Source organism: Argentina silus (genome assembly GCF_951799395.1).
Source record: "Argentina silus genome assembly, chromosome: X".
In the NCBI taxonomy this organism is placed as follows: Eukaryota; Metazoa; Chordata; class Actinopteri; order Argentiniformes; family Argentinidae; genus Argentina; species Argentina silus.
This window is the reverse complement of record NC_139653.1, coordinates 14,504,049-14,576,137: the sequence shown is the minus strand read 5'-3', so window position 1 is coordinate 14,576,137 and position 72,089 is coordinate 14,504,049. Positions and strand designations below refer to the sequence as shown.

The 72,089-nt window shown below is 43.0% G+C and overlaps 4 protein-coding genes across 5 annotated transcripts; 2 read left to right on the top strand and 2 right to left on the bottom strand.

The window, feature by feature from the left end:
• Positions 1–26,207: 26,207 nt before the first annotated feature.
• On the top strand, positions 26,208–28,667 carry morn4 (MORN repeat containing 4; the record flags this gene model as incomplete). Its single annotated transcript, XM_083696407.1, has 4 exons — positions 26,208–26,274; positions 27,919–28,033; positions 28,318–28,427; positions 28,519–28,667. The coding sequence occupies 4 exons, from the start codon at positions 26,208–26,210 to the stop codon at positions 28,665–28,667; spliced, it is 441 nt and encodes a 146-aa protein (XP_083552533.1).
• A 3,528-nt stretch (positions 28,668–32,195) lies between these two features.
• ankrd2 (ankyrin repeat domain 2 (stretch responsive muscle)) lies at positions 32,196–45,224 on the bottom strand (the record flags this gene model as incomplete). The annotated part of the gene is made up of 11 exons (XM_083694593.1): positions 32,196–32,221; positions 38,679–38,700; positions 38,841–38,924; positions 39,113–39,211; positions 39,459–39,557; positions 39,661–39,759; positions 42,123–42,221; positions 42,334–42,441; positions 42,665–42,814; positions 43,730–43,816; positions 45,156–45,224. 11 exons carry the CDS (start codon positions 45,222–45,224, stop codon positions 32,196–32,198), a joined length of 942 nt encoding a protein of 313 aa, XP_083550719.1.
• A 2,204-nt stretch (positions 45,225–47,428) lies between these two features.
• On the top strand, positions 47,429–55,468 carry st3gal7 (ST3 beta-galactoside alpha-2,3-sialyltransferase 7; the record flags this gene model as incomplete). The annotated part of the gene is made up of 7 exons (XM_083694592.1): positions 47,429–47,529; positions 47,716–47,836; positions 48,035–48,369; positions 48,655–48,841; positions 54,536–54,673; positions 55,008–55,157; positions 55,382–55,468. 7 exons carry the CDS (start codon positions 47,429–47,431, stop codon positions 55,466–55,468), a joined length of 1,119 nt encoding a protein of 372 aa, XP_083550718.1.
• A 1,622-nt stretch (positions 55,469–57,090) lies between these two features.
• Positions 57,091–65,233, bottom strand: hps1 (HPS1 biogenesis of lysosomal organelles complex 3 subunit 1). 2 transcript variants are annotated; one of them, XM_083694479.1, is made up of 18 exons: positions 65,106–65,233; positions 64,340–64,520; positions 64,044–64,178; positions 63,355–63,497; positions 62,984–63,092; positions 62,633–62,793; positions 61,840–61,942; positions 61,643–61,721; positions 61,462–61,517; positions 61,186–61,353; positions 60,458–60,637; positions 60,309–60,385; positions 60,002–60,142; positions 58,944–59,008; positions 58,422–58,567; positions 58,101–58,214; positions 57,894–57,976; positions 57,091–57,571 (listed from the first exon to the last, which is right to left on the bottom strand). In XM_083694479.1, exons 2-18 carry the CDS (start codon positions 64,454–64,456, stop codon positions 57,409–57,411), a joined length of 2,040 nt encoding a protein of 679 aa, XP_083550605.1. In that variant the 5' UTR covers positions 64,457–64,520; positions 65,106–65,233; the 3' UTR covers positions 57,091–57,408. The 2 variants fall into 2 exon arrangements, 1 of the variants encoding a protein (XP_083550605.1); XR_014554895.1 differs by lacking the exon at positions 57,091–57,571 and having other exon boundaries at positions 60,007–60,142.
• Between the last annotated feature and the right edge of the window lie 6,856 nt (positions 65,234–72,089).

The window sequence follows — 72,089 nt, the reverse complement described above, 5'->3', positions numbered from 1 at the left end:
ATTGTATATGAAGTGCTGCTACATACAATTATACAAGCCCTAGTCTTTGATAAGGGTTCATTTTCAACAGATGAGGTAGTAAACCATCAGATATGCTACTGCAGATTTTTGTTATGGGCGTAAAAGTGTCTTGTCTGACAGTAGAGACTGCGTGTAACCTGTAAACAGGGATTCTGACTAACAAAACAACATACAAATTAACATCCTTTAATATTTTTGAATAGTCATACATTGGCTCATATCTTGCATCCTATAAATAATCCTGGGAATTTGCTTAAAAACAGCATTGAAAAGCCTGTGTTTTTTTATTGTGTTGTCAATCTATTTTTGAAAGAGCAGACAGACCATTTCCTAAGTATAATGCTGTATGATTGTCATGGTAACACACAGAAAAATCCCTGTGACTCCAATGTCAATGTACTTTCATGCATTTTCTTTGTGTTGCCACTCCAAACCAGCCCAATTCTAAATTAACCATTTTCCATTTAAAAACCATTTGCTTCATAAACGTGATCAATTTCAACAACCAAAATCCTTTGCAACACTGTTGTCTTGAGAAGTTTATACGGCTATTCATGTTGGTCACAGTTGGTTTGTAAGTTTGTTGAAATAATCTTGATATATACATTACACATTTAAAAGCAAGATAGATTTACATTAAATTCACACCAATTAGTGGTTAACCTTGCAGTCAATGATGTTTACTCTACCCAGCCTCAATCAATCTTTAATATCCTCAGCCAACCAATAAATAAAAACCATCTCATATATTCTGAAATGCTAAGTTTTCCTCATCACTAAAACAACAAAGACCCAGAAAAAACAAACTAGCCATGCCAGAGAAACATCTGTTCTTGTTTGTTTGTTAGTTTGTTGTTATTCATAAAACCACCTCTATTTTTTCAAAATGATAAATATTTCCCCCCTAAAAACAGAAATGACTTAATACGGTTATGGGTGGTGCTATTAACACCAGAGTTGTGGGTTTGATACCTGCATGAGCCACAAAATGTACACAAAATGTGTGACAAAGCTGTTTACCATAATATCACATTACAGAAACGGAAGGTAGGTCTAAAATACTCTATACAGTGGTGGTAAGGTTCAGAATAACTGCCAATCAATTTAAAGAGCAAATGCTTTATCCTTATTGTACACTGTCATCAACAAAAATGTGTGGATCCCTGATGTATAAATATTTACTGTCACTGTGTGTTCACTGTAGAAGATGTACAAACTTGAAATCCATGTGTATAACTAAAACTATCTTGCAAATCCCCTCTTGACAATGCATGAATTTACAAAAAAACGAAAATGCCAGTGTGGATCTCATGTCAAGATTCTGCCCTGTGTGCTAATAACTTTCGGCGTCAACAACAATAACTGAATTAAACATCACTGTGTTTAAAACATTGCAAGTACTGAAATAATAATAAGAACATGTGTTATTTGCTGTTATAGTAACCTGATACAAGGATCATGCTACAAGATCCAACATTCTGGAATGTCCTGAGGTATAACGGTTGATAGTGTGTGTGTGTGGTATACATATACCAAGAGTCATATAGAGGGCCAAAAGCCATGTTGCCGTCTCCAAGCATTTCATTATTCATATTAAAAACTATTAATTAACTAAAGTATTAAGATTTGGATGCCCAGCTTAGACAAAACTCCCAGCCCCTACCCACCAGGTACCTGAACACTCCCATACAGTATCTACACAAGTGCCTAGGGCGTATGGTTTTGGTGTTATTCCTAGACAGGGCCAAATTCTAACAATGGCCTCTGTCAACTTTAATATGTAGGGTCAGGAGACGTCAACATGGCTGCCATGGAATTTGATGTTGTCCAAGAGCATCATGACACTTTTGGGAGGAAACTAATGGCCAATATCGATCTACGACAAATACTGTAGACTACACAGAATACTCTTAATATTATATGCCACATGGCAAGGACTCCTGGTTGAGATATATAATTTCACTAAATTGATATAATACAGCTGCAACCTAACCACATGAGCAGGACAATACAAAGTAAAATAAATCTTTCAAAAGGTTACATCTTTCATTTTTGGGAATAGATAGAAAAGAAGAAAAAGACAGACATCCCAGAGATGTTACCTGACTCCATACCTGAAGTTTGTTGAGCCAACTCCAGAGCAACACGGATTAAAATATTCAGAAGGCTTACACTGGTACTAAAATGCTACTGAAACTGATTAAGGTAGTTTGTGAAAACACCTGAAAGAGAAGGATGTGTATATTTGTTAGCTAAAAGTAAGACACCTCAAAAAGATAGATGCATTTGAGGAATATGAACTGTATTTCCCCTTTGTCAGATGACTCTGAATGGGACACAAGAGGCACAGACAAAATAATACATCTCAGAGTGAGGTATGCGCGTGTATAAATATCTATTAAATACATTTCTGATAGAGACAGATGCATTATTTAACTGACAAATACTGCTACCCAACTTCAACTTATCCTGAGTTTTGGTGAAGGCTACGAGTGAACACAAGTATAACTATTCAAACTACGCAGCAAAATGTTATTTCTGAGTGGATAATAATCTGGCGTGCTTTTGGAGAGTAGCTCTGAGGTTTGGTTGTGTAACAAAGGAGGTGAAATCTTGGACAGGAGAATGTCATCCCAACAAACCAACACATATACTATGTATATGAGACATCAGTGGACAGTGGTTAGATACTGCCTTGCAACTGCACTTTCTTGTTTTGTCAATATCAATCTCAGGTGTGCATTTGCAAAACAGTGACAGGAAAATAGTTTCTGTAATCCAGTGTTAGACTACAAGATCAGATCAAAAGGTTAACAATAATAAAAATAATAATAATAATAATAAAAAAATCGATCTACTGGAGAAAAAAAACATTGGTAGAAATTCTCATAAGCCCACCATTCACCGGGCTGTGTGTCAATGCATGAACCAAATAAATACACTAGGTCCACTAAGTGCTCGAAAGACAAGACAACTGACAGGACAGTAAGGGGCGTCAAATGTCTACTATTATTTGGATTTGGTCCAATTGAATTTCAAATGACACTACATTAGCCAACAAATTCAAATATGAAATATTTTAGCACTGTATCTAAAGCAGTGTATAGTGTGTATTCTAATTAAGAATATCTATGCAATTTGTGGAAGGAGTGCAGAGACACTTTAGTGTCCGAGTGCTTTAAAGAACAGGTCTACAGTAGGTTAAAATATTAACGACCTTAAATTAATAGGTCGGACTGATTCAGGAGAGTGATCAATAAACGAGTAAGTGCTTTTTTTCAATTAGTCAACAAACAACTAGTTAAGTATGCTCTACAGACGACTCTGCCACTGTCTGGCAAATGCAAACATTAACCTGATGTGGTTAAAAACACCTCATATCATCATCATCATCATAACCATAGTCATCATGGATGATCATGCATCTTGTTCTGCGGTTACTTTACTGGTCTGGTGAGGGGTCAATATTGTGTAGTTCCCTCCCGTTCTCTATGGACACTGACTCCCTCTCCTCAGAGTCCTGGGAGTCATGAACCCCCTCTAGGCCCTCTGGGGCCTCTGGACCTTCCTGTTCCTCCATGCGGCACATCAGCTTAAGTTTCTTCTTGGGCGGGTGTTTCAGGGTCCCCAGTCGCTCTTTGACCTTGTACTCCAGGGTGCTGTGTGGGATCCCGTAAACCGTCTGGGCTTTGGACACGCTCATCTTGCCCCCCATCACCACCCCGATAGCCTCCTCCAGCAGATCAGTGTTATACTGACGGTAACGCCCTCTCTTCTTTCTCGGCTGCTTGGAGCTGAGGTCAGCTTCCGGGTCTGAGGTGGGATATTGCCCTCCAGAGGCCTGGCGGTCTGAGTCGCATACCCAATACTCCCTTTCTCCTCCTGGTCCGTCCAGACCACAACCGCTCCCCCTGCGTCTGTGCTTGGGTAGAATAGAGCGAAGCCTCTTTCCCAGGCTGTTCTCACAGTGGGAGCTGGGGTAACTGGAGGGCTCAGAGGGCAGGGAGCCCCAGGACAGGTCGACCCCCATGCCCATGCCTCGCACCTGTGGGATCTTGAGGTCGACGGGTGGGGAGTGGGAAAGGGAGAGACCATGGTCACTTTGGCCCTCCTGGATGGCTCCTGTCCCACAGAAAGGAGACTTGGAGAAGAGCCCTGCAGCCTCCAAAAGGCTGGGCAGGTCTTTGAGGTGATCACTGGCTGTTGTGTTGGCCCTGAGTTTCAGGAGGGCACCAAAGTGAGCCTTGGAGCCCCAGGATACAGAACCATTTCTGGAGAATAAGGGGAAGAGGTCGGGGAGCTTGGGAGTGTGGTTCGGAGACGACTCTGGGTCGGATTCCTGGGTCAGTCTGACCTCCTGTTTGATCTGCAGCGAGTGAGGCTGGGGCTGGGCAGGCTTAAGAGAGGTGGAGTGGCCGATATTCTCCCTCCTCCTCCCATCCTGCAGGCTCGTCATAGGCAGTTCGGCCTGTCCGTCAGCTCTCAAGGGACGCCTGATTGGATGGAAGGAAATTGGGTGTAAGCAGAGCTTGCACAGCGCTTTTGTCTTTCTCTGTCTCTCTCTATGGGAGGATGGGTTGGGGAGGGGAGGATGTTGGCCACTCCTTTATTAGATGATCTTGCTTGGGTAACATCACTTAAATTTTCGCTTAAATGTGTCTCTCTGTGTATGTGTGTGCTGCTTTTAAGGAAAAAAAGGCTCAAGTTGGGGAATTGTTTATTTTTTGTTTTGGATACTCATTTTTACAAATTGTGCGGCAAAGTCAACATAACAATAAGAAACAATAAAAATATATATATGCAGGGCAAAGAAATTAAATGAAAGAAAAATAGAAAATATAAGAACCAGTGTTCCAGTGGCATTTAGAAGCAAGGGCAGGAGAGGGAGGAGGGATGTTTGTCATTGCAGTTAACCAGTTAACCTGTCTGACAGTAGCCTATATAGCAGAGCAGGGCACAATGATTGTGTGTTACAAAATGACTAATGCTAAAGACCTTGGCCCTTAACGAGTGACGTTACCACAACAAGCACAGCAATAAAAGAGTAAGCCAGCAGACATGAGATGTTACATTTCACATAATGCTCACCATATCCACAAGCCTGATATAACATTGAGACTGTCAAAGAACATGTTCACTTAAAATGTAAATCTGAAAGTTCGGAATCAGAAGCCAAAAAGGCACTTTCTCACACAAAATGACAAAAGGTCAAATTAAAAAGGCTTAAGTCTCTGTTAACTGATGGGCTAAATTGTGATTTGTGATCAGATGAAAGAAGAGGAATGAAGGGAGAATCAGGACGGACACAGAGGCAAAGTAAAAACATCTCCTTCTCATATCTGTTAATAAAGATCTAGTTGGCCTAAACCAGTATGCTCTTTGAACTTATACATATTTCATCTTGGCTCTCTCAGCCTTGAAATATCATATCAAAGATCAGACTGTGTGAGTGGGATATATATGAACCTATGTATAATCTACAGTGTGATATAAAAATCACCAGCTGAAAATCACTCTGCTGAAAATGATAATTGCTCAGATCATATCAGCTCCCACTGCTCGCCTCTCACTATAAAGAGAGGGTGCAGCTAAAGTGAGGCAACTGGTGCTTAATTCATGCAAATTGAAATTGAATTACGGGCATCTTCTACTTCACTTGCATGAACATCCAAGAGGTATTTGGGACCATGGGAAAAGATCCCTTGTAAAAGAAGTACTTGGACCTCAATGGGCCTTCCTTGTTAAATAACGGGTAAATAAATTAGAAAAATCATAGTTTAGGTCGTTAAAATAATTTTGGGGCTGAAATGTTTGATCCGTGAAAGAAATGTAATATTCCACCTTGAAGTGGCAGAGAGAAGCAAACACTGACAGGACTGCAGCCCTCAAGGACCTCATCATGCAGAAGTTAAATGTAATATAAACTCCTCTTACCCTTTGAGAGTGGGCGTGGTCTGGCCCTTTTTGAGTGACAGGTCCAGGACTCCATCTGTGGAGAGGGTCAGAGGTCAGGGATTAGCTCAGGAAGCAGGAGCAGGATAATTCAGTCAGTGTTTTAAAAATCAGCAGGATAATGTGATAACAATGTGTATTATAACTGAGTTTGATGTTCAAATTTGACTAATTTGGCTACGTATCCTTAACTCAGTTAGCTGTACATCAACACACAATCTATGTCTATTCAGTAAGTGTCTCCAGATTGCTTGCCATCACCTTGTCGGCTAGGACAGCTGTGAAGTCTATCCAATACCAGTACTAGTGTGTCTGCTGGTTCAGTTAAGTACCAGTGGTAGTGTTAGTGTTGGTTTGTGTCACCTTGTTCACAAGGCTCGACTGGGGGCTTCTTGACAGTGAGGTCGAGCGGAGAGTCCTGGTCGGCCATGAGCAACTTGCTCAGGACAGGGTTCTGGTTGTGTGCAGAGGCAGCCACAGTGGCCCCGGGGCTGGTAGCAGGGGGCACCACTGAAAGCGAGGGCGGGCGTGACAGGCTTTGGTCCTGGGGAGGCTGGGGGGTTGGGGGGCTATCCTGAGAGGAGCCGGATTTTGAGGTATATTCAGCAGCGAACTGGCGGATCATTCGCTGCATGATTTCCCGAGCCACTACTGGAATGTGCGGGTCCGAGAAGCTGTGGACATCTGGAGGGAAAGTTGTTTCAGCCTCCAAGTACTAGAGTTGAAAAAACTGCACTCCAACATTTTCTCTTCACAAAGACTTAATCCAGTATTTCAAGTCACTGATGAAACTGATACAGAATCTTATCTATGAACTGATCAAATGTACACTACAGTTGTGATAGGTCATTGGTGTGATCTGTGTAATGACGACATACCTTTTCTGTGGAGGACTGCATTGAGGAATTCCTCTGCTTGCTTCTCGAGTTTGTCGATCTTGGTCTGATCCTTTACTAGAAGGGGTTTGGCCCCACTTTCCGAGCCCTGGTTGCTTAGGCCAACTAAGTGTTCCTAGAACATCCCAAAAACAATGAAAAGGGAGTAATTAGGTACCTAGGGCAGGAGCTGGTAAAAAGAAAGGATAGCTAGAGAGTCCAATTCCAATGCTCAATGTCTCCACTCCCAAATGTAATCTTGGTATAGCTTTAGAGATAAAACAAGATTTGATTCAGTATAGTCCATGTTGACCACTAAGGTTGACATTTGATTGTATCACACAGTGCATTCGGAAAGTATTCAGACCCCTTCACATTTTGTTATGTTACAGCCTTATTCTGAAAAGCATTAAATTCAAATTCATTCTTTTTTTCCCCTCATCAATCTACATACAATACCCCATAATGACAAAGCCAAAACAAGTTTTTAGAAATGTTTGCTAATCTATTACAAATAAAAAACTGAAATATTACATTTACATAAGTATTCAGACCCTTTACTCAGTACTTTGTTAAAGCACTTTTGGCAGCGATTACAGCTTCAAGTCTTCTTGAGTATGACGCTACAAGCTTGGCACACCTGTATTTGGGGAGTTTCTCCCATTCATCTGCAGATCCTCTCAAGCTCTGTCAGGTTGTATGGGGAGCGTCGGTGCACAGCTATTTTCAGGTCGCTCCAGAGATGTTCAATCGGGTTCAAGTCCGGGCTCTGGCTGGGCCACTCAAGGACATTCAGAGACTTGTCCCGAAGCCACTCCTGCATTGTCTTGGCTGTGCGCTTAGGGTCATTGTCCTGTTGGAAGGTGAACCTTCACCCCAGTCTGAGGTCGGAGCAGGTTTTCATCAAGGATCTCTCTGTACTTTGCTCTGTTCATCTTTCTCTCGATCCTGACTAGACTCTCAGTCCCTGTTGCTGAAAAACATCCCCACAGCCTGATGCTGCCACCACCATGCTTCACTGTAGGGATGGTATTGGCCAGGTAATGAGTGCTGCCTGATTTCCTCCAGACATGATACTTGGCATTCAGGCCAAAGTTTCATCAGACCAGAGAATCTTGTTTCTCATGGTCTGAGAGTCCTTTAGGTGCCTTTTGGCCAACTCTAAGTGGGCTGTCATGTGCTTTTTACTGAGGAGTGGCATCTGTCTGGCCACTTTACCATAAAGGCCTGATTGGTGGAGTGCTGCAGAGATGGTTGTCCTTCTGGAAGGTTCTCCCATCTCCACAGAGGAACTCTGATTTAAGAATGATGGAGGCTACTGTGTTCTTGGTGACCTTCAATACTGCAGAAATGTTTTGTACCCCTCCTCAGATCTGTGCCTCGACACAATCCTGTCTCGGAGGTCTACAGACAATTCCTTCAACCTCATGGCCTGATTTTTGCTCTGACATGCACTGTCAACTGTGGGACCTTATATAGACAGGTGTATGCCATTCCAAATCATGTCCAATCAATTGAATGTACCACAGGTGGACTCCAATCAAGTTGTAGAAACATCTCAAGGATGATCAATGGAAACAGGATGCACCTGAGCTCAATTTCAAGTGTCATGGCAAAGGGTCTGAATACTTGTACATGTAAATGAAAATGCTATCAGTTTTTTATTTTTAATAAATTAGCAAACATTTCTAAAAGCCTGTTTTTGCTTTGTCATTATAGGGTATTGTGTGTAGATTGATGAGGGAAAAAAATAATCTAATCCATTTTAGAATAAGGCTGTAACATAACAAAATGTGGAAAAAGTGAAGGGGTCTGAATACTTTCCAAATGCACTGTGTGTGTGTATGTATGTATGTATGCATGCATGTAAAATATAACTAAATAAAAATGTGGTGGCTTTGTTACAGGGTAAGCCAAGGGTGGGGAGAGGAGAGGAGACTATATGGAACACACAATAATGACAGAAAGAAACATGAAGGAAACAAAAGATTACCTTCACTCTGTCTCGCCTTAAGCAGCAGAAAAGACAATTCTCATCAAATGACCAATCTGACACCGCTTCAGGCTCACAATCTGTGGATCCAAAAGAAAGGGACATTGACACAAAAGAAAACAAATATTCTTCAGTATTACTTTATCTTCTGACATTTCCAATGCAGTGCAGGACACTTACAATAATCATTTACAACATCAATTGTTTACTACACACAATCTAGTCTAAAATGCTATTTCAAATTCAGAATCAAATGGTCCAGTTCAACTGTAATTGTTATGAAGACTGAGCCACATTCTAGGGCTATAGGCGTGTCTGGTTGTACATTTAGGCTTGAGCAAATTGAAACAGTGAGACTCATACAGTGAGTGTAATCTCCAGTCATATCAAATGGTAACCAAGTGGGTCAAAAGCTTGCATTTCCATTTCACTGAACTCAAGTCATGGGTAAAAAACAAAGGATGGATTTAGAACACGTTAGTACTGTACATAGACACAAACAATCCACTTCTCAGATTGTTAACACATATGAGGAGGATGTGTACATGACAGCTCCTCTTTATAAAAAAAGCATAACAGAGATATGATGGCAATAACCATCAGCTAAGCCCACATACTTGAATTGACTAAGATAATAGACGTTAGGTAAATGTATTTTTTGACAGTTGGTCTGGTACTAAGGTATGATTTAATAAGATTTCATTTGATTAATTACAATGCAATTATGAAACAAGCAGTTCAATGTTTCAATTGGCAGTCTTAAACCAAAATGACATCTTGGTACAGAGAATATGACTGTTTACTATAAATATAGATCAAATTAATCTAAGATATTCAGAATCAAGCAGGTAGTTAAAACAACAAAAATGGCATTACTGTAGAACACAAAAAGTGCCAACAAAAACAGTAATCTACAGTATTCTGTCGGTTACTGATGACCTATTTAATTTGAGATTACAGATTGACTGTTGAACTGTTGAGTGATGAGAGTTTACATGTATGGAGTAGAGATTCATTTTCATTGGAGAAATGTTACCGTTGTGCTCATGTAAGTTATTGCTGTTGGCATGTGAACTTCAGTTTCATACAAATGGTGTAAGCAAAGTGTAACAGAAGTCATCAAAAATCAAATAATGCCTTCTATTGTCTCAGCAGCATCCACATTGTCAAAATGTCTGAAAGAACTGTATAGACTTTTGTATTGGCTTCATGCCAGCCAAAACACCAACTTCATATGAACACAAAGCATCCTCTCTCTCCAATGGCCATCAGGACAATCTTGTGTGGAGGACTGAATGTAGAAGGGTACCACATGGTACAATGGTGCTTCATTGTGATAAGGGGTAGGCATAGGCTACTCAGACTACACTGCTAAAATACTAACAGAATTTTTAAACCTGTTGATATTCTGAACCACACCAGCCAGTTTTACTTCCTGGCTTTTCTTGAAAGAAATACTCAGAGAACGAAAGCACTGAGTGGTGACTGACGTTAGTCATTCACAGAGATATTTGGGAAAGTAACGACAGATGTATAGCTGGGAGCTATTCTCAGTAAAAAGTGTTGAATGTGACTCACAAAAAGGCTGGTGAAGGGAGTTCGGAGGGTTATATCTGACCCTGGGTGCCAACTTTACAAACAGGCTAGCCACGTCACACTTCAGAGCTCTGTAGCTGTATGAAATGCCATACTTCACGGCACGTGGGAAATCAGTTAAGAAAATAAAACGTATTACCCAAAATACACATACTTTGACCTAAATGGCAACGTCAGAACTATTAATGTGGGCCTTTAACCAATGCATGTATGTACTATGACTATGCCAATGACTGATTTGTGGTTATGGTGAACATGGCTTTGGTGTGGATTTATTCTGGCAGTGTCAAAATGGACTCACCTTTAAATAACGTGAGGTCTTCTACCAGCCCTGGACCGAACAACCCTTCCAGAATGCTCTCAAAACCTATGGAGAGAATAAAACATACAATACATATATAGGTTAGTACATTTAATAGACCCTTTGAAATACTAAAAAGTTTTTATTCCATTGGAAGCCCTAAAACTCCAGCCTACATTTCATCCAAACTTGAGCTCATTCCATTGAATATATGAGGGGCAACTTCCAATTTCTGCCAAAGGGCCCAATTAAATTTTCTCTTCTCCAAAATATCAATAACTTCCTGCAAACCACTGACATTTTCTGTGATCAAACATCATCCACACATTTGACATCTTGATATCACCCTCCTCAGCAAATCTACTCTACTCTCACTCATGTTTTTTACTAGTGGTAAATACATGCACTTGGTCTGGCAGTTGCCAAGCAACCAGAGCAACTACAGAGTTGGGTGTGCTCGCATGTTGCATTAATTAATGGATAGCCCCTTGTTTTGATGCATGGTCAGAAAGCGAATTTCGGGAGAGCGAAGCCCACATCAGGCCTCTTAAAAAAAGGAAATACTGTACACTAATCCTAGGCTACACAGTTGCCTTTCAGCTGAAGGCACAAAAAAACAGCCAATTTCAGATTAGCCTACTCCAAATGACCTGTAGTTTGGTTAATTTAAATAGGCTACATTTGGACTGATTTACTGGCCCGAGGCACTTTTTGTACATTAATTTAAATGAAGACATGCTGTGGCTGTTCCGCATGGTATTGCCAAATATCAAAAATCTTAATCTACCCAGTCATAACTAAGCATTCCCTTTATAATGAGAGCACGTTCTCCTAAACCTGGGCACGTCCATTTATGATGATCTCAGGATAATCAGGAGACCTTGTTAATTCATCTAAGGAGTGTGGTTGACTGAAAATAGGCTTCACTGTGCAGAGCACAACACGATGTGCAAGTCTCTGTTGCCATAGGATCAAACTACCTGATCCCAAACCTCAAAGCGTTAAAGAGGTCAGGAGCAGCACAACATCTGTCTACTGAACCAGATCCTGAATCGGAGAGCATGCCCCACTAAAGACGACACCTCACCAAGATCCAAAATACTGACAAAAGGTGAAGGGTAGGTCATGCTCTTTCACTGGTCGCTCCCCTTTGGGCCTCTCTCTATAGCATAGCCTATTTACATTGTTATGGGGTGAGCTGTTTTTGTAATACAAGTGTAACACAGATAACAAAAACACTCAACTCAGTTACACACCTAATTCAGGCTACTATGTTACATGTCCATGCTATTAGCATTATTACTAAAAGGTTTAGGTTACTGATGCACATGCACCACACTGTCCCAAGCATCTCACATGCATAAGACTAGTCCTATTTACATAAATAAATCATACTTACTAATATTTCCACGGGTGGCAATAAGCTACAATCCAACATAAACCTTTGCCATCCATTCTCCTCTCCAACCAACAGTGAATCTAGTCAAATGCTGTCATCAGTTGAAATGCCCTCTTCTCTCAGCTTTCCACAATTCCAACCCCCTCCTTTACAGTAGAAACCAGAGGGAAAAAAATGAGGTGGTAAAATATAGCTTAGCCTATAGCTAGAGCGTAAGTCTGTTTCTGGGTTAGTGCACAGGACTTCAGCTGCAGTTATCCAATCCTATTTCTGAAATATTTCAGAGGCAGGGAAGAAAACTAGGTCATCCACTTTGGTTTGACACATCAGAGGCATGACAAAACTGCTCTTCAAGATTTCATATTAAGGCATTTAAACACAAAGCATACTTTAAAGGCCATCACTCACAATGGTCTTGTACTGGAACAAAAAAGGCTAATAAACAACACAACTCCCACAAAGAGACAATACCATACTGGTGAAGCCAGGAGACTCAATTCGCAGCGAAGGGAGAGTGGACCCAGTACATGTGATAAAATATTGATTGGCCTAACCCATGTAGTTGCCATGCCTCTCTGAGAGAGAGGAACACTCTCCAAAGAACAACTCATTGAACATTCAGTACTGTAGAATGGGTGTGGTAAGCAGCAAAAACTAAATCTAAGAAATGCCAACACTCTGCTATTAGTGATCAATCTACACACATTGTCCAACACTTGGAAGGACCATTACCAGTGGTATTGGGAGTGCTATGGATCTTGACTGCTTGATAAACCATTAGCCTATTTATTTTCCTGGAAAATGAATTAGGCCACCATTCAGATGCTGCTGCATATAGCTGGATATACTGTACTTAGGTAGCCTATAGCCTGCAGATATGACATTAACTAAGCGTGAGGTAAAGATCTGTGGAACAACGTGATAATGAGAGGGAGTAGTAGATGATCCAAAAAAATCTATTAAGACCCATCATAATCAGACAATATAAAGAATATTAAGTGCTAAGCTATCGTTTCCACACAGTGCCATTATTTATGAAAGGCAATTGTCTCAATTCAAAATGCAGGTATCAGCCATCTTTGAGTCCAATAACATTTGTCGCTGAGACACGGGTCAGCTGACCCAAACAAAGTAAGAGTAAATGAATAAAGGCAAGATTCTAGGTGCAACACTAATCCCCAGACTTTCCTTCAACAGACTCATGAGTGAGTACTCTTCACGACTGCAGAAACAGCTTAATCCCCAAACGAGAGCTAGGCAATTCTGGGAATAAACAAGTTGTGCTTTATTGTATAAGGAAACGACCAGAAAATCTATTCAGCCACATCTTTGGGTGCTGCAGCCCATTGCTATACTGTACAGCAATAACCCAGCTCAAACTCTAACCCTAAAGTACAGTGTCAGTGAGTAAAATACACTATACACTGTACAACAGCAATAAGCCTACACTGTAATTGCAATGGCACACAGTAGCCTAATAGTAATAGCTGTGTAACAATGACAATGTAATGTTAAGTATTGCCATAAAACCTACAAACATCCACAACTTATTGGACATCTCCAATCATTTGTAGAACGCGTTTCCACCACAAATCCTTCGTTGTCAGGCATTTAGGAGTTCAGCAATGTCAATGTCTTACCTTAGGGCCTCTGAGCTGCTAACTCTGAGTAACAACACAACCCAATCTCCATTAGCCTCCTCTTGACCTACATCTCCAACCAATCATGGCTGGAGAGAGAGGAGAGATTTGGTGTGACACACACGCCCTTCCCAGCAGCACTTAAGAACAGAAATCCCCTTTTAGTGGGCTCTGGGTCGTAGTTGCCCTGCGGCACAGATCTACGGTCAGCTCTGGCCGCCCCAAATCTTAATCTTCACTATCAGATTTGAGATAAAACTGTAAACTAAAGCAGAACTGGTTAGACTAAAAGGGTGGAAGAAAAACTTGATAACAATACACTACAGCTCACTTGGTTTTTTTGTGAATGAGTTTAAGCACATGAAAAACGCAAATATTTTTACAAAACCATAGTTCAGAAAATTAGGCTTCAGCTTTAAAGATCAAACTTTAGCTAGATGACACAGTGTGTAATTTTTTTGGAACATTATCTAGCAAGAGAGAAATTAGGCTACCTCTAACACACTTTCAGTTTCAGCGTTCCACTTTATCTAAATGTAAACAGGAAATGTTAGTAGAGTAACCTAGGAGGCTCCTATCCAATCAAAGGCAATCTTGTTGGTTGTGCTCAAGCACACATGGAGAAAAACACACGTGGGTGTGAGGAACTCAAGAGATTCTCTGTTGGGGTGTGTGTGTGTGTGTGTTTGTATGTGTGTGAGAGAGAGAGATAAGTGCATAGGCTACACTTTCAAATGCTTACTATTTCGCAGAAGAAGTAAAAAGGTAGGCTACGCCTAAGACCACTTCCTCTTGCCACAGTTTGAGCACCAAGCAAATGCTGTAACGTCGCTGAGGCACATCTCTCTCCATATGTTAATAGTATGCAAACATTTCAGCATTTGGCTGCAGTGCTCTTTCCAGCAGTCCTCTCCTCTCCCTACTCTGGCTCAGAAGGTCTGAGGCTCTGCATCCAGCCTACGCTATCCCCATCCCCCACTGACACTAGTTCACAGGGAGAAAGCTGCAAGCTTCTAGCATAGGAAGCTTCTCTCAGCCTAAAGCCATAAAGAACCATCATAATAACCCCACCCCCCCACACGCACACGCACACACGTTATGGCCGATTCAGACAGAAGATGAACAGAAAGCAAAGTAATCAATCAAATAATTGATCTGAGGGCATTCTCATGCTATAGAATAAGCACATGCTTTATCATATGATGTTCACATGTGGCGGAGCTGCTGATCATACATACACAAGCACAAAGAAGGTCATTGACATGCCAGAGCAAGGCTCTATGCAGATGTAGCAGGCAGCTAGAGACACCATGGGGACAGGGAGAGAGATTACTGAGCAGCACAAATAAGGCTGGATCACCCGAGTATGAGGAACACATCCAAAATCAACTTGTAACAGTATTCCTGTTAAATATACAGGTCTAATCAATGTATTTTCTAGCAAGCTTTGAGCAACATTCTGGGAGGGAAACAAGCTCCATGAAAACTAAACACTGATGCAACCTGACATTAAAATGATGAATGTTGCTCAATGCTAACCTTAGAATAACAAAACCATGCGACTATGCACACAAAAACATCACCTTGGTGTAATGCAGAGAAAAGCCATGTTATACTACACTGCTATGCTGTGGTCCATTGTTGTCCTGCACTGACATAGTAACAACAACTAGGCCTAGCCTATCAACAGTATCAAGACTACCAAGCAACACATGATTTACGCCAACAGTGTTTATTCCGTTTTCCTATGTAGCCTATAACTGCACAGCTTCAATGAATGGCCGGGGAAATTCTGCCTTAAATTAATGACAGGCCTTTGCATGGGGGTGTTTACTATGGCAAATGGCTTTGGATGTTTAGAAAGAGACGCCTTCTAATGCAGTTACATAGCAGTTTCCAGTAGGTCAAGTCGAAAATAAACTGTCTCATGGCAGAAGTGTACGCTTATCTCAAACCAACAGAAACCACTCATTCAGCCAACAGAGGAATAATGCTATTCCTGGGCCAAACAACAGCGTGCTTAACTGCATCGGCTAGTGATTTGACAGCCAGCCATGCCTTTGTTTAGGTAAAACAATAGTGTTTCTCTTGGCTTGGCCAGCCCCTTCACCTAGCTCTAACACCCCCACCTGTAGGCTAAGGGAATTAGGCCAACTGATGTTTCAAATGAAACCACTATGGCTGGACAGAGGCCCGGTGCGTTGTTTTCAAAAGCCTGAAAAAAACCAAAACTAGGACGTTCATTGCACTGTTATTCAGAAACCACACACACACACACACACACACACACACACACACACACACACACACACACACACACACACACACACACACACACACACACACACACACACACACACACACACACACACACACACACACACACAATAATGGGTCTAACTGTCTGAGTCCAAGCACTCCCATGCTTGACTGGAATTGTTATTCCAAACTATTTGGAATGCTAATTCCAAAAGCAGGACAGAGGATTTCATGTACCCAATTTATGTGAGCGCACACATAGATGCACACAGTTTGCATATGGGGGCTGGTGGACACACAGACAGACAATAGTTTCTGCTGTTCTATAGGACAATCACTCTCCTCTCTGGCCCATGGCTTTACAGCTCACTCACATAAAACACATGACGAGGGCAAAATGTCCATTTCAGTTTAAACAGGGTGGCGGTGGCATGCCGTTCTCTCCACCAAAAAAACTAAACAAAAGCATGGCCTTGTTTTCAAGACTTTTAACAGAATCTACTATTCTATTCTACAGTAGGCTGATAGATGGTGTTGTTATGTTGCTGCTCCGAGTCCAAAGGCTTGAATAGGAGAGGGACAAAAGATGTTTGTGGGTCAAAGATGGGGAGGACTTACTGACTAGGCTGGGGCAGCAACCATCAAGAATGTGCGCTCTCTCCTCCCTCTTGTCTACCTGGGCCATGTTCAGTGAGATGGATAAGTGGGAGTAGGGGGTACCTGGACATTTAAGATAAAAAAATACTTGGCCTACACAAAGTTTCCAAATTGCCCATACAATTTTCTATTTTAAAACTATCACACACAGATTCTAAAGCCATCAGATTAAGAAGGTCAGTGTAGGTTTAGTGCCATGCCAAAAACAAATGCCAGTTCTTGGATCAAATCCAACATCATGAGCATTGATCATTAGCCTAGGTGTAGGAGGAGTTGGTTACCTTGTTGGTTATGGAGTGAGAATTAACATTTTAAGGGGGGGGGGGGTCAATCATCTTGAATACATTACCTACACTGACACAAAAGTAAGAATTGCTTGTCTCAACCCGAAATGTTTTTTTCTAAAGGAGCAAATTCCTGAGGGTCTTGGCTAACCTTACTTCCTCATTGCAGCAATGCGCGCAACCGTGAGGTGATTTCAGAAAAGCTTGTTGACCCCAAGAGCATACACGAGCATTGCCATCCCCCAACCAAAATATTATACTGTAAAATAAAACGGGAGCGCGCATCTCAGCAAACGGAATACGCTCTTTTATTGGTCGAGGCGTATTCCTGCCTTCGTTGACACTCCCTCTAAAAGAAATACACAGTGCCATTTAAACGAATTCAAGTAAAAGCACACACACAGCAATAATACAATTAGAAGAATCGGCAGTTCCCAACATTTACCGCACAGGGCCATGACAATTCGTCACAATGTATCAACTATCCCCTACCGCTCAAGCCTGACTGCCGAGGGAGGAAACAGTTTGGGGACAAAAAAAAGTCGCTCCTCCGTGTTTCCTCTGACGGTCGGAGCTAGAATTCTAGCGCAACATATATAGCGAATATAGCCACAAATCTGGCACAGACGCAGCTGAAAACCTACATGTATGTTCGGCGTGCATTACAGAACATACTTACCTACACAGTGAATGAGTTTGTGCCGCCACGAGTCAAGTTCGTGCCGAAAGCCGCGCCTCTCGATCGTGCATTGCTGCCTCCTGCACAGACTCGCCATTTTCTACCGAGCCTTCTCAAGAGCGCGCACGTTGGGGAGAGACGAAGCGTTCCCATCGCTACATGAGCGTGCCCGTAATGATATATACACATACATATATATATATTATTATTATTGTTGTTGTTGTTGTTGTTGTTGTTGTTGTTGTTATTATTATTCAACAATAGTGTATAAAACAAATATACGAGATAAAGGAAAGGAAAGGAAAAAAAGAAAAGAAAGAGGATAATAATTACTTAAAAGGAGCAAGGCATATAAATGATCAAATCCATGAGACAAAGAGATGATGGATTAAGGATAAATTATCATTGGCATACAATCTGGGATTTTTGCACTTTACCCATTTTAAAGATTTACAGAAGTGTTGAAGTTTAATAAATACAAAAACAATGACCATGTTTATAAAAACAAATGCACATGTGTATTTCTGCGACAGTTATAATGTCATTTCATGTTATCAAAGGAAAATGCAGGTAAATTCTGAGTCTCAATACTCAACCATTCCAGAATATCCTCCCAGAGTTTCTTGTGTGATAGCATGAACAACATACATGTAACAAAGATTCTCTTTGACCTCAGGGATAACAGGCAAGTAAGATGTTACTTGCTGTTATTTGACCACAAAGATTTGTTTTCTTTACTCTTGTAACAAGCATTGTTGAAGTCACCAAATATAATGTTATTAAAGACTGCACACAAGCATTTGTCATTGCATTTCCTGTCTAGAAGATCTACATAATTTATCTATAATCTTAGAGAGAGTCTAACCTCAGAATATAGAAGAGTATTATTTATATTTCTCATCCTCAAATATATCAATGAAGTCATCAAATGGCAAGAAATCACCTGAGTCATCTAATAAATCACATACATAATAATTACCACTGTCATACCAATTAGTCATGAAGAGGGATTTTCTATTCAACTTAATAAACCTATTATTCCATAACACAGTTTTATGGAGAGAACCTTTTTTTCCAGAAAAGAAACATCTGCTGATGAAACTTAAACAATTTAACAGGTAATATGGGTGGATCAAAATCCTATTTAAGCACAAAGACAAAACAGACAAAACGCCAACTTCATAATATTTTAATTGCGATTTTTTAATATAATGTGTTGTATTTCTCCAAATAAACCTACACATAATTGAGTAAACCTTCTTGATGTTATTTGGAGAAATAAAGAGAGAATGACATGGGATTCTAGATAACCTCAGTCTTGGACAGAAGGATACAAGCAAAGATGGAGATATCACATTGAAGCCACTGACTCAGAAATTCTTATGGAGTTTACTCCACTGTCTATATTTAGTAATTCCCTGTCAGAAATGTTTTTAGTGGTTACAATTCCTAAATATTTAATCAAATTGATGGGTATGGAAGCTACAGTATGTTATCAATGTCATATTTGTCACAATTGGCATGAGTTCACATTTCTTTAGGTTAAGAGTAATTCTTAATGCCTTGAAAAATGTACTGATTATGTCAAGAGCAAATGGAATGATTGACTTATCTTTAAGAAAAAGAGCAGTGTCATCAGCAAAATGGCTAATACTAATTGTAACGGTGGTTTCAAGTGGACCCAAGTGCAGGAAGGAGGCAGGATTCAAAGTTGCAATAATCAAAACGTAGACTTTACTTAGATTCGCAGGGTAACACAGGTACATACAGGAACATAAGTTCAAGACTGAAGACAAAGTAATGAGTGAGACAGGCTTATATGCTGGGGAGAAAATAAGACATAGGTTTAACCAATAACTCAAAAATGAGGTGAAGGAAAATAACAAAAGGAGTCAATAGTGGCCTCTGGTGGCCAGTAGTCAAATGCAATAGGAGTGAGATTCCTCACAGTACCCACCCCTCAAGAAATTGCACTTGGCGTTCACCCATGGCTTCCAGGGTGGAGGTCATGAAACACCTCGATCTGGACATCCTGGGCCAGTATCCACGACCGTTCCTCAAGCCCATACCCCTCCCAATCCACCTGATACTGTAGGCTCCAATGGGATTCCAGTAGGCGGTGGGCCATGTAGACAGGCTGACTCTTGATGATGCACGGTGTTGGTGGTCTCGTAGCAGGTACAAAGGAGCAGACGGCCACAGTCTGGAGCCAGGAGACATGGAAGGTGGGGTTAATCCACATGTTCTGGGGCAGCTGGAGACAGTAGGCCACTGGGTTGACCCTCCTGAGCACCTTGAAGGCACCGATGAAGTGGGGGGAGAGCTTGCAGGACTCTACCTGCAAAGGAAGGTCCTAGGTGGACAGCAAGACCCTCTGCCCCGAGCGGTGAACTGCGGGCCCTGGTCTGAGACGATGTCCAGCAGAAGACCAAACACCTGGAAGATATGCTGGACTGTGAGCTCTGCGGTCTCTCGGGCTGTGGAGAGGCACAAATCGACAGGCCGACAGGTCTATGACTAGTATGACTGTGTTACCTTGTGACAGTGGGAGGCCAGTGATGAAGTCCATGGATATGTGAGATCAGGGACAGTCAGGAATGGTAAGCGGATGTAGTAAGCCTTGAGGGCGTGACTGGCGGTTCTTGCTCTGAACGCAGATGGGGCAGGAAGCATCAAAGGACCGCACATCCCTCTCCATGGTAGGCCACCAAAAGTCTACAGACGAATTACTCCCCGTTATGCTCTGGTCACAACGGTCTCAATACCCCAGTGAGCCAATGTGATAATTCCTCCATGGCTGCCGTCTCGGGAGTGGAAAGAGAGAAGATTCTACCCCTGGTGGGACAGGAACCAGGAAGTAGGTCAATAGCACATTAGCGTCATAAGGTAGATGGCAGAGAGGAGATGTGGCCCTCTTCTTACTGAAAACATGACTCAGGTCAGCGTATTCAGGGGAACACGGGACTACTCGGGAGGTACTGGAGACTGGAGGGACTGAGAAGAGGATCTAGGGAAGAGGCAGGTGACATGACAGGTGGGCCCCCATCCTATCACAGCACCGAGGGACCAGTCGATGTGAGGATTATGACGGACCAGCCACGGGTAGCCAAGAACCACTGGGAACTCAGGGGAATGGATGAGATAGAATTGGATGTTTTCTTGGTTTTGGTCCTCCATGCAGAGGCTTAGAGGAATGGTGAGGTTGCAAACCCATCCAGAACCCAGGGGTCTACGGTCAAGAGTGGTAACAGTGACAAGTCGGTCGAGACTGGCCAGAGGAGTGTCCATGAAGTTGTCAGCCGCTCCATAATCAATGAACACCTCAAGAGGGTGAAGATGGTCCTGCCAGGAAAGGGAGGCTGCCAACAGGACACCGGACCTAGAAGACTCAGGAGAGATAATAGGATTCGTCACTGGTCTCCCTCCCCTGGGCGAGTCTGTCCTTTTCCCCGAGAGCTCTGAACAGGATGAGCGGAAGTGGCCTGGTGCACCACAGTAGAGGCAACTTCTCTCCCTCATCCTACGATCCTGTTCTGTTTGAGTGAGTCGGATTCGCCCCAACTGTATAGGTTCCTTGGCCGTAGACCGAGAGGGAAGACTCATCAGTGCTTGGGTGATGACGTAGCGGGAGCAGTTCGGGATTCGGGGGGTGAGGAAGCTGTACACCGGCACTCTCTGCGTCTCTCCCATATACGATTATTCACACGAATGGACACATCTACAAAATAATCAAAATCATAAACAGTCTCTTGGGAAGCCAGGTAATCCTTAATTTCTTCAGTGTGACTGTGGCAAAGAGTGGTGATAAGAGCCTTGGGGTTCCATCCACTGTTGGCAGCCAGAGTGCGAAACTCGATGGCAAAGTCTGCCACACTCCGTGAGGCTTGGCGAAGGTGGAGAAGTCTATTAGCTGCCTCGTGTCCGCTGACAGGATTATCTAAAACCCTCTTCATCTCCCTGGTGAAGAGTTGGTAGCTGAAGCATAAGGCTGGTCCCAAATAGCCATGGCCCAAGAGAGAGCCCTACCAGTGAGTACTGAAATGATGTAGGCTACTTTAGTACGATCATTAGGGAACATAGCAGACTGTAACTCAAATGTCAGAGAGCATTGTGTCAGGAACCCCTGACATCCACCTGGATTACCGCTAAAATCCTATGGAGCAGCCATTCATAGGTCCCTGCCTTGCCGGGTAATGGGCTCAGGATGCAGCTGTGGAGGTGGGTCAGTAGGAGATGCCGCCTGAGCCTGGTGCTGCTGGATGGCCACGTTGAGTCACAAAACATAGCTTTGTCAGCATAGCGTCATATTTCACCCGGGACGGAAGAAGGGGCGGAGTCGGGTCATCTCTTTCTGCTGCTACTACAGTCATGAGAAAAAATTAGGACACCCTATGAAAACCTTTGTCTTCTTCAACATATTCAAACATATGGACATTTGATATTCATTTGAACAATATTGAAAAATTGAGGTAATATAACTAAACAAATACAACTGAAACAAATTATTTAAAAAATGATTGGTAAAATGTAATTAATAGAAATGCAATCTTCTTGTGAGGAAAAAGTTAGGACACCCCCACATTTAGTTCCACTTAAAATGCCTAAAATTATAATAAAGAGCACCACATCAGGTGCAAATGATTAGAACAGCGTTACAGAGGATTTTGGAGGAGCCTGTCCTATTTAAACCTCAGATATTTAGTTTGGTTTGCTCTTGATTGTTGAAGTGAGTTGCATCACCATGGCGAGATCAAAAGAGCTCTCTGAGGCCTTCAGAAGAAAAATTGTAGATGCATATGAGTCTGGGAAGGGATATAAAAAGATCTCCAAACTATTCGAAATTGGCCATTCCACTGTCCGGAAAATAATTTACAAGTGGAGAACATTTAAAACCACCACCAACATGGCCAGGTCAGGCCGCCCAAGCAAGTTCAGCCTAAGAGCTGACCGAAAGATGCTTAAAGAAGTCTCCAACAATCCCAGAATGTCATCACGAGACCTACAGGTATCTCTTGCCACAATTGATGTCAAAGTACATGCATCCACCATAAGAAAGAGACTGAACAAGTTTGCATTACATGGGAGGTGTGCAAGGAGGAAACCCCTGCTGTCAAAAAAAAACATCAGGGCAAGACTAAAGTTTGCCAGAGAACACCTAGAGAAAGACCAGAACTTCTGGAACAATGTGCTTTGGACAGATGAATCCAAAGTTGAACTATTTGGGCACAGTAAGAGTAGACATGTTTGGCGCAAAACCAAGACAGCATTTGAGAACAAGAACCTCATACCAACTGTGAAGCATGGGGGTGGAAATGTCATGGTTTGGGGCTGCTTTTCTGCAGCAGGGCCTGGTCAGCTCACCATCATAGAATCCACTATGAATTTTGTATTGTATCAGAGGGTGCTTGAGGAAAATGTGAGACCATCTGTTCGAAAGTTGAAGCTGAAGCAGATGTGGACCATGCAACATGACAATGACCCAAAACATTCCAGTAAATCTACCAAGGAATGGCTCAAGAAAAATAAATTGGGAGTTCTGGAATGGTCAAGTCAAAGCCCGGATCTTAATCTTATTGAGATGCTGTGGATTGATTTGAAACTGGCTGTGCATGCAAGACACCCCTCGAACATCACACAGCTGAAAGAATTCTGCAAGGAGGAGTGGGAAAAACTTTCTCCCAATTGATGTCAGAGACCTGTAGACAGTTATAAGAAACGTCTAATTGAGGTTATTTCAGCCAAGGGGGGCAATACTAGCTATTAGGGCATAGGGTGTCCTAACTTTTTCCTCAGTAGGAATTGGCATTATTGTTAATTTTTACAAAGTTACATTTTCATAGTTTTTTGTTCAATTACATCCCCTTTATCTATAGACATTGTTAGAAAGAAGATAACATATTGATATGTCCATATTTTTAAGAGAATAACTTAATATTTTGGGGGGTGTCCTAACTTTTTCTCATGACTGTATAGAGTTATGATGGCTCGCGAATTTTAGCCCTATTTATGTAATTCACCTTTAATATCAGAATATTACTAGTGAAAAATGCTATACATAGGACTTGACAAATAGCTATATTGTACAATGCACACTGAAAATATGACAATTTATTTTTACATTTTCTTGCAATCCTCGCTCAGCTCCACTCAAACACATAGGCTTGTTTGAGTTCAACAATGAACCTGACTGGAGTTAAGACGAGGCTAGGTGAGAAGAGGCAGGGGCAGGGTATCTGTGCAGTCTCAAGTTCTTCAATGAAGTGCAATTCTGACTGCATGGCTTGAAAACATGGCGGTGACAACATGATGGCTATGAAATACTCAATAAAACGTCCTATAAAATATTCTCTTTGAATAATCATCACATAGCACAACCATCAACTGAACATACGTGCAATCCAGTGACGTTTTTAACCCAAAAACGTTGGTGGGGCCATTGTCAAAAAAGCTGCGAAAAACAGCAAATTTCACGCATTTCAGAGCTTCCATACTCAAGGAAAAGCACAGCCGTGAATGTTTCATTAATCAAAGATTTTTTTTTAAATGTATTCAATTTGCTAATGATAGGATATGAAGATACAATTATATGACAAGGGTGATGCTTAATTCACGCAACAGCACCATCCACTGGTGGGGCCGGGCCCCACTGGTGCAATCAATAGATCTCTCAAATACTATAATGATTTACAGTCTACACATCACGGCATATAGGGCTTTTCCTGATTCAGGTACACATGTGTCAAGAAAACCTTCATGACTGGTCATGAAAAGTGCCTCCCACAATGAAGACACTTGCTGCTCACATGTGAGAAGTGACTGTGGGGATCCTAAAAACAGTGAGCCTCGATCTCGCGACTGCATCTCATGCAGCCGAAACGTTTAACAAGTCTGACAGATTTTATCCCCATCATGGAATATGTATTGAAAGGCGCTGATACGCAAGTACTCTCAAAGACGGTCGTTGACTGTCGAGAAGACATGCTTCCTTTCGTGTACAGTGTACACCTATTGTTGCCTACGGTTACGCCCAGTTTGCTGGTCACTTTGATTGAACATTTTCATTCCCTATAGATTGGAATCTCCCTTAAAATGGCTGAATACCCTGTATAACTGCCCGATTTACCTGTTTGCATTTGTTGACCACCTGCAGAAAGATTAAATAAGGCTACTATTAAAATAACAAATTGCCAGGTGTTGATTGTGTAAAGACCTGTGCGTCCACTCCACAAAAAGACAGTTGAAAGAAACAAGAATGAAAGTTTCAAAAAGTGTGCAGGTGAGGTGAAAAGGGGATTTAAAAGAGAACCTCAACACAGGAACAAACATGTATTAACCAATTCCACTCAACAACCTGCAGTGATATTGTGTAAAGAATGTTGTGCATCTTTACACAATATTAAAGCTGTTAACAACTGTTTAGCTTATTGTGTTGAACAGTTGAGTGCATTTCAGCAAATAGGCAAGGCTGAAATTAATTTACGAAGTCAGACATTTCATGGATTGCCCTAAAGAATGATATGCCAACAGTTGGATAGCCTACACTGCTTACAGAAGAATAAGAAAAAAACCTTTTAAAAACCTAGAATTCCTTTGCTGCCCCTTAGAAACTTGTCTTCTGTCTCTGTGGTGTGGAACACACCAGGCCAATCAGAATATGGTATAAATGAGCGGCAGCGACAGCCATGCAATGAAACAGCGCAGCAGTCAGGGTGATGCTGCTGCACCAGGAACGTAAGGGAGCTGAACGTTCCTCGGCTGTGTAGTGCTCCTTCTATTTCTCTCCAACTCGATTCACTATTAATAGCTATTGTTACGGATTTCAATGCTCTACAGACAGAAAACGTAGCGGACAGGTAAACCCTATTGCTTATGTGACTTTGGTGTAGGCTGTCAACGATTAGTTCCGTCTTGGTCTTGTGTCCAAATTGTCTCAGTTTCTGTACTACCTACTGTAGCCTACTGTAGGAATGTAAAGCGATATACCGGCGACATGATATTCAAGACACTTTTGGCAACATTTTAAAGGGAGATATGCGACCGTGGGGATTTGGGCCTTTCACTGGTAGGAATAGCATTGGTAAAGAAGTGTCACTCTTTTCATTTAGATATAGACAAGAATACTTGAATAATGTATTACATCATCCAAGGCGACTGCATAGCTTGAATTACATTAGTGGCATTGTCTTACATTCAAATGTAGGCCTACAAGGAAACATATCTCTCTCTCTCTCTCTCTCTCTCTCTCTCTCTCTCTCTCTCTCTCTCTCTCTCTCTCTCTCTCTCTCTCTCTCTCTCTATATATATATATATATATATATATATATATATATATATATATATATATATATATATATGAATATTCAGATAAACTGAATAAGATGATGAAAATAAACAGACAATAGGGGAGGTTTAACAATATCATCTTTCTCTCAAACGTCCCCCTTCCCTTTGTCTGTTTTGCTAACCTTTTGCATTCCTACAGAGGTCTCTAGAAACATGCATTTATATTCATTATATACTATATATATATTTGTGTGTGTGCAGGGGAGATATGACTCTGACCAGGGGGTCTTTCACCTATGCCAGTGGAGAGGAGTACCAGGGGGAGTGGAAAGAAGGCAAGATATGTCCCTCTCTCCTCTTTTTTATACACATTCTTTATCAATATCATGTACAGTATGTAGGCTTGTATAATGTACAGTATATTTAGATATATAGTCCACAAATTCAATATGTTGATGTATGTGGTGATTCAGTTCAGATTATTTTACCAAATTATTCTCTAATCTCTGATCTTTTCAGATATTACCCGTCTGCATTTATCAGAAACCAGGGCTATTTTATTCTGTACTTTGAAATATTCCATTCAAAAGTTGATCTTCATTACGAATCACTAGCACCTCTGAACAGTCTCCTGTGTCTCCCCCATGTCTCTAATCGGTCTGCATGTTAGTGCTATCAGTAATTAAGGATAATCTGGGTTGAACGAATACCCGTGAGGGGGATGGGTTTTGGTTAATGCACTTATTCAACAAACCTCTTGTTTCCTCCAATCTTTCTAGTATAGTTTAGGTATAGACTAGGTTTGTTTAAATCAATGATTATTACCAACACAATGCACAGAATATTCTCCTCTTCTCCAAAAGGATATTCACTTACTTTAATGATCCCCTCCCCCCACACATCTACACACGCATGCACACGCACGTACACAGACACAACACACACACACACACACACACACACACACACGCACGTACACACACACAGTAGTACAGTAGTAGCACCATTGACTGACACAAAAACTGGGCCTATTTAGCCAAATCCTAATTAGTTAACATTGGCAACCCATGCCCCAACCCAACCAGATTGGCCTGCAGGGACTATGTCAAATCTCTGGGATTAGACCTTGGACTCTCTTAGGAAAGCTGAAAGTCAACCTGTCTTGAGAAAACAAAGATCACATGCAGAATCACTTGACAATAGAAGAATATTCACAAGAGAATATTGGAATATAGTCAACTCTTTTTATGTGCACATTGGATAGGGGCACGTAGCCTACAACTCTGTTTAAGAGTCCCACAGCTCACAAGTCCCAAGTGATTCTTTCTTTATACTCCAGATATCTGCACACTCCAGTTAAGTGCATTAATTCACAACAGTCCTAAACCATATAATATATAATTGAAAATATAATTGAATTGTCCTTTGATCCAAAGTCAGTTAGGTTTTCCTTAATGTTTTAGTTCCGAAGTTGGGTAGTGTAAACTGACTCTAGGTCTGATTCCATGCCTAAGGGCAACCTCTATCCTACTGTTTGTCTAACAGTGTAATGAGGGTGTAGAGCAAAGTAGGCGTATGCATGCTGATAGGCGAAGCCCCTGTAATGGATCATAGAGGCAGCAGGAACATGCATTCCTCACATGTTCTACTGCAGTGCGATCCTGAAGTAGAAATCCCTGCTAGAAAACCTGCTGGATTAGGCTGACATAAATCCCACAGCAGGCAGATGGAACGCCTAATTCACTAACCCTTTAGCTGACAGAAAGAATGAAGAAATGCTGTACTTGAACCATAGCACATCCAGGGTTGTATTCTTGAGTCATGCTCCAAGGACCATATAGTGCAAATCAAACCCTGAACCATATATTACAGGTTGAATCTGAACTACTGACACTAAAGCTCAAGAGCTGTCTAGGCCAGGGTAGCTTAGGATTTGAGATCGAGAGGCAATACCAATTTTTTATGCTCTATATCATCAGGTCGTAGGCATGGAGTGGGTCAGCTGAAGTTCTCTGATGGAACCTGCTACTCGGGCCAGTTTGAGAATGGTCTGTTCCATGGCTCTGGGTTGCTGCTCTTCCCAGATGGATCAAGGTGTGTGTGTGTGTGTGTGTGTGTGTGTGTGTGTGTGTGTGTGTGTGTGTGTGTGTGTGTGTGTGTGTGTGTGTGCGCGTGCGCGTGCGTGTGCGTGTGCGTATCTCCACTTCTTCAAGGTCACTTAAGGTGTTTGATGTTTGATATAAAGCTAATTTGTTCTGTGAATATGTTGTGCATATGGTTTCAATGTATTTAGATATGTGTTTTTAGTGCAGGATATTTAAATATTGTATACTGAAGTATGATTTCTTGTTTAATTGATTTGTTGTTATTTTTATGAGGTATGAGGGAGAGTTCGCACAAGGAAAATTCCATGGTGTAGGAGTCTTTAGTCGATTTGATGGAATGAAGTTTGAAGGAGAATTCAAAAGTGGACGTGTGGAGGGATATGGTGAGTTCATCATACCAAAGGACAGCTCCCCTTATGAATTTATTTTCCAGTGCACGGTCATGTCCTCAATGTTGCTCATGTCTGTGTGCAGGGTTGCTGACATTCCCAGACGGGGCCCATGGCGTTCCACGTAACGAGGGTCTGTTTGAGAACCACAAGCTGCAGAAGAGGGAGAAGTGCCCGGGTGTGGTGCAGCGGGCACAGGCCTCAGCCACGACTGCCCGCAGCCTGGCAGTATGACCCTGGGAACATAGCTAGTAGACATGGCCAGGGTACAACACTCTCCAAAAGACCCTCAGGGATGGACAACAGGGTTATGCACCTCCTCTAGCTCTCTCTGTCTTTCTCTCTCTCTCTGCCTTGGTGGCCTCAACAGCCTTATGGCTCTATAGTACACGCCATTTTGGCTCTTCTGTACAGTGGACTTCTGCTATGTGACTGCAATGAAACACAAAGCACCACTTGAGCATGGAATCAGCAAATGCTGCTAGATGGGCATTATCACTCATTCTGCATCTTTATAGACCTGAAAGGCATCTGGTTTAATTGTTCCAAGCCAATTTGCTTTCTTAAACTTAATGGAATTTAAGATCCAATTTAAACCGTATGTATTAACATAATGTAGGCTACTGTAGGTGGGAGGCATCTTTTTCCCTTGTTGTGAAAAGTCTAAATGATATTATAGACAGGCTGTAGTATGGAGATGTTGTTTTTACTAAGATAGTGTGAGAAAACCACTCCATGGTAATTGGTTACTAATTAGTGGCTGTCACCGCTTACACTATAAACAACAGCGACTTATTATGGCAATGTAGAATTTAAATTAACAGACAATGTAACATCTGAACTATTTATCATCAGTGCTGAAAGTAATATTTGTCACGTCTATACTATACTGTACTGTAGGTAAAACAGAATTTTCACGTTTGCCTTAACGGAGAGCGTTGGAAAAAATAGTGTCCTTTTGATTTGAGGAGGCTCAAAATCAATAGCATCCTCTCTTGCTCTCATCCGCTTTTGCTCTCATCTCCTTCTCTTCCTCCTCCTCCTCCTCCTCCTCCTCTTCCTCTTCCATCCTATCTTGTCCTCCTCTGCCCTGAGGATGAATAGCAGGAGGAAGGAGGACCGTCATCCTAATGACTGTCAGATATAGAGCTCTGCTTGAAGACTGCCTTCACACAGAGAAACATGCTGGGGTTATGATGTGATGCAACTCCAAGGACTCCTGTTGTTTCCCCAGCTCAAGAAGGAGAGAGTGAACTTCTGTCATGCTAGAATGTATAATGAACAGAGGATATTGGTTGAATGAACTCCAGCTCCTGTGTATACTTGCAAAATAAACATGTATTAACAAATGCAATGTTAAATCATTAGTGAATGAATAGGAATATCAGATAGAAAGATGGTCTGTTTTATGTTATAAGTTTCTTGAGACCTGTCCTACAATTGTCAGTCGGCTAATGATATACTGTACTATATATATATATATATATATATATATATATATATATATAGTTTTCATGATTTGTCATAGGGGGATTAATATTGGTAAAATATGTTTTTGTGTATTTTACTGGGAGGAGATTTGATGTATTCACTAAAGAACGTTTAGTAAACATTATGTTCAATCATGGTTATTAAGCCAAATGAATGGAATGTACTGTAGCAGTTCATTTTGGAGGAATTAAAGACTGGATTTTTTGAGGGATGCCTATTTAGAGCCTTAACCAAAGACAATCACATGACTTGGTCTTTTTTCAATCTCCTTTTCTTTGTTTTTCAATATGATTCCAGTGAGTTCAGGAAAAATAAATGCTCTCTTTCACTGGATCTCCTGTAGACGCTGGATCTCCTATAGACACTGGATCTCCTATAGACACTGGATCTCCTATAGACACTGGATCCCCTGTAGACACTGGATCTCCTATAGACACTGGATCTCCTACAGACACTGGATCTCCTATAGACACTGGATCTCCTACAGAGACTGGATCTCCTGTAGACACTGGATCTCCTATAGACACCGGATCTCCTATAGACACTGGATCTCCTATAGACACTGGATCTCCTATAGACACTGCTCAGAGAGACATCGCTGCTTCTACCGCAAAGTGAATGTCAATAATCAGGTGAGGAATAAAGACGCTGAGGTGAACTCAGCCTATTAATATCGGATGCTACTGAGAATAGAGCCCACATCATATCAGTGTGATGCACACTCTTAGAAAAACTCTTCCTCTGCCAATAACTTTTTCCAAGAGAGCAGTGTGTAATTATCGGGGTGTTGTATTCTATCATTGATGACATTCGTCAATTACATTTACCTGACGAGCAGATTAGAGGCACATGGGTTTTTTCAATAGTGTGTGATTTCTCTTTCGAAATACTGCTTATATGAAGCCACATACAGTATATCGTCTCAAATAAACGTATTTTATCACTGTATGATTTTCCTCTAAGAATACATAACAGACACATGTACCTGTCACCGCAAGCTTGAGCTGGTAATCTCGATCACACGTGGAGGTTGAATAATAAATTTACATTTTAGGATTCTCTTTTACACAAGCAGGCAATGAGCAACATTTAGACAACATTACTGAAGGCTACTCCTCACAGCCTCAGATCTTTATTGAATTTTAAACAAAGTGCTGTAAGGTGTGCTGGGCTGGACTTGCCTGTCAGAATAATCTTGCCATGATACATAATACTGCCATGGTAACTGTCGTCGAAGTGGAAGGATTCCGTTATATGTCAGTGGACGTTTGCATGTATGGTATAGCCAGGGAATCTCGAGAGCTGAATTGGCAGGCAACAACGTTAGATTTGAATGGCACTTCACATGTAGATTACATTGGTGAAACCTTCATGGTTGATGTTCTATTTCAGTCGACTTGGTTCGACATCTAACTATGGGATATGCACTCTTGCGTAACCTATTTGCTGAAACCTTATGTTACGACTCAGTTATGACTAGGGTAAAGGGAAGTGCGTAACAGATTGAAACAACTGAAAGCAGGGATCTTGAGCTCGTTGGTGTGAATAAAGGAGACCAGACAAGGATGGAGTGGTATATTGTAAATAATAAGGGGGGGGGGGGGGGGGGGGACGGGCAGGGTACACACAATACAACAGACACACACAACACTAGCAGCCCACAGGCCAAGGGGACACAGATGTTGCCAAAGAAAAGAAAGTAACACAAAGATTTAGGAGAGCTAGGAGATAGGCTACTAGCTGTCACTAACTAAAGATCCATAAATCAAAAGACTGCTTATCTGACTAACTAATCTACTCTAATCAAGGACATCAAAATGTACATGGTTGGCAACCACCCCTTACCTAGTGTATCTAGACAATAGTTCCACCTACGTGTGAGTGTGCAGAGGCCTCTGTCTTACCTGCCCCAGGGCCTGGACCACACACACACACACACACACACACACACACACACACACACACACACACACACACACACACACACACACACACACACACACACACACACACACACACACACACACACACACACACACACACACACACACACACACACACACACACACACACACACACACACACACACACACACACACACACACACACACACACAGAGAGAGTAGGGCATAACAAGTGTCAAAGGGTCAAAATGGCATGAGCTCATGAAGAGAGCGACTGGCATGAAACACACAGCTTAAATACTAAAGTGAAGGGAGTTGATTGGGGCCGGACTGGGATGGCAGGTGATTAGGGTGATTGGCAGCAGGTTCAGCAATGGGAGTGGTGATTTCGCCCTGTAAGGGGAGAGGGAAAACAGAACACAGACAACAGACACACCTATGTGGAACGTAACACCTTATTAAATCTTGCCTGGCTTTGCATGACTCAGGCCATCCTATAAAGACTCATGCACAGCGCAGCCTTTTAATTATTTTCACTCTTAACTTGCTTATACGCAAGCCCATCTCCAGTGTTCCGAACCTAGCTGCCTAGCTTTACTGTTCCACTGGAAAGTTAATAGCTTTCCCCGGGGCATTAGGCTGCTTATTATTCCTCCTAACAGGAATCCTGCTGATTCAGGCATCACTCTTACAGAAAGAAGTTCTCTCTTGTTTGGATTCGTCAACCAGAGATTGAATTAGTCACTAGCCTAGCTACTTTCCCTTCGGGTGCTATGTGAGTTTTGTTGCTAGCTGGTCGGTGAGCTTTCGTTGTGTGCAGCACCATCGAAGTGCTCTCCTCTTTTACTACACCAAGTAAAAGAAAGTCTAGTTTGCTCCCTTGTGTTTTCCACACTTGGCTGCAGCATTGCTTGGCTAGCCTAGCTATGGTACATGACCGTTATCCTGCTCTCCTCACATCATTAGCCTGGCTCGCTAGCTTCATCACACTATGTGAACCACGCTAGCTGGCTAATGACAACAGGGTGGTTGGCTAGTAATCAACCCTCACTAGGTAATTACTATAAACCACTACCTGGCATGCGTTCAGAATTATCTAGCATACACAAGGTACACTATCGACATTTAGGGAAATTCCACTTCCTCTTTTCTCTCTCCTTCTCATCCTCCGGATTGATTGAAGATGCCGCCAAAGGCGAAGAAGGCTAATCCGTGTCCAGATTGTCCACGTAAGTGCGGGCACACTATGGCCCCTTGGGACGCTCACCCCGCCTGCGCTGCTTGCTCCAAGTTCGCTGAGAGTGTAGAGCTGGCGATCTACAGGAGCGGAGGTCCTTTCTCTCTATGAGAGTGATAAGAGCGACCTCTCCCGTTATGCGACTTCTCAAAGGGAGAGATAGACGAGGCTCTTGGAGAAGCCCCTCCCCTCTGCTCAACCTGTTACACAGGTAAGTGAGTGTGATGAGGAGTCTGTCCCTGACTGCTTTCTTGGAATCAGTCAGGCATGCTGCAGTGAAGCTTGATGTTGAGTTTCCTGGCCCCCTCCACCCACAAAAAGATTAGGCTGAATGGTCTCACCTCATGCCTGTCTTCCCAGACAACTTGTCCCTGATTTAGTCTACATGGAATAAGCCCCTCAACTCCGGCATTATCAGACCTGGTTACAGTCACGTGGATATGGCTGATACAGAGGCAGTGGGCTGGAATACGGTTGAGCGCGATAAAATGATGATGCTCCGCTGTCCCAGATGGCGGCCAAGATGGCGGCGGGTGTACAACGTGAGACCCCGAGTCTCACCAGATTATGCAATTTAGTAATTATTTGCCTACTAGTTTCAAGTCTGTTCATTCAGTACAGCCTTGCGTACACTTCATACAGCCGGTAAGCACTACTGGATATTGAATCTCAATGCACAAACTGTGTATTCGACAACCTTCAGCTTCCCCAAGAGATCACCAAAACACCGCGGTAAACATCAACGCGGACAGCGCGGGGGTCTAGGCTGCAACGAAATCCCCATCTGCTATCGCTACCTAGCATCTTTCTCGCCAATATATGCTCCCTAACGAACAAAATGGATGAGCTATGACTTTGGATCACCTCACAGATAAGGTTTATGGGCTGCAGCATCATGATTTTCACGGTAACATGGCTTAACAACAGTATCCCCGATAGTGTGATTGAGCTAGAGGGATGCAACGTCTTCAGGGCGGACAGGACGGCAGAGGCCTCAGGTAAAACGAGAGGCGGGGGACTGTGCATTGACGTCAACAAAACTTGGTGTACGGACAGTGCCATTACTGAGAGTCACTGCTCTGCCAATCTGGAGTACCTGATGATCAAGTGTAGGACGCTTTACCTGCCTAGAGAGTTTACAGCTATTGTTGTTACTGCAGCCTATATCCCTTCAGATGCCAATGCTAAGCTAGCAATGAAAGAACTCCATGCTGCTATTAGAAAACAAGAAACTTTATTGTTGGAGGGGATTTCAACCACTCCAACCGGAGAACTGTACTCTCAAAATTCCACCAACATGTCTCCTGCCCCACTAGAGGAGACAACACTCTAGATCATGTGTATACACATATTGCTGAGGCTTACAAAGACATTCCCCTCCCCCACCTTGGACAGTCTGATCACCTCTCATTGTTCCTACTCCCCAAGTACACACCACTCATCAAACGTGTGAAACCAACAGTGAACAGTGAGCCAAAGTCTGGCCAGAGGGAGCGGACTCTACACTACAGCACCAGTTTCAACACACTGACTGGAGTATGTTTGCCACTCAGGCCAACCTGGACTCCCACATGGACATTGATTCATATGCTTCTTCCGTTCTGGATTACATCAATACAGGTGTCAACAGTGTCACCACCCGCAAACAGATAAAAACTTTCCCCAACCAGAAGCCTTGAATGAGCATTGAGGTCCGCCTACTGCTGCAGGCCGCTCTTTAGAACTCTGTCTGATGGCACTACAGGGTAGGACCCCTCCCTCCTACTGATAGGATGCTCCATGGGGCGAGTCGACAGATACGTCACTAGAGGGATGGGGGGCAGTTCTTGAAGGACATTCAGTGAGCGGAAGACTCTATGAGCAGGGGCCGTATCAATGTTCTTGAGCTCTACACCCTGTTACTAGCCCTCAGGCATTGTTGGGAATTGCGGCTTTGGAGCAGTGACCATCTATTGTCTCTCAGAGCAACACATGTACCAGTAGATTTACTGTCTCAGGGAAGCCCCCTAGCAGGGGAATGGTGACTCCATCTGGATGTCCTCCAGGAGATTTGGAGACGGTATGGCAGGGCGTAGATCATAGGTCTCTGCAATAACAGATAACAATGCTCCCTTGGGCGTGGCGTGGACGCGTTGGCTCACCAGTGGCCAGAAACACTCCTTTACGCATTCGCCCTGTCAGCCTCATTTCTCCCACTCTAGACAGAGTGAGGATGCGCAGTCTATCCCTTCCTGACCTTGGCAGGGAGAGATAGCACAGCTTCTTTGTGCACAATCTTGGTGCCTTCCATTGTGCAGGGATTTTCTATCCCAAGCACAGGGCCAAATATTCCAGAGTTGATGAATCTATGGGTTTGGCCCATGAGAGGTCCAAACTAAACTCAGAGGGCTTGTCCCCGAACATGATTGCCACAATTCAGGGGGCTAGAGGCCCCTCTACAAGGATGATCAATATGATCTCAAGTGGAGGGTGTTTGAGGGTTGGTGTAGTGCCTTTTCTGTGCTTCATTCCCATGGCACTTTCCTTCTTACAGGACCTGCTCAAACAGGGAAAGGCCTTTTCCATCATTAAGGGCTACCTGGCCACCGTTTCGACATACCATGTCGGTCTGGGTGAGACAACTATAGGGACACACCCCCTTGTGCGTCGTTTTATGAAGGGAGCATGTTGCATCCGCCCAATTACCAGGCCACCTTTCCCGTCTTGGGATTTGTCACTGGTGCTCAATGCGCTTACGAGCACTCGATTTGAGTCTTTGGAGACCATTGACACTAAGACTTTGTCTTATAAGATGGTGTTGTTGCTATCCTTGACTATGGTCAATCGCAGTAGCTACCTCCATGCGCTCAGTTTGCCCCTGGCGACTCGAGGGTTACGATACGTCCTAACGCCACATTTGTTCCCAAAGTAATTTCTATGACTTATAGTAGTCATGTCACTGAACTGGTTTCTTTCCATCCCCTGTCTCTCTGTTCAAGGTCGTCTCTGTTTCAGAGATTTGTGCTGCAGTCAGTTGGGCTTCCCCTCACACTTTAGTGAGATTCCACTGCCTGGATGTCACTGCACCTTCTATGGCGCATACGGTCCTTGGCGCAGGAGCTGAGTAGTGGGGACTGGGTACATTTCCATGTACTCTGTCAGGTCTCTCTATGGGCTCTGGCAATCAGTGCAAATGTCCCTTAGTGGGATGTCGAACAGAGTCGACTGAAAGAGAACTTTGGGTTGTAGTATGTAACCCGGTTCTCTGAAGTTAGATGAAAGAGACATCTCACCAGATTGAGCCTCTTTTACAGGCTTGGTATTTCACAGAATTAAATGGGTGCGCTGTGCATGAGCCTTTATAGACTGGGCTGTGGCGGTGCCAGCCTTGTAAAGCTCTCCCGGCCTGTTACAAGCGTGATTGAATAGGGTTCCAGCAAAAACGGTACGCAAGGGTGCATATCCCATACTGAGATGTCTCCCTCTTCTCCTTCAGAAAACCGGGGTCACAAATCGTAACCCAATAAATTAACCAGAATGCATATAAATGTATCTTCTAACGATGTTCATAGGAGGATTACAATCATATAATCACATTTAAAGTAAAAAGTGCGAAAATATGGTGCTAACTGTCCTCTCATCCTCCCCCACATGTTCACCTAATTTAACTTTTAGAAGTTACTTATAACTTTCACTACTGGTCTCTTCTTCATGTAGTCTGTGCTGAAAATACAGGATTGGGGAGGAATTTAAATTGATTTGAATTGAGTTCAGTTGTTTCATGTCAATGTAAATGAAGGTAATGAGATGAATAGAGGCTGCCATTTTAGACTACCATGCATCCTTAGATGCATGTGCTGTAGCTGGTGTATAGGAGATATGTTTTCAGTTGAGGGGGCAGTTATAGCCTTAGAGAAGGCACCTGCTGTCTTTCCCATTTATTGTTTTGTGACAGCATAAGGGGCGCTGTCGTGTAGTCAACTCGAGTGGGACTTCCTATGAGCTGGAAAGGCATCAGCCAATTGAAACAACTAATAGTTTTCTTCTTTAATAGATTCATCTATCAATTGTAAATGGCTTTCAGGGCCATGGCAGTAATTCACCAACATTGGGTTTACGCCCGCTCAGTCCCAGAAGAAGAAGAAAGTTGAATACATGGCCCTCCCCATATAATCACAGTTCATTTAGGGAAATGCACCATTAATGTTTATAACTCTATGGGTAAGGGCTATGGTGGAACCTTGATGTTATGATTGAGCACTGTAGTGGGACATCATGTGGTCAACTAGCCATATTACAAGACTGGAAAATGAATTGTGAAATGTGCTACTGATGTGGAATAGGCTCAACCTACATATTTGTGGATGTTGGCCACTCATACCTCTACCTCCTACTGGTTAAAGACATTAATAGTTTGTGGTTGGCATCAGTAGCCCCATAACACACAGTAAGGTAAAAGTGTGCCAAAGAGCACACATAGACATGGGTCATATTACATATCATATTCTAAAATGCTCCTTCCAATATCACTTCTGAGAGGTAATCTCTGATCAAACATGATTGGAGGGGTGAAAGCAAGGGTTCCACTGCTCAGCTTTAACTGTAATAGGCTATGACGAAACCAAAATATAGATTTGAAAGTTTATTTAGCAATCCAAAATTTGACAGATATTATTAACTCCTAATATTGGCTAGCAGTATATGACTTTATTTTATTTGACTTCAAGTGCACACACAGAAAGCCAACAAGAGTACATGTACAGTACCATATACTGTGGCCTACATGAACCTCCACACAATTTGTATGTGAACAAGCAAGCAGGCAGCTGATCGCTCTATCTAAGAGCCAGCAATTCATTTCCCTCAGGCACGATTGAGCAACTGATGACAACAGGAAAGTATGCCTCCTGCCTCCCCTCCCAAATCATTTAGCAGGGGACAAGCCAGGCATCCCAACCATCCTCCAGACACAGAGACAATGTGCTTGTGTTTACACAACATCAACCATAACAGTAGGCTACTGTGTGCTCTGGGCTTATCTTTAACCTCTAGAAGATAAAGAGTTATGTCAGCTATTCATAGGCCTTATAATGCAGAATCTGATCACTGTACTGCATGTTTTCAATTAATATAATGACTGAACAAGAACATACTGTAAAACATTTTGTAGATCATATAACATCTAAAACAACATCAAAGGGGCTGCATTTCAAGCCCAACAGCTCTGTGGAAGTGAATCACAGATCAGTTGTGCTGTTTTAGTCAAAACTAGGCTAAAGATTTCAGTTATTTGCTAATACTGCTCTACTCAAAGGACTTTTGTCAGATGCTTTAAGTTAAGCAGATCCCTGAAATCAGCCTCATCCTGGCTGATGCTCTGTAGTGTCAGTTCAGACTAATCTCAGACCATTAGCTTACCTAAGCCCTAGAAAGACAGATTTTGTTAAAAAGCAGCACTATGTCTGAGATGCCACATCAATCAAATGTGATCTCCATAAAGTACATGAGTATACTATAAATAAAGTGTATACACTGTCATCAACATTGGTAAAAGCGCTTGATTCACAGTATTGTACATGCAACAATCCTGAGAGCAGTGTAACAGACACACTATAAAGACAGCAGAGAGGATACTTTCAGACAGCCGCTGTGAGAACTGACGATACATCAGACACAAACAGAGAGTGAGAGGAGAGTTGGCTAAAACTTTAGCGGTGTGTTGAACAACCTCTTCTCTGGGGTTTCCCTCTCCATCTCCCAGGGGCTGGGGTGTGGTTAGGAAGGTACCAATCCTACCTCCCTCAGCTGTTCCAGCCTCTCCAGAGTCTCCTTTGTGTCAAACTGCCACTGTTTTACCTGCTCCACTGCTGTCGCCCCTTCCTGAAATACAATTAGCCTGATTAACAAGTCTCTCTGATTCACACTCTTAGAAAAAATAATATATAGGGTCCATGATGTCAAAGGGTTCAAGCCAAAAAGCCCTCATTGGTTCTAGAATGATGGATGGCATCATACACGGTTTCTACTCCCCAGTCTGGTTCAGGGGTACAGGAGAGGAGTGTACTCACAGCGTTTTTGACTTTCATGTCTGCTCCTCCAACTATGAGCAGCTTCACAATCTTAAATCTGTTCAGATGGACAGCATCATGTAGGGCAGTGTCCCCCTCCTAGAGTACACAAAAACAACTGATAATGATGAAGATGGAGAAGATAATGAAGGGGACTAAGGTGAGGATGAGGAGGACAATAAATGGGTTATAGGACATGAGGAATGGAGCAACACATAAACAGTTTCATTATGGGATTTCATGTAATGGAAGGTTCACAGGTAAGATAAGGGTTAAATAAAAGAACAGACCACCGTGCTACACAGAAATCAACAGTTATGAGGATACAAGTAAAGGGATATCATACCCTGTCCTTGGCATTGATTTTAACGCCGCTGGACAGCAGATACTCTACAATGTCGGCATGGCCTGTCCTTGTGGCCACATGTAGAGGAGTGCTCATCAGCTGTACACAAGCCACACAGAGAGACAGGGCAGATTTAATCAGCTACACACACACACACACACACACACACACACACACACACACACACACACACACACCTCACCTTATCCCTAACATTGAGGTCAGCTCCATGACTCTGCAGGACTTTGAGGACACCTAGCCTTCCCCCTCTACAAGCCCAGTGTACAGCTCTGGAGTCCAGCTGAAACAGAGTTGGACACATAAACACCAGATTTAAGGATTTTTTTTTCTATTGGTTCAGGATAGGATTTTCAGAGAATAGTTGATCCTAGATTATAGAGACACAAGATATTTTGAGTTGCTTGGACATTACTGTACATTGAAAAAGGCGAGTTTGCCGCCTTTGATATTCTTAATCGGGCAGATGGAGAAAAATCCACACCTTTTTTTTCTTTCTTTTTTTTATATGGCTTCGGACTTCAGGATTAGGGTTAGGGTTAGAAAATGGGACGAGCACCGCATTGACATAATTGAAATAATTGATTTTCTGCCCCTGTGCTCTGATTAGAGGCATGCACTGTGCTTGACATGAGGTCCCCCTTTGAAGTTTAGGCCTGATATTAATATGGGTCACAATCAAGAGGCAGTACCACAATTAGGCTTATTGCTTTAGAATTTTTCATTTTTTTAGTGATATTAAATATATACATGTACTGTAAGAGGAGGGAAACTGGGGTTGTTTGAGCAGCATCAGGTGTTATTGTTGTGAAAGCCTCATCCCAGTAGGTTAGTAGTTGCATAAACTTATCATGGTTAATTATAAAATGTTGACCTCCCAAATTCAATACAAAAAAAGTTTTAAAGTCTAATACTTACTCTTCAGAGAGGTAATAGACCTCATAGTGGACTGCTTTCAGAAGAATAGCCTATCTAGGTTTGCATTTGATTGATAAAGTTCTGCACTCTAATGGTAACATTATTATTTTTTGCAAAGTGAAGATGTTCACATGTAGGTTACAAAGCTCCTGCTACAGTCTATACTACTCTGAGTGTAGCTTTTTCCATGAATTTATATTTATATTGGGCACACTTGTTTTTTCATCATAACCATAACCTAACTATGTTTCAATGTAGAAGAAGAACTCAGGCTTTTTTTATACTGTATATCAATCACTGGGATTGCCTGCTGGAAGGTGTGTAGGGTGCTCCTGTTCACTACGATACCTTTATTTCAGCACAGCGCTACTACTATGACCTACCTGATCCAAGTAACCAGGGTCTTGGAAAATAATAAGGCCAGTTGATGAGTTAGCCTAATCAGGGAACATATACACTCACCGGCCACTTTATTAGGTACACCTTGCTAGTACCGGGTTGGACCCCCTTTTGCCTTCAGAACTGCCTTAATTCTTTGTGGCATAGATTCAACAAGGTGCTGGAAACATTCCTCAGAGATTTTGGTCCATATTGACACGATAGCATCATTGCTGCAGATTTGTCGGCTGCACATCCATGATGCGAATCTCCCATTCCATCACATCCCAAAGGTGCTCTATTGGATTGAGATCTGGTGGCTGTGGAGGCCATTGGAGTACAGTGAACTCATTGTCATGTTCAAGAAACCAGTTTGAGATGATGTCAGCTTTGTGACATGGCGCGTTATCCTGCTGGAAGTAGCCATCAGAAGATGGGTACACTGTGATCATAAAGGGATGGACATGGTCAACAACAATACTCAGGTAGGCTGTGGTGTTTAAACGATGCTTAATTGGTAATAAGGGGCCCAAAGTGTGCCAAGAAAATATCCCCCACACCATTAGATATTTGCGTTAACGAGCAGTTGAACAGGTGTACCTAATAAAGTGGCCGGTGAGTGTATGTATTCACATTATATTAGGCCTATCAGTAGCATCTGTCATCATCCGAAATGTATCCTGTTCTATTAGTTAAAAGAAGTAAAACAAATGATAAACGTACATTTAAAATATTATCAAGTGTAAATAGTGAGCACTAATTATTAATAAATACTGCTTCTGTGTGTAGTAGATCAAGAGTGTTGTGTAACCTATGTGGTGGGGGTATGAAGGTATACCTTTCCCAGGTGCTATGATCATCTTTACTTTGTTAAAATATAAATTATTGTTTGTTAAAGTAATAAAGTTGTTAATGTTATCATTAGTTTATACTGTATCTTAATCACCCAAACCCAAACAAAGATAGGCTACTCTTCTGAAAGCAGGCCACTATAAGGGCTATTACCTCTCTAAAGAGTATGTATTAAGCTGTTTGAGAGAAGGTGTGAATCTTAAAAAACCTGCCCAGTGCTGAGTGTAGCCTATGTTGTTTGAACAGTACAGTAGCCCAACAAATTTATAGCAGGAGTCAAAACTGAGTGTGCTGAAAAGCCCTGTCAGTGCATAGGTCAGATTTTGAGGTATGCTCAATTGAATTTCCTGTCTTTACATGTAACTTAAAACATAGGTTTTTGTTTTGAATCTATGTCTTAGATAAAAGCTTCTACTCCAAGCAGCTGAAAATATATGAGGCAAAAAGAAGAAGATGGACCACATTGCTTGAAACTCAGTGATGCCCCTTGTGTCTCACCCGATCTTTAAAGTTGATGTCAGCTCCTTTCTCTAGAAGCTTCTGAACCACTGTAGAGTGTCCTTCGATGGACGCACGGTGCAGTGCTGTCCTCCTGAACTGGTTAGGCACATACAATAATGTAAATGTTACAATACTGTATCAGTAAAAAATAACAGTAATCCAACCATGTTTTATTTACATCAAGGGAGATTGTGGTTCAGTACTGCACCTCATCACAGACATTAGGGTCTCCCCCATCCTCCAGAAACTTTTTCACTACTTTCAGTTTGCCCTGCACTGCTGCCTTCATGAAGTCAGAGGTATCCACAGGTCCAAGCTAACCACACACACACACATGCATGCACACACACACACACATACGCACACGCACATCCACACACAGACACACACACACACACACACACACACACACACACACACACACACACACACACACACACACACACACACACACACACACACACAAACTATGGTTAAAACTGGGGGAACTGAAAGCTGTCACTTCACTGTCCAACAGTTGTATATAACACGTCTCTCACCACAGGCATTTCCACGGACACCCTGGGTGAGGACCCTGTCTTCTTCTTGCTTTTTATCCTCCTATGAAGTTCAGTGAGGGTCTCAGCTCCTCCCAGATCCACAATCTCCCTCTGGAAGTCTGAGGAGGTCCTCCTCTCTCGTTCCTCTGCCTGGGGGACAAGATGAAGGTCAGTGTGTTGATAATTGATTGAATTATTTTGATAATCTACAAAGTCTATATACAGCCATAACATATGATACATAGAAGAAAGATTAGATTACAGCACATGATCTTACATAATGAAAATAGTACATTCATTTCAGATGATCAAGTTCAAACACATAATCGACTATTTCACTTGTGGCCCTCGGTATGATAAGAATGGTACTAAAGGACAAGGTAAAAACAGTTTTTTAAATAAAATAAGTGGACTGTGGCAAATGTACGTTAGTTATCTCCCTCAATTTGGTTGTTAGCTACTCTCTACACACACTGGCGCAGTGGTGCTAACACACACACACACACACACACACACACACACACACACACACACACACACACACACACACACACACACACACACACACACACACACATACACACACACACACACAGGTAATATGATCCTAGATTTGTGATTAGGGGCCACTTCTAGCTCAGGCCTCATAAAGCAGGTAGCCACCAGCTGCGAGGGGAAAGGGGGACATTGTGCTTGTAAAAGCAGAGATGCCAGGGGGTCCAGGGGGTCCAGGGGGTGTTGAGTGTGGGCAATGCCAGTGATAATGGCCAGCAAAATTCTCAGCATTGTGTCCTTTTGGCCTGGCGGTTGTTGTAAAAGAGAATGTTTTCACTAAACTTACTAAACCAGTATAGAAACAAAAAGACCAATGTTTTTGTGAGAACAGGTAAAATGAATACAAGTCAAATGACATTGTATTGTATTCATAACGTTTTCTTATTTACCTGTGCTTTATTAGATAGGTGTCCAACACGTTCACCTATGCTAGCTTTGATGCTAAAATGCATCGTTTTTTTAATAAAAAAGGATCACATTTCGCTGAACCTCCATTGTTCTATACTTTACCTGGATGTTAGCAACACTCCTCTCTTCCTCCTCTCCAGGCGAGTCTGGTTTAATATGACCCAGCTTCAGAGCCCGGCCTCTACGGTGCTAAAGACCAAGACACAACAGGAACATAAAGGGAAAGTGAGGGTATAGTCCTCATGAGTTAGGGTAAAAAAATACATATTGTTTGGCGCTCCTTATTTGGCATATCAGTTCATTTAGCATTCATTATTTTTCCCAGAAACCTGAGAAAATATCCTTATTAGCCTCTCTGTTTGCTTAACTAGTTAATTAGGGTGAACATGAGATTTGTGATACTCCACATATTAACTATCGACCAAGCTAATTCCCCCTGGGTGGGAATAGTGTGTGCTAGTGTGAGGAAGTGTACATGTAGATGACATATTGATTTTTAATATATTCATAAATGCCAATATGCCTGAAGGAATATGTGTGTGTGGTCTGCTTATTAAGATGATATGATACATCGTTTGATAACATAGTGAAATATCAAATACTCAAGAGGCTGGTGGAGGTACATGTCTGAGCCCATTTTCCAATATCTTCCTCCACCAGCCTCCACTTAGAAATGACATATGAGAAAGAAACAAGACATTGAGAACAGAAGCATTCGTTTAAACGTCAAAATGCCTGAACTGAAATCAGGAACTAAGACCCTAACTGGATTAAGATTAAAATGTCCAAGGAAGTCATGTTTTCTGAATAAAGCAACACATCAAATAGCAAGAAACAAAGAGAAACAGTTACTGTGTAATTCCTATATGATCTTGTTTATGAGTTCTAAGGGTAGGTTCTATAGATACTGTAGACTCCTCTTTAATAACCTGAACATGGGACAAGGTCAGGGTGGTAAATAAAGTTAATAAGCTGTACACTATTTCAGAAGCAGTGGGTATGGAGAGACCTCAACCTAACCCAAGCACGGTGTATCTGGGGTCAGTCTCACACCAAATCAACAGCTGTGTGTGTGTGTGTGTGTGTGTACTTTAAAACATTTTGAATATTTCTATTTGTAAAAGCGTGTCTGTGTGTGTTATTCTTCAAAAGCCAGAGAAGCCTAACATCATTGTTGACTATATCATTGTCTTGGCACCAAATATGAACACTATTGATTTATCTCATTCACTTGAATGCCTCTCCAACAGGTTTTTGAGTTTTCCAATTATCCAACATTTCTAGTCGTATTTTGACTTGTGGAGACTGAGAAGACTGAAGTCAATAGAAGTTAATATTTCACATTGACACTGTTGTATTTAAGGACACTACTCTATAACAATAGAACAGTTATGTATAGGAAAGGCCTTTACTTTAGAAAGTTACCTTTTACTTGTTTACAACTATTAGATCCTGTAACATTATTGTTTGTGGTATAGGACAGTAGCTTGCATCTCATTCTAAATAAATAACAATCCTTCTCTCCTACCTCTGTTCTCTTGTCCAACTCTGCTTTCTTGTTGACCACACTGGTTGCCCACTGCATCTCCTCCTCCATCCTTGGGTGTCAGTTTAGGTTAAAATAAAAATAAACCAAAAAAATAATAATCTTTGATTAAACCACTAGATAAAAATGTGACTCCACTTTACCTCCAACATGTACCCAATAATAGTATTTTCACCTAAGGTATATTCTAACAGCTTGGAAGATGAGTAATAAACAGATGATCTGTCTGTCTGTCTGTTTGTCTGTCTGTCTGCCTGCCTGTCTGCCTGCTTGTCTGTCTGTCTATCTGTACACTGTGCCCCTGCTGACCAGGACTGACACTGGACTGACTGGTTGGGTATCAGTTGTGCTATGGCAATCCTGGTGGTCTTATACTTTCTGGTTGGAATGCTGGGCTCATGCAGGAGTATTGTGTAATGCCAGCAGACATGTGTGTGTGTGTGTGTGTGTGTGTGTGTGTGTGTGTGTGTGTGTGTGTGTGTGTGTGTGTGTGTGTGTGTGTGTGTGTGCGTGCGTGTGAGTGCGTGCGTGCGTGCGTGTGCGTGTGCGTGTGCGTGTGCATGTGTGTACAACTGAGCTGGCTGCCATGGCGACACATGACCCCCTACCTCTTCAACACACACACACCACCTCGAGTCATGAGCTCAGGGTGCATTTGTTCCACAGGCTCCCGGTTTTACACTCTCCCTTGTGCCAACCCTGGGACTGCAGCTTTTACAAGACTACAGTCCCCATAAACACACTGTTTTAGAGGATTATTTATTTATAAGTGTTTCACTAGCGTCAAGTGATACCTTGTAAATACCTGCAAGTTTCATACCACACTACAACCAATCACCACCCTGCTTTGAGGACCTTCCTTTACCACTCTTACTACTGACACAAATATCAGTATGTCTGATAAGACAAATATACAATGAATATAATGGATACTTACATGCTCTATGTTGTTACTTGTTAGCACTTTACACACACGCACCCAAAACAATACGTACATGCACACACACTTCTTAATATTCTTCTAGAAAGCACACCTTTGATGAGCACTCTATAAGTAAAGGTCACAAAGCCAGAGAGAGCAGCAGGCCATAAAGATGTCCTGTGATCTGGCAGGATGAGTCAGTATTGATATAAATCACAGTTTAAGGGGACAGGAGATCCACAGGATAAAGAAAGACTAAAATGAGTGTGTGTGTGACATCAGAACACATGGACAAGCATCAGCCAATACATTAGCACACTAAAAGTATTCACAACATGTGCATACAGTACATGCTCAGACCTTTTTACAGTCAGTGTCTCAGACACACATGCAATGAAACATAGACTTTTATTCACAAGTTAGCATACTGTAACATTAGGTGCATGGGTTCTTCCATTGTACAAGAAGTTTTTTACAAATAGAAACATTCTTCATTTTTTTAATACACACACACACACACACACACACACACACACACACACACACACACACACACACACACACACACACACACACACACACACACACACACACAAACCCCTTCCACTGTGCAACACAGGTGAATGATTAACTGTTTTAGTGAGGGAGGAGACAGAGTTCAGTGGTGCATGAGGAGTAGCCCGGAAGATAACACTGCTCAGGAACAGATCGAGGATCAGTTCACCCTCTCCAATCCTGACCCTTGTCATTAGGGGTGGGTGCTTGGGGGGGGCGGAGGCTACTGACTTTAGATCTGCTTCTAGTGGCAACTTCATCCTACTCTGATAACACTGACTCTTGGCAGCCATTTTAGCTGATTAGAACATTAGCATTCCTCTCAACCATGGAGGCCAGGTAAAAGAGAGTGCTACTGTCTCTTCACTCTTGCTTACATCGCTTGGAGGCTATCCCTGAGGTACAGCTATGTCTTTACATTATATTCTTATGAGTTCATGTATTGTTTATTCATTCAGGTTTGTTTCCTTTAAACAAAATCTATTATTCCAGAGACCTTGTATAATATTGTGCTTTAGGGGGTGTCTAACTTCTGAGAATGTTCCTTTTCTGTTTTTGATTGGTTTTGATATTGAATTCATATATATATCACCAATCCATGTTGTGAAAGGCATGCAGTGTAATTTAGTCTTTTATTTGATCAAAACTAAGACCCTTTGAGTAACAATTTCAACAGTTGCTGACAGTTAAAAGTCCTAAAAGTTAGATCAAATCAGATCAAGATTAAATTAACTGATTAGCCCATCTCAGGTGGGACTGCAGGTGACACCTGAGTGTGATGGACACAGAGGACAGCAGCTCCCCTCTGCTACCTGAGGCTGAGTTCACAGAACCTGTCAATCACAGGAAGCCAGAGGCCAAGGATCAGCTCCTCTGCAGGTACGGCACAGAGCATGCGTGCGTGTTGTGATTACATGTCAACAATTGAGATTCCTATTAAGTCTATCCCAGTTTAATAAAGGATAAGTCTAAACTGTAAAAACTGGAAACCAGGTTGCCTGAAAACAGATCATATTTGCTGTGAATTGTCTATGAAACCTGAGATGTGTTCTCTCTCTCTTCCAGGACTAAGAACCTGGCCCTGAATCTGGTGCTGCTGGTGGGTTGCTACTCAGCAATACTGATCCCTGCTTTCTTACCCTCCGACATGCCCACAGCTACCAATGACAGCCAAGCAGGAGACTTGGTACTGAACACACTGTGTGTGTGTGTGTGTGTGTGTGTGTGTGTGTGTGTGTGTGTGTGTGCGCGTGTATGTGTAAACTGCTCTCTCTACCCGTTGTGAACATGGCAGGTGATATAGGCTAGGCATTACACATCTCTCCCACTCCCTCCCGTCTCTCTCTCTCACATGCCCCACTCTTTCTCTACCCCTGTCCGCCAGGTCTTACTAAACCAGTCTGCCACACTCCTCTCCCGCCCCTGTCAGCCTGGCTGGTCTCTGGATCACGTGAGCTCCCTTCCCTGCTCCACAGGTCTGCTGGACATCCCAGTCTTCCTCCAGCAGGTAGACAGACCCTGGGAGCTCCCTCCTCCTCTAGGTTTCCAGGGCAGTGAGGAGAGGGTGACCTTGGCCCTGGGCTCCCTCCCCCACCCCGGGATGCCTCCCTCCCTAGGGCGGCAGGGGAGCTGCAGGCGTTGTGTGGTAGTGGGCAGTGGAGGGGTGCTCCATGGGAGCCATCTTGGGTCTCACATCGATCAGTATGACGTCATCATCAGGTAAGCGAGTTAAATCTATGTCAAGCCTTTTAAAAATGTATGGATTTTAAAGCAGTAAGTAACATGTGATTGCCATCTGTAAACAAATCCTGTCAGGCGTTTCATGTTTCACCCAAAAAAATGTGTATTAACAGTGGTAATATGTTACAATACGTTGCTCTATTAAGTTTAAAATTATGCTCTTCAGTATATAAACATTAAAGATTATTAGAAATGAATTATTAGATGTTCACCTCCTATCTCACTTCCTTATGATATGTCTTGTCTTCACTGCTTTCCTCTAAGGATGAACAACGCACCAGTGTCAGGATTTGAGAGAGACACTGGCTCCAGGACCACCATCCGTCTGATGTACCCAGAGGGAGCCCCCCACTCCCCCAGAGACTACAAAGACACCTCCCTGGTCACTCTGGTGGTCTTCAAGAGCTTAGACTTGGACTGGCTCACCTCCGTCATCTCCAAACAGCCTCTGGTGAGAAAAACTGTATAAAAAAATCGGAGCAGTTTTTAGCGATTGCTTGAGCACATTTCTTGAACCAGTATTCAACTTTTCCAAACAGTTAACACGTTCCCCTGAACATATAACATATTTACCAAAACACCACATTTCTTTTGCAAAATGCATTATTACTCTCAAAACAGTATCCTCAGTCATCTAATGAAAAGTGAAAACCACCATTCATTTCATGATGACACACTAAATACAGTATTAACTATAACTGTTAAGGTCAGAGCTAAGGAACCCAAGCGCAGGACACAAAGACAGGACACGTGTATAAAAGAATCAGGTTTTACAGTTTTTCTCTATTGCTTGAGCACATTTGTCCAAACAGAATTCACTTTTTCAAAACAATTAACACACAGGCCAAAACTGAAACACATTGGCCAAAATGACAAATGTAATTAGCTAAATGCACTAAGACTCTCAAAACATTAAATATATGACACAAAATCAACTACCTGCATCAAAACATACAACTTGTTAGCTAATGAAAAGTTATTTCAATCAATCATTACATGGCCCAATAAATACTAACTACAACTATCAATATACCCTAACATGGTTAACCCTCTTTTATATGTCTGTGCCATTTCTACTATAATTACAGTATGTACCATAAAAGGCAAGTAAACATCTTATCACAGCATGGCTGTATTCTTTGTTCCTACAATTATTTTACCAAAGATGACCAATGCAGAAAGAATGTCACTCAAGAGCATGAATATGCAGAAACAAAAGGCTGTATTTTACAGTTGATCTAGTGAGATTGGGATGGACCCGCTGCCCTGCCTCTCTCATGGAAAGGCCATGATTGACAACATGGTCAATAATTGTGGCCTGAATTTCATCTGAAACATTAGTTCTCTGTATTCCCCTTTGAGCTACTCCACCCCCACACATCTGAACCCCTCTTCCTCTATGACCCCTCTACCTCTACGGACCCCTCTACCTTTACGGGCCCCTCTACCTCTATGGATCCCTCTACTTCTATGGACCTCTCTACCTCTATGGATCCCTCTACCTCTATGGACCCCTCTACCTCTATGGACCCCTCTACCTCTATAGACCCCTCTTAGACAGGCAGACTGGGCAGGTAGGCAGGACAGGCAGGGCAGGCAGGACAGGTAGATAGGTAGGATAGGCAGGCGAGCAGGTAGGCTTCGGGAAGTGGTCCTGTAGCACAGAGAAAGTGCAGTTAGACAAATACTTACACAAAGAGAATCTACAGAGCACTAAGCACTGCAAAGTGGCCGAGAGCGAGACTAACGTGAAAAGACAAACGATCTGGCAATGAGTGGATGGGAAGCTGGGGTTTAAATACTGCAAGTTGATGAGCTGATGAACCACAGGTGTGAAGATCGAGCAGGTGGAGATGATGAGGTGAACTGGATGGCTGGAGCCTGTAGCCACACCCACACACAAACACACACAGACAGACAGAGGCAGACACGGGAGATTGAGAGAGACTGGCTAGGTAGAAGTGGAGGGCGTGACAGTACCCCCCCCCCCCCCCCCCCCTCTACGGGCACCACCTGGCACACATCTGGGACCGGTTGGGTGTGCCCGGTGGAAGTCTCGGATAAAGCCAGGCTTTCACAAACGCTCCTCGGGACCGTAACCTTCCCAGTCCACCAAATACTGGAATCCACAACCCCGGCGGCGCAGGTCCAGCAGCCGCCAGACAGTGTAGGCAGGGTGGTCGTCTATTATCCGGGAAGGAGGAGGAACAGGCGCTGGGGGGGACAGAGGGCTGGAGGAGACAGGCTTGATTTGGAACACATGGAAGGTGGGGTGAATACAAAGGGAGACAAGGAGTTTCAGGCTGACAGCACAGGGGTTGGTGATAGACTCAATCACATAGGGACCAACAAAATGGGGAGCCAGCTTCTTGGACTCCACCTTGAGGGACAGATCCTTAGCCAGAAGAGGGGAGTACATGGGTGCCGTGGTGCGGGAGTTATGGGCGTACTCCACCCAAGACAGCTGGGAACTCCAGGTGGAGGCGAATGTGAGGCAACGGAGAGCAGCCTCCATCTCCTGGTTGGCCCACTCCGATAGGCTATTGGATGGTAACCTGAGGACAAACTGACAGTGGCACCCAGGGCCTTGCAGAAGGCCTTCCAGACCTGGGAGATGAACTGGGGGCCTCTGTCGGACACGATGTCAGAGGGGATGCCATGGAGGCGGAAAACGTGGTCCACCATGAGGTCGGCAGTCTCCCTAGCTCCCTAGAGGGAAGTTTGGGCAAGGCGACAAAATGGGCAGCTTTGGAGAAATGATCAATGACTGTGAGAATGGCAGTCTTACCATCTGACGGAGGGAGACCGGTGACGGAGTCCAGGACTATATGAGACCTGGGGACAGGCAAGGGGTGGAGAAGGCCGGAGCGTGGTTTGGAGGACGTCTTGTTCCGGGCACAGATGGTGCAGGCAGAGATGAATAAACGGGCATCAGCATACATGGAGGGTCACCAAAACCGTTGACAAAGGAAGGCGAGCATCCGGTTGATACCAGGATAACAGGTGAGGCGTGTGGAATGAGCCCACTGGAGAACCTGGGAGCGGACAGAGTCAGGGACAAACAGACAATTGGGGGGACTGTTACCTGGGTCGGGTTGTTGGCTCTGGGCTTGCCTGACCTGTGATTCAACCTCCCAGGTGAGGGTGGCAACAAAGCAGGTGGGTGGTAGAATGGGAACCGGCTCAGTAGTCCTCTCCTCTACGGAGCACAGCCGGGACAGGACGTCAGGCTTGACATTGCGGGAGCCAGGGCGGTAAGTCAGGGTGAAATTGAACTGGCCAAAGAATAGAGCCTACCTAGCTTGGCGGGAGTTCAACCGTGTGGCAGACTGAAGGTAGATGAGGTTCCTGTGGTCTGTCCAACCAACGAAAGGCTGGTCAGCTCCCTCCAACCAATGCCTTTAGAGCCATCTTGATGGCAAGCAGCCCCCGGTTGCCAACGTCATAATTCCTCTCAGGGGGAGAGAGTTTGTGTGAGAAAAAAGCTCATGGATGGAGTTTATTGTCAGAACAGGACCACTGAGAGAGAACTGCACCTACCCCCGTATCCGAGGCATCCACCTCTATGATGAACTGCAGGGCTGGATTGGGTTGGATGTGGACCGGGGCAAAGAGGAAATGGCGCTTGAGCTCATTGAGAGCGGCCTCAGCCTCAGGCATCCATCGGAAGGGAGTAGAGGTGGAGGTGAGGGCTGTGAGTGGGGCCACAATGCAGCTGTAGTTCTGGATTAATCTGCGATAGAAATTAGTAAAACCAAGAAAATACTGCAACTGCTTGAGGCTGGAAGGTGTTGGCCACTCTGCCACAGCGGACACCTTGGCAGGATCTATCTGAACTTGACCCAGGGCGATAACGTACCCCAGGAATGACACACTGGGGACATTAAACTCCTTCACAGATAATTTGTTCTCCAGAAGGCATTGAAGGACGTGAACGTGCAATTTATGTTCCAAAGGGGATTGGGACAAAAATTGCCCCAGGAGCTAACCTTACCCGAGGTCCAGTCCATTTGTGGGTTATGGGTTTGTAACCAGGGGAAACCGAGCACCAAAGGGAAGTGGGGACAGTCAAGAATGTGAAGACTAATTATCTCTTGGTGATTACCTGACAGTAAAAGTGTTACCGGAACTGTTTTGTACTCGACGAGGGAGAGCAGCATCCCATTGAGGCCCTTGGCTTCCAGGGGACAATCCAGGGGCTCAATCTCAATACCCATCTGTTTTGCTACCTCCCGGTCTAAGAAACTATCATCTGCCCCAGAGTCAATGAGGGCAGAGAGGGACAGGGACTGGGATCGCCACACAAGGGTGGCATTGAGTTGGGGACGTGAGAGAGAGGAACATGCTGCACGGCTCGTGTAGACATGGCGGGGCTCGTAACCTCTCGGAGATGGAGAACAGGGCGTCACTGATGGGAACGGGATGGTGGCTGTGACCTGGTGGTCCTCTCCCTGCGGCGCTCTCGGAGACGGTTGTCCAAATGTATGGCTAGGGATTAGCTGGTTGAGATCTGGAGACTCATTGCAGGACGCCAACTCATCCTTGATGGCATCGCTCAGAGCGTGCCAAAACACGCTCTGGAGAGCCTCATCATTCCATCCACTCTTGGCAGCGAGTCCAGAACTCAATGGCTAGGGAGGCCACGCTGCCTGAGTCCTGGCGGAGGGAGAAAAGACGCTGGGCTGCGTCCTTGCCTTGAATGGGATGGTTGAGGAGGAACAGATCGCTACTCATCTCTAGTTTAAATGCTAGTCATGCTGAACTGTAACCAAATAACCTATATGCTGTAACAAACAGAGTGGCCTCTACATTGTGTCCCAGTAGCAGCCATTAAACCCAAACCTACAGACCTTGACCACCATTGCTTCAGGTGATGATTCTGAGCACAGCATTGCCTATGCATTATGTCTCTTTCATTCTACCATTGTACAATTTGGACAACATATACCACTCATTGGACTAAAGAGACATACTTTTCAATTATTAAAGTATTAGACAATTATCATTATATATTATTGTTTCAATTTTCAAAATGTTCTCAATTAGGTGTACCCAGAGAAGTTTGGAGAACCTGCACTGCCCTATTGTTATATTTGGACAAACTTTGTGGTGCTTCTATTGAAAAGCAATGAAGAGAAAACTGGTCTGCTATTACTGTTGTCCAATGAGGACAGTAGTCATACCAGAAATTAATCAATAAGTGGAGGGTCTCAGTTTCTACCATATCTGATGAGGGCAGTCATGGTTGCAATTGTAGGATTGTGGCATAGATAGATAGAGTACATTAATTAAGAGTGATTACACCCATGATTAAACAAATCCGGTGTAAAAACTAGCAAATACAATTTCCCAACTGTGCAACCACTGTGCAACTATTACAAATAATGTTGCATGATTTCACATCAGGGTTAGTTTTCAAAGCATTTATAAGTGCATTTATTAAGCATTAATAACTGGCTCCTGATTGCAAGCTCCCTATTTGGCAAGCAACAATTGAACAATCTAAACTAATGAGTTATATATGAGGTTATAAGTGATTTATTATCTAATTATAAGCCATTTAGAAACCCTTTACAAATGTGACCTTAAGGTAAAGTGTTAACATTTGCATTACGTGTGAAAGCAATGAGAAATGACTGTTTTGCTCAAAATGTTGCTATTGTTATTTTTATTGCTGTGGGAATGTGAATTCCAGTTTCATATAAGTGGTTTAAGCGATTGAGAAAAACGGTATTTACTTACTCAAAAACACTGTCTATCCATACCAAGAAAATCATAAAGAGAAACAACAGCCATAACTTCCTATAGCATTTCTAATTGTAACGCTTTACCCTAACAGAGGACCTCCTGAGGGTTCCAGACCTATTACCGTCTCTCCCTATACATGGACTACACACTGCGCATAGGGCCCCCGACCACTAGGGTTATATTATTTTATTCTATAATTTGTATTTATTTATTTAAATGTCTATATTGTAGGCCTACATTATTATTCCTACGATGTCTTGTTTCTATTATTGCCATTTGCCATTATTTATGAAAATAAGTGTGGGGCCCTGACATTTTTTGCTTAGGGCCCCATAATAGGTTCATAGGTAAATTGCCTGACACATCTCTGCTGCCTCTTCTGTATTCTGTTGTGTAGACCTGGTGGTCTAAGCTGTGGTTCTGGAGGGAAGTTGTGGAGAATATTCCCCTGAGACCAGAGAATTTCCGGATCCTGAACCCAGAGATCATACACAAGACCGGTCTGATGCTCCAGAGCTACACACAGCAGCAGAGGACGATCAGTGTGTGTCCGGATCAAAACATTCCCCCTCAGGTGGGCATGCTCTTGAAGGTTCCGCCTGTTAAGGGAATACCAACTGGATGGACTGGGTGAACCATAGAAAAATCCAGTGGATTTTAGAATTGTGTTTTTTCCACTGATTCAGCTTTTCTGTCCCTCTCCTCCTCTACCCGTCAAACATGCCAGTGGAATAGTGATGGCCCATTTACAGTAGCTTTAAGAAACTTTTGATAGAATAAATCCCCTCTCTTCCCTGTATGGTGGCTACAGTACTCTGGATGCCAGCGGTGAGGTGATGGTGGATGTTGATGTTTTGTTCTCTCTCTAGATGGTGCCCACTCTGGGTGCCAGTGCAGTAGTGATGGCCCTGCAGCTGTGTGACCAGGTGAGCCTGGCAGGGTTTGGCTACAACCTGCACGACCCTGGGGCGAGGTTACATTACTACGAGTCGCTACGCATGGACGCCATCAAGGCCCAGGTCAGAGAAGCTTCTAAACTCGGGCACCATACAACCCTGGTCCTGGATATCAACAGTGTGCAGACTTTTGTTTCAGTCCAGTCGTAAAAAGGTCATGTTGATTTAATCAGGTGTGGAGTTGTACTGTGCTTGAGCAGAGAGGACACCATGTGGAGTCCTAGAACAGGACTTCAGAAACAATGAAAAATGTTGCAATATTCATTAACTTGACATTTATTTCCCAGGTGGTCCACGACATCAGTGCTGAGAAACTCTTCCTCCGGGAGCTGGTGGCTGCAGGAGCAGTGACAGACCTCACAGGGGCGCTCTGAGGGAGCAGGGCAGTGTCCAAGCACAAATCGACCCATGGTCCTTGCTACTATGCACTTGTGTAGATATGAAGTATTGGATAATGTGTAAATAGTATAGTGTACATTCCCCAAAGCAAAGCCTTGAAGAAAAGGTAGAGATTTTTCCTCCCAGGATTTCAACATTGCAGATACAAGGACCCATCTCTACTACTACTACTACTATTACTACTACAGTACTACTGCTACTACCACCACTACTAAACAATCCTAAACCCATACTACTTCAGCATCAACAGAGACTCATCTCCTCCATAGTATATGAAGCCAAAGAGCTGCATGAAGGATAGGACAATGAACCCTTGTAGTCATTGTCTTACGTCAGGGGTGGTCATTCTAGTGTGACGTCGCTTTGTAAGACAATGCCCTTGTAATGTGTTAGAATGTGAACTCCATAGATGTAATGTGTTAGAATGTGAACTCCATAGATGCACCTCAATAGTGTGAGGCGGTTTCCTCTTCTCATCTCCTTTCCTCTACCTGCACTGATGTGAAAAACCCGCACTGGGATCTACCACATTACATTCACCTCCTCCATGTTTTCACATCAGTGCAAATGAAGGAGAGGGCACATGATGAGACACTTTTGACTGTTGAGATGAGACTCCATGTGGGTTTCTGGAATGAAGAAAGCCTCAGGACTCTTCTGGTAGTCACACACACACACTGACCTTTAACTGTGTGGACTGAATGCTTATAAGGGCATGAGAGAGCAAATTAAAACCATTATGCGGGGGCGAATTAGCATGTTATTAAAGAAATGCTAAGTTTAGCTTTTTTCATTTGAGCTCATTGAACATCATCTTCTCACCAGCTGTTCACTCTGTTAAACATTATATGGGTCTATAACCATTCCTCTGCATCAGCGAGCTTCCCAGCACGTAAACAGAAAATATTTTTTTTATATCTTTATTGATAAGTCTTGATAAGACCTCATCATTATACCGTAGTCACTAAAAAAAGGATTTAATGGAGAATGAAATTGCTTGAGAGTAACGCTTGAAATCAATTGACATTTGACAATTGGAAGTGCTTTAATCAATATAAACATGCAAAATGTATATACTTAAAAAAACATGTTTTTATCTAACAACACTAACTGAAGGTCAGGATCAATTGCAACAAAATCAACAAGGATTTTTTTGCATTTTATCAGTAGGGAGCTGTCATTGACCTTTGAGCTTATTGATCATGCCTTGAGAAACTACAATGTACATACTGGTAATAAATAAATGACACTCTCTTAAAATATACAAAATTCTACATGGAAATGTGCAAGGATATGTGTTTGACTTCTCCAAGAAAAGTAAAATGTAATAAAGTAATAATTAGAAGTAATAATTACTGATACATTTAGGAGCATCAGGCGGGAGTGTTAAAAGGAAAGCATAAAAGTCATAAATGTTAATGATCAGTGCTTAAGATTAACCACTTTTTGGTCATTTAATCCCACTAGGGAGATTAAAAAACATGATGCATCACATTAGAGAAGACTGCAAACACATCCACATGTAAATGGAGGGGATGTAATTAAGGGTCTTGATTCTGGTCTGTATCCAGTCACCTTTAAATGTGAAAGGTATTGATGCTTGAACCTTGGCCATGGTCCCTCAGGAGAATATGAGTGTCTCTACAGTGGGGGTATGACGGAAAGAGATGGGCCTGTCTGTGTCTGTCTGTCTGTGTGTGTGTGTGTGTGTGTGTGTGTGTGTGTGTGTGTGTGTGTGTGTCTGTGTGTGTCTGTGTGTGCGTCTGTGTGTGTGTGCGTCTGTGTGTGTGTGTGTGTGTCTGTGTGTGTGTCTGTGTGTGCGTCTGTGTGTGCGTCTGTGTGTGTGTGCGTCTGTGTGTCTGTGTGTGTCTGTGTGTGTGTGCGTGTGTGTGTGTGTGTCTGTGTGTGTGCCTGTCTACAGCAGGGGGATACGGGAGGGCTCCCACAGTTTGCGTGCCAGCTGGCTGCAGTGTTGGAGGATGTATTCTGTAGGGATGACCCCCAGGTGAACAGTCAGCAGCTCATAGCACTTCACCACCTCTCCCTGGTGGCTCTTACTGTAGTACCGCAGCAGCTTCCTGTGGAGGGATGGAAGCATATTTTGTGGTCAGCAATGCTTACTGTATAACACACACACACATACCTTTTTACCAAGCTGCTGGGGCCTATTCAGGAGGGTGGACTGTTACAGAACGTACAGATGCCAATGCATTGTGAAGTAGAACATGTACAGTATGAATGTCTTATGGAGTTGTAGGGAATTGGGAGGTAAAGAATTGTCAGTTCTATGCATTACATTTCTATCTGAAACGCTCTGAACATTTGACCTCACTGACGACACCCTTGATAACTGATGGATGTGGTTAAGGCACTGTGACGGTCCTTGTCCCAATCTTTTACCTGTAGTAGTCCCAGGCCAACATTCCGATGGGGGCAGAGTCATCTGGCAGGATGGGCAGGTCCATCACCTCCAGCTTGTAGCCCTGAAGTAAAAAAAACAATTACAATACATCCCAGGTCATTCCAATGGTATTATCAGGATGTGTGTGTGTGTGTGTGTGTGTGTGTGTGTGTGTGTGTGTGTATGTGTGGGGTGGAGGAGCTTACCGTTTCGCTTTCGAACCATAGAAAGTAGCAGAAAAAGTAATCTCCATCTCGCAGTGTCACAGTAGAATAGCCCTTCTGGAGGTAGCGCCGAGATGTGCTAACCATACTCCACACCTACAGGCAGATTATGGAGGATGGATAGATGGATTTATTGATAAATAGATAGAGATAGATGGACTTCTTAAAGAAGTAAAGACAAAAGCTGTATCACTGAAGTTTCTAACAAACTATGGCTCAACAATGTTCTTACATGAGAACCTCCATCAAACTAGTGAGTAATGCTAGTGACTGCTTTGCCCAGGGCAGATGGTAGAGCCTGACCTTGCCCTTGATGAAGTGTGCCAGTGGCCCCTTCCCCAGCTCTGAAGTAGCACGGTCCGTGAAGTTGAGTGACGGGGCGATCATTTGGCCAGCGGCTCGGTCCACATAGATGAAATGGACCAGGCCCGGAAACTCCTCCAGGTACGTGACTTCAGCTGGGTTAAGGCTAATACCAAGACATTGTGGCAGTCTAATAGACAAAACTTACTACAATGTTTGTATAGATTTGAAATCAATAGAAATAGAGAAATGAACAAGAGTTGTGCCTGTATGTTTTAATCTACTATATACCACCTCACCTTGTGTCAGTTGCTGCATCTACCCACCTCCTTTGAGTAAACCACCTCATACTAAACACTAGGAGAACTATACAGTACATTTGGTCCATGATGAAGTATGAATCAGTCTTAGTAGGGCCAGGCAGAATGAGGAAGTGTGTCATCTGAGGTCTCTAAAAGATCAGCTCCAATATGGCGCCCGAGGGGGGGTTGGGGGGCAGGGTGACTGAGCTAACAGGATATGACACCATGGTGATGTTCCTCTTGCTCTTCACCAACAGGAAGTCCTTCCAGTCCATCAGCTTCTCCCTGAGAGAGAGAAAGAGAGAGATAGAGAGACAAAGAGGAAGAGGAAGAGAGAGAGACAAAGAGGAAGAGGAAGAGGAAGAGAGAGAGAGAGAGAGAGAGAGAGAGAGAGAGAGAGAGAATATGAGATAAGATGTTCTATGTGGACAGATTGTTTGTAGATCAGTGATTCTGTGCTGTGCTCAGACTGATCATCTTAAACGACCTCCTAACCTACTGAAAGGCCTCCAAAGCTATAAAAAAGAGATAAACTACACCAAAACCATACGTTCAGAATGTGCCTTTACCTTAATTATTTTCAGTTTGAAGTGGCATCAAAGCAAAGTTAGCTAATCAAGATAATGATGCTCACTATTGCTGCCGACATTCTCATGTTTTTTTCTGTTCAATAAACAAATATGGATTTATATTATTCTGATATGATTTAGTTTTCTCTATATATACATGAGTATGTGTGTTTGTGCATGTGCATGTATGTACAGTATTTGAGCCTGTGTATGTATGCATGTATGTAGGTATATGCGTACTTTACGTTGGACGCTCACAAGAACATGTGCAGAATAGATCATTTCCACCTACGCAATATTGCAAAAATAAGAAATTCTCTTTCTCTTCAGGATGCCGAAAAATGTATTCACGCTTTTATAACATTAAGACTTGATTACTGCAATGCTCTATTATCTGGCTCCTCCAACGCAGCTATGTGAAGTCTGCAAGTAGCAACTGCCAGATTCCTTACCAGAATCAGAAAATGTAATCATATCACCCCTGTTCTATCATAATTAGCAACAAGTTTGGTAAGTACGCATCAAACGAGGTAGATGTGAAAGCATCCTTAGATACTCTAGTGTTAATTACTACACCATATTAACTACTATTTGTTAAGATGATATCATCTATTTTAACTATACAGTAGTTCCTATGGTAGAGTAATTAACAGTAGTAAATGTTGTATATTGGGTGTTGTGAGGAGTGTTGATCAGACCCTCTACGTACTGCACCATGGTCATAGCTCGCTCCTGTAGACTGGGGGAGAGGCGCTGACGACTGGCCCCTGCTCCAGTGTTATCAGAGATGAAGCACTGCCTGTATACCCCACACAGGTGAGTCTTCATACTCTTACACCAGGGAACCAGGCTGATACACAGGACAGAGACCAGGGAAATAAAGAAATTAGATGAGAACACTGCCTTCATGGTCTGTCATTTGCTCTGCATTTCAAGGTTCTGATCATGATCTGTCATCTAAATGAAGATGCATCTAAACCCCCACATCAGTAGGGGGCAGCAGGTAGAACACTCACTCCCTGCTGAAGCCAGGTCCTCCTCGAGTGAAGGCCCGGCTCTTGAAGTCAGTCCACCCACTCTGCAACTGGGATGCCTGAGGAAAACATTAAAACATACTTTAATGCATGTTTAGGAATGTCACAAACACTCAGACACAGACACAGACCTGTATATCGCTGGTGCCCATGGCTCTGATGAACTTGTCCAATTTGCTGCGGAGGTCGTGTATTGATTGCTGGCCCCTGACGGCTGAAGACCCCTCCTGGCCCTCACTCAGACGCTTTTCCAGCTTAGCAAAGGCCTCCAGGAACATGTACACTGACGTGGCCACAGTATTGTTAGGAATCTGAGAGAGAGAGAGAGGGGAGCATGAGGGAACACATCCGAGTGTGATAGGGATGGACCTGTGAAACTTCAACAACACATGTTATTGTATTAGTTAGAATGATACAGCAAATATATATTATATTATATAAATATTTTCAAAAGAATATATTTCCATTTAGGTAAAAATACATGTTACTCTATACATGTCAATGTAAGGCACAAACAACAAAATATTTGAAAACCTTGCTTTCTAATGATGTACGATTCCATCCCACATATGCAATAAAAGCCTGCCCCCTTCTGGTCTGACCTGATATAACTCTATGTAACGCTGTAAGTTGACATCAATGCAGCCTTTATCTACCGTGTGTGTGTGTGTGTGAGCCTAAAGTGAATGTTTCCCATCAACAGCTGCCTCTCCACCTCTCCCTGACATGACAGGGCTCTCTCCCCCTCCCTCCTCTCCCTCCCCACAACAAAGGCTGTCTCCAGCAGCTGCCCCTACATCTGCTGAGACCTGTGTGTGTGTGTGTGTGCATGTGTGTGAGTGTCTACACTGTGACAGACCTTTGTGAGCAGCACCAGAGTGATCCCAGGCCACAGTGGGAGGCAGTACATGCTGTGAGGCATCATGGGATACAGGCCCTCCTTGAGCGTGACCTCCAGGAAAACTCTGCTCGGGGTCGCTGGGTCAGGAGGAGGGGTCTCCAGGGTCTTCAGGCTGTCTTCTGCCATCTGGAGAGATTAATTCACTTATTGTCATTTGGTGTAGTGTAGTCTTAAACAGCAGGTAACACCAACAATTGAGCACACAACACAAGTATCCAATGAAGTGTAGCTCACCTGAATGTCTGGATCCACAAACTCAAACACAGGAGTACTCTCTCCCTCCAGCCTGTCTAGACACACACACACACACACATAGAGAGAATGGGTGACAACTAGACAAGAACAATACCACCACCATAGTAACAGACATAGTAAGGCCCAGTTTGGCTCATGTAGGCACGGTGCAGACACCTACCTGTATTGCCTGAATCCCTGTCTGTAGGGGATGGCTCTGGTGTGTAGAAGATGTCAGGCCCTGAAGTGTTCTCAACATCCTACACAGACACAGGAACAGAAACAGACACAGACAAACAGAGATCATTATATGAGCAATGCAGTCAAGTAGGGACTAGGACTGGGGGTTGATTTGGGATTCAACATCAAAGCACCTACCTCTGGGGTTGTGTCCTCTGGGTCGATGTTGCTAGGATACAGGTTCTGCACCATGACGATGAGGGCCAAAAGGTCAGAGGTGGTGAGGGTGCTAGCATTCCGACTAGAGATAGAAAGGAAGACAATAATAAGGATATTAAGTTTATTTCAACTTCACATGGTTAGCTCTAGAATAGAGGTAGGATACAGGATGGGAGGAAGGTTAGAGGCATAGCAGTATACCTTAAGTAGAAGGTAGCAGTAGTAGAAGGCTAGTAGTAGTACATGTAGCAGTGTTTACTTGGATTAGAAGGCTAGTAGTAGTAGTAGTGTTTACCTGGTCGAGTAGTAGTAGTAGTATTTACCTGGAGTAGAAGGCGTGTAGTAGTAGTAGTAGTAGTAGTGTTTACCTGGAGGAGTAGTAGTAGTAGTAGTAGTAGTAGTAGTAGTAGTAGTGTTTACCTGGAGGAGTAGTAGTAGTAGTAGTGTTTACCTGGAGGAGTAGTAGTAATAGTAGTAGTAGTGTTTACCTGGAGTAGTAGTAGTAGTAGTAGTAGTAGTAGTAGTGTTTACCTGGAGGAGTAGTAGTAGTAGTAGTAGTAGTAGTAGTAGTAGTAGTAGTAGTAGTAGTAGTGTTTACCTGGAGGAGTAGTAGTAGTAGTAGTAGTAGTAGTAGTAGTAGTAGTAGTAGTAGTAGTAGTAGTATTTACCTGGAGGAGTAGTAGTAGTAGTAGTAGTAGTAGTAGTAGTAGTGTTTACCTGGAGGAGTAGTAGTAGTAGTAGTAGTAGTAGTAGTAGTAGTAGTAGTATTTACCTGGAGTAGAAGGCGAGTAGTTTGGTGTGCACCAGTATGAATGCGTGCAGCACCTCCTCTCCTGCCCTCTCCACGCTAGTGTTGATCTGCTGAACCAGACGACGCTCCAGGAACTCTATACACTGTTCACACAGGGTGGGGTGGATCAGCCTCTCCACTGCCTGAGAGCACAGGCAGGGGGAAGGACAGAGAAAGAAAGGGGAGAGTGTGTGTGTGTGTGTGTGTGTGTGTGTGGGGAGGTGAAGAGAAAGAGAGAAGGAGAAAAGAGAAAGAGATTAAGCATTATACACCCTTCAATGTTTACTACAGTGTTGACTATGCTCCATTGTAGGTAGCCATCATGCATCATACCTCCACTAGGAAGCTCTGGTCTTGCTCTCGGAGACGGCTGTATGTCTCCAGGAGGCTCTGCAGCTGTTTCCACTGCCTGGTCCTCTGCTCTGTGTCCTGAGGACGCAGCCTGAGGAGGGAACACATGATACCACTACATCAGCCCTGATAAACCTCTTTAATTGAATCAACATTATTCATCCCAAAATTGCCAAAAGGCAATGCAGACAAAATACACACATATAAAACAACATGTTATTTTGTTACATGTTGTTATGAACAAAGTGTACACACACACACACACACACACACACACACACACACACACACACACACACACACACACACACACACACACACACACACACACACACACACACACACACACATACTCTTTCCTGAGGAGGGTGCTGCTAAGTGTGACCATGCCGAAGAGGACATCGATCATCTTCTTCATCACATAAATCTTCCTCTTCAGATCGTCCTCTCCCTCCTCTCCATCCCCATTGACAGCGATGTACAGGCACTCCTCAAACTGGGATCGAGAGAGAACGCACTGATCAATGAGTCCAATCGACAATCATATGAATATTTATTATATATTTCAAAGATCAAACTAATGCAGAAAGTTAAAAAGTGAAGTTTTATCTTGAGAAGTGAGAATGGCTGATAATGTTTCAACCGTTGCCTCATTTTTGCCCTCTTAGGTCTATGTTGCTTATAACTTTCAGATCTGTGACCACCCAAGGGTTAGCCTAACCCTAACCCTAACCCTAACCCTAAGGGCTAGGAGAAAGGTCTACATGGAAAAGGAACTGGGCCAAGGTATGATATCTGACTCATAGAGTTATGTAGTACAGTCAGCAGTACAGTCAGACAAAGCATGGTCTGAGTCCTTAACAACTAAACGGTTAGATCAGGCTCACATGATATGAATGAAGCTGCACTGTAGAAACTTTCACTTGTACTGCACTACTGCGACTGACCTGTTTCATAACGTCTCTTAACAGAAGGTCAAAACTACTTTATGGCCATTTGCTTGGCCATAACCACAGGTGCAATTTCAAATGATAGGCTGTACCTGATGTAGTACATAGGTGTGGTTGTTCTCTGTGCTGAAGGAGGTATAACTGTCTCCCAGTCTGTCAACCATGGTAATGCAAGAAATGATGATGGGAGCAAATAGAGTGTTGATGCTGTCCTCAAACGCAGGAGGCTGAGAAAGCAAGAGAGAGAAAGGGAGAGAGAAAGACAGAGAGAGAGAGAGAGAGAGAGAGAGAGAATATATTAGAAAAGTATTTCTACAAAAGAGCAACAACAAAATTCCTTTCCACTAGCTGTCTATAGGCCTATATAAAGTTGAAGATGACCTCCTACCCTCTCCCCCTCTTCTTGGGATGCCCCATACTGCTCCTGGATGTTCTCTTCGAACTCTGGGTCGGTCCAATAGAAGAGAACCTCGGCGCTCTCACTGGCTATCAGCAGGCACTTCATTTGGGCAATAGTAGGCTAATGCTTCTCTGGTGGTTTACCTAATCCTATTTAAAGCAACCTGTTACTGTAAGTGTGAAGAAAGGATAGACAGAGTCAGTATAGTCAGTTTGCAGTAGTCAATCCTCGATACTTCTCTACGAAGTCATGTGCATGAATAAGACACGCTGAAAGAGCATGCATTGCAGACAAATATTATTGAAAGCCTACTTAGGCTTATTTGACAATGGGTGAAAAGTTTATCTCAGTTTTCTAGACACATTTCTCTAATAAATTCTAATTATATGGCAACTGTTGTACAAGTTGTGCGGTCAAGATAAAGCGCGTGGGAAACAAGAACAAGAAACCATGCAAAACAACTCTTATCTAGCAGCACCAGTCAAAGATCAGGCTCTCTGGAATGTCTTTATGGCCAGTAAGGCATGTCCGAAAGTTCACATCCCACGATAGCTAGATATGTGATTACTTATTTGTATCATGTTTAGTCATCATGTGGGTGTTGTGTTAACAATAAACATCCGATGATAATTGAAAATAGTACTACAGATGGGGCTAACCTCACCACAACTTTGCGCATATAATCATACACATGCATGCCTACAGTGTGCCATCTCTGAACATTATGCAATGAAGGTGTATACATGTAACTTACCCCTTCATGTTTTCTGTTTATTCAAGCATCGATCTTACCCAAGCGATATGTTTCCGAATGGGCATCTCGCAACTCGGCTACTGTCAGCTCGCTTCCGTGGGGCAAAACTTCGCTTCAACCATGTGACATCCACAGAGCTTTCAGAGCGGAAGCTGGGTCACGGTGGCTCTCATTCACAGATCTAGGATCAGCTTGCCTTTACCCGATCAACAATGGGCATTTGGGGATTCTAAGCAAAACTACGCTCAGGTCAGTACGTAGTTTGACTTAGCTTCCAAGACGGTGAAAGTTTAAGCCTATGAGTAGGGTAATTATTCAAGCTAGCTTAAGTCATGTGCCAATGCCTAGACTGGAACACATGACTGTGAGACAGCTTCAGACTGTGTAATGAGTATTTGTGGAATCTCGTGAATGTGTGTGTGACTAGCCTAAGGCTCTCCTTCCTTGAGAGACAATTTGGAAAATAAATTCTGAGGATATGTTTAACAATCCTGGACACACACACACACACACACACACACACACACACGAAGCCCATAGAGACATGTGGAATGCTTCTTGTTCCTTTGGGATATGACATCATAGCAAAATGAGCGGCCGACAGCGTCTAGAGATGCTCTGCCATCTTGAGTTGGTCAGTGGAACGAGTGGACGCTCTGGTTCGCTTTTGTTCACAACAATATCTTTGATGAAAGTTGCTCTGTTTTCTTGGGCGTGACATCATATCCCAGAGTCTACCTTTAAAGAGGATCTCAAAAGGACATAACTTAATGGCCAGAACAGATCTATACAATTGCAGAATACTCTGAGCAGATTTTAGCTTCTGGCCTAGCATTTCTCTGTTTGGGTATACCAGGGCAAAGAACAGCGTTGTGTTATTCTAGCTCTACTTTAACATAAATATTTATGTTTTATTAACCTTGCTTTGGTCAAACTGTCCAAAACTAAGAGTTCCAACATTGTTAAGGCATTGGCTAATCTAGTCCATCAGTTTTCAGAGGATCGGCATTCGTGAAAGCCTTATTCAAGCTGACTACTGTATACACAGAGTAAACATCACCAATTCCTCCATGTTAGCTAACAGAGGAAGGGGCCTTGCATTTTTTTTCAAAATGGCTCACTGAGTATAAACAGTGTTAGGAAGGGTTTGGTTACATCTACCTCTGCTAAGGAGGCACTGTCACGCAAAGGTATAGCCAGACACAGTGCAGTCTCCTCAACCGTGCCACCATCAGATTCTGTCAAAGGAAGTCATGCTTAGAGGTTATTATCACAAGGTAGTGGTTTACAATAACCCCAGTTAGCCAAACATAACAATGGAATTCCCTGAAATGGCCTGATGAGAGCATGGGATAAGGTTGTGCTTGGTCAGAGTGTCAGCAAGTTCAACAGCAGGTGTTGAATAAATCCGATCAGTGGTCTAGTGAGTGCAACACATGTGATATTTGATATAGATCTAAATCAAGGTTAAACTGATAGAGCGGAATATATGCTATTCTATAAAACTATAAGGGTTATGCAGTACCAACATTGAACATGAACATGTACAGATTTATGGCAAACTTCTACAAGGAGAAACACCCTATTATGAGATGAGGTGGTTGTTTGTATGTACACTACTGGTTAACTTAAATCAGTCTCCTAGGGCCTATCTGTTTTTCTTTCACTGATTTATCTGATGATACTGATCAATTCAGCCATGTGAAATACAAGGTGCTGTGCTTGACATAATGACATAATTCTGCTGGTCTTTTGGAGTTGCATCCAACTAACTATGATATCCCTCTGAAGTTGTTTGCTTGAGAAAGTCCAGTAGTGGGTTCACTTTGCCTGTGTTTCCGGAACCTCAATATGTCTGGGCTTTTTCCTCTCTCTTTGAGTGTGTGTGTGTGTGTGTGTGTGTGTGTGTGTGTGTGTGTGTGTGTGTGTGTGTGTGTGTGTGTGTGTGTGTGTGTGTGTGTGTGTGTGTGTGTGTGTGTGTGTGTGTGTGTGTGTGTGTGTGTGTGTGTGTGTGTGTGTGTGTGTGTGTGTGTGTGTGTGTGTGTGTGTGTGTGTGTGTGTGTGTGTGTGTGTGTGTGTGTGTGTGTGTGTGTGTGTGTGTGTGTGTGTGTGCGCGTGCGTGCGTGCGTGCTAGCGTGTGCATGCTTGCATGTGTATGTGCACATGTATGGTGGTTCACTTAGTTTGCACAAATAAATGGCCCTTACGGTCAGTGAAATGCTTTGATGATTGAGGTCTGATTCTGAATGAATGTATTGTGGCCACACAATACATGCACAAAGAGAGAAAGAGAAAGAGAGAGAGAGAGAGAAGAAAGAAAGAGAGAGAGAGAGAGAGAGATAGAGAGAGGGAGAGACAGAGAGAGAGAGAGAAAGAGAGAGAGGGAGATAGAGAGAGAGAGGGAGAGAGAAGAAAGAAAGAGAGAGAGAGAAAGAAAGAGAGAGAGAGAGAGAGAGAGAGAGAGTCTTTCTCTTTACAGGAACCCTGGCTAAATTAACCAAGTGTGAACGAGTCTGGGACACTGTTTACAAGTCAACCAAGCTGGCCCATTTAAGATGAACCATATGTGAAAAGGAGACTTGGTACTTGGGCTTATTTTTTAACAAAACTCTGATATTTACGTAAGAGAAAAAGTATATTTCCTGGACTTGGAGTCCGGAAAACACTAATTCAAGTTCAAAATACATGCTGCAGAGCAATGCTTGGGTTCATGGCTCTTGAAGGGGTGCCAATACAATATTTAATTTTCATGAATCTTAAAGCAGACATTCAATGTCCAACAACTAGAGAGGTAATACAGCACACCTCTTTGTACTCCAGGCCAACTTTGACAAGCTGCGTGGACCTCAAGTCACCTTCCAGAAAAGAAAAACAACAGAATGCTGCATTGTGCGTCACAGTCCACCTCTATCAAGATTCAAGATTTCTTTATTTGTCACGTGCATACAAGTATACAGTGAAATGCAAAGTGACAGTGCCACAGAGTAGTGCAACAACACAATAAGTTTTAAAATACAATAAAATAAAAATAGAAGTACTAAAAAATATACAGTATGGACAGTATAAACAGTATAAACAATATGAACAGTATAGCCAGTAAGCAATATAAATAGCAGATGGATGATTATGTGTGTGCATATGTGTTAGAATGACAGTGCATGTGTGAGTGACTTGAGGGGGGCACTGGTGGGGTCATCGTTGACGATTCTGATGGCATGGGGGAAGAAACTCAGTCTTAGCCTCTCTGTTTTTGCTGCATGACAGCGGAGGCGTTTTCCTGACCGCAGCGGCTGGAACAGTCCATGTTTCGGGTGGTGAGGGTCCTTCATAATCCTGTATGCTCTGGTCCTACACCTCCTGGTGTACAGGTATCTATTCCACCACAACCTATACACCTCCTCCTCTCATCCCCTCTTCACATCCCCATGCATCTGCCTTTCTGAACCAGATACTGGGCACTGGGGCATGATTAGCCAGTCCAGACTAACCCCAGACGCTGGGACATTGATTCCTCTTGGTTCTGTGGCTCTAAGGGCTTATTATCCCCAGCCTAGCCTAAAGTGAATGTTTCCCATCAACAGCTGCCTCTCTACCTCTCCCTGACAGGACAGGGCTCTATCCCCCTCCCTCCTCTCCCTCCACACAACAAAGGCTGTCTCCAGCAGCTGCCCCTACATCTGCTGAGGCTTGTGTGTGTGTGTGTGTGTGTGTGTGTGTGTGTGTGTGTGTGTGTGTGTGTGTGTGTGTGTGTGTGTGTGTGTGTGTGTGTGTGTGTGTGTGTGCGAGCGTGCGTGCGTGCGTGCGTGCGTGTTTGGAACTCCTGGCCGTCCGGCCGAGAGGCTTCTTCCCTTTGTGAGCTCTCCAGTGTCGGGACAGAAGGCAAGAGTGGTACTCTTTGATGATGCTTCAGTTGATCTACTTGCTAGCTAAACCTGGAGGGATATAAAGATGGTGTTCACAGTGTTCTGATTGCTGCCTGGTCATTTCTCAATTTCTCTTTGTGCCGTGGTGCATGTATAAATCACATGGATCCTCTTTCATCTCCTTATCCCTTCACCTCCCACTTGCTTACATGTGCTCCTACGCAACCCTCTCTCCCTGGGCTCCAGACCCTGGGAACTTTGTCCAAATGACTGGTAATTCTATGGCCATAATACTATTAATTAAGTAATGTCATTTGCTTAGACTAATATCCTTTTGCATAGTTTTGAATGTACAGGGGGCTGCCGTATGCTAATACAATTTGTGTGAAGTTGGTCTACTTTACTTGTATTAGCATATGGCAATAGGAACCGGCTGCTACTGGCTACTGTAAGTACTTTACTTGGTTCAGAAATTAACTAAATAACTCGGGCAAAAATAAAGGAGGATCTCGTTGCAAACGCTTTTTAATTAAGTTTGTGAAATCATTTTTATTATCACTGTAAATAATTTCTTTACAAAAAATAATATTCAATCGCACACTTTACACAATAAAATAATGCTCTTTTAGAATAGGAAATATGAACAACTCTTCATGAACAATGAACACATTCAGAGGAGAAAGATGCTTAATTCATTATTCAACACATTCAGGCACTGACACAACACAGGCCCCTCCACCTTACTCTACAGTATGGCTATGTCCTGAAACTTCTCAAATACACCATCCTCATCCACTCTCCTTTGTGACCACTGAAAGGACTGAATGGGTGAAAGCAGTAGGCTGTAGTTTTGTGAAATCTTGTGACACTACAGGCCCCGAAACATCTGGTAAACCCTACCCTTCCTTTGGAGATAACTTCCTTGTGGAACTGTTCCCACATTCATTCTCTTCATCCCTCCTGTAGCTTTTATTTCTTCTGCACGCTTTTTGCTTTTTGTTTCCATACATTGTTAATGGCTGGTAGTGATAGCAAGGAGAAGTGACGATGAAACTATAGCTGACCCAGCTGATCGAAATATGTCTGAAGAAATTTTGAACTTTTCTTCCACCTCCACAACATCATGATTTGCCTGAAGAGGTAACTGACTGACAAGTATCGCCCCGGAAGATTTGTGTTTTGAATCTCTGAATTTCAAAGGGCTCTGAGAAGTTTATGGTTTAGAGCATGGAGACTAAGTTAGTGGGGTGAAAACGTATCTAGCCAATGCTTTCAACAACCTATCCAGTCCTTTGATCTAAGTGATCTTACTGTATTACACTCTGGAAAAGATATGGTCTGCTAAATTAATAGAAATTAGCAACAGTCAGGGGTCACATTAGGAATTTAGATGTAATTAGGAGGAGTAATTAGGAGTTTTCAGACATAGACAATGACCCTGAAACCAGAATTTGTCCGGCACCATATATTTTGACCAGACCCAAACATTCTGAAAAACAAAATGTCCCACATGCGCTGTACAATGTCTCTGGTAATACTATGACAATTTTCGACACTGGAGAAAAGTTAAAGTCATAGCGTACCGTACATTGAACCATCATTTCAAACCTCAGTTCATTTTCTGTGGAATTTGGAATTTCAGTCTCACAAAAGGTACCATTGTGTTCATTCATTGCTCTCTCAGCATAAAGAAATAATTACAGACAAATATAAATCTATTTATATTACATGTATATGTAAGTAAACATTTCAAGCACGCATCTCTCATCTTTAACACGCTTTTTATGTACATTACATATTAAAATAGAATGATACACTGGCTAAGGAAAACCTGTACAAAAATATGTCAAACTTCATAAGTATATTAATCACAAAAGCTAGCAGCATAAAAGGATGACTGTACAGATGGGGCTACAATGGACAGGTGGGTGGGGGTCGGAAATCTTTTGAGGTCTTAACTAGAATATGGAGAAAATACTGAGAATATGCATTGGATTTCTTGTTACAAAAAAACCTTCAACCCAACAACCCAACAACCCAGACTCTCCCCTGGTCTTCTATCTGAGGATGGGTTTGTGGAGGAGTTGACATTGTTCTTCTGCTGTGCATCGCTGCAAAACGGCACCAATAACACAGCCTCAACTCTGAATGAGCACTTCCATGGCAATAGAGAGACCACAAACAGACTAAGGCAGACAGAGAACACAAGTATTTCCAATGAACCATGAATATGTAGACCAATGGTGGAAGTGGAACTGTTTTGTGAAGCAATAATTTCCTTTGAAGAACACAACCGACAAGAACAGACTCTACACACACACACTCTCTCTCTCTCTCTCTCTCACGCACGCACGCACGCACGCACGCACGCACGCACGCACGCAGAGAGAAGAACAGGTCTAACCAGGGTGGAGTTGCTATGTTTAAAAAGGAAAATACAGTAAATACGTTTTATTTTCTGACTGTCTGTCTCAAGCTGGAGGGCATCAACAACAGTGAGATAGTTGAAAGGGGATTGCATAGTAAGAATGTAAGTTCTTGGCAGCAAAGGAGGTGACCGTTCAAAGGTCCAATGATCAAAGACATGGAAATGAAGCCTTGTTGAACACATGAGGATGCAACCTTTATAACATAGTGTTTCTGTCATAACAAAACTCAATCTTTTTTAAAAAGTACAAAAACAAAACAAAAAAACATCACTGTCCATAGATAAGTCTTGCAGCACATGGGGAGTTGTTATAAAGAGTGATTGAAAGGTTTTCAGTGCAACCCTTGTTCTGTACGAAGGGCAAGCCTTTCTGTGTCGGACCAGGGAGGGACTAGGGAGGCAGGGCTGGGGTCCATTCTATACTGGTGTGGTGGTGGGGTTGGAGGTGGTGTTGGTGGTTGAATATCAGGTTAGGGGATGGTGTAGGTCATAGGGTGGCAGGGGGATAGTGTATAGGTATACAATGAAGTTACCCACACTGGTCAAAGGTCAGTTTGGTCAAAGGTCAGTTTGGTGTTTCCCCTCATTTCCCCTCATTTGTAAAGATAAGGATCTAGGGAGGGTAGACTGATCCTAGATCTGTACCTAGGGAAAGCTCCTACCTGGAGTGTGAGACATGAGAGTTGACGTTGG

Excerpts from the sequence above, each read along its gene's own strand:
- hps1 (XM_083694479.1), bottom strand. The coding sequence starts at position 64,456 with ATGAAGTGCCTGCTGATAGCCAGTGAGAGCGCCGAGGTTCTCTTCTAT. Across the intron at positions 60,143-60,308 it reads GGACCTGGCTTCAGCAGGGA|CCTGGTTCCCTGGTGTAAGA; the intron begins GTGAGTGTTCTA and ends CCTGTGTATCAG. Across the intron at positions 58,215-58,421 it reads CACACTTCATCAAGGGCAAG|GTGTGGAGTATGGTTAGCAC; the intron begins GTCAGGCTCTAC and ends ATCTGCCTGTAG.